This window comes from Rhamphochromis longiceps, linkage group LG6 (assembly GCF_057381845.1).
Source record: "Rhamphochromis longiceps isolate RC_006_pf linkage group LG6, R_longiceps_female_GT1.1, whole genome shotgun sequence".
Classification (NCBI taxonomy): domain Eukaryota; kingdom Metazoa; phylum Chordata; class Actinopteri; order Cichliformes; family Cichlidae; genus Rhamphochromis; species Rhamphochromis longiceps.
In genome coordinates, this window is record NC_140562.1 from 23,854,896 (window position 1) to 23,919,140 (window position 64,245).

At 42.1% G+C, this 64,245-nt stretch overlaps 5 protein-coding genes and 1 long non-coding RNA gene across 6 annotated transcripts; all 6 read left to right on the top strand.

Moving 5' to 3' along the window:
• Positions 1 to 4,736: 4,736 nt before the first annotated feature.
• LOC146668026 (uncharacterized) lies at positions 4,737 to 5,496 on the top strand. Its single transcript, XR_014911981.1, has 4 exons — positions 4,737 to 4,783; positions 4,895 to 4,968; positions 5,122 to 5,169; positions 5,306 to 5,496. It is a non-coding gene; the product is annotated as an uncharacterized LOC146668026 (long non-coding RNA).
• Positions 5,497 to 33,114: 27,618 nt separating this feature from the next.
• Positions 33,115 to 35,095, top strand: LOC146668027 (uncharacterized). The gene is made up of 7 exons (XM_085408578.1): positions 33,115 to 33,256; positions 33,483 to 33,755; positions 33,850 to 33,906; positions 34,092 to 34,265; positions 34,349 to 34,384; positions 34,493 to 34,531; positions 34,660 to 35,095. The coding sequence occupies exons 1-7, from the start codon at positions 33,203 to 33,205 to the stop codon at positions 34,954 to 34,956; spliced, it is 930 nt and encodes a 309-aa protein (XP_085264704.1). The 5' UTR covers positions 33,115 to 33,202; the 3' UTR covers positions 34,957 to 35,095.
• Positions 35,096 to 35,810: 715 nt separating this feature from the next.
• On the top strand, positions 35,811 to 37,906 carry scpp7 (secretory calcium-binding phosphoprotein 7). The gene is made up of 9 exons (XM_085408579.1): positions 35,811 to 35,878; positions 36,003 to 36,067; positions 36,358 to 36,402; positions 36,619 to 36,666; positions 36,757 to 36,798; positions 37,039 to 37,098; positions 37,182 to 37,349; positions 37,654 to 37,729; positions 37,863 to 37,906. The coding sequence occupies exons 2-8, from the start codon at positions 36,014 to 36,016 to the stop codon at positions 37,684 to 37,686; spliced, it is 450 nt and encodes a 149-aa protein (XP_085264705.1). The 5' UTR covers positions 35,811 to 35,878; positions 36,003 to 36,013; the 3' UTR covers positions 37,687 to 37,729; positions 37,863 to 37,906.
• Positions 37,907 to 38,697: 791 nt separating this feature from the next.
• Positions 38,698 to 40,595, top strand: scpp5 (secretory calcium-binding phosphoprotein 5). Its single transcript, XM_085408580.1, has 11 exons — positions 38,698 to 38,798; positions 38,916 to 38,976; positions 39,064 to 39,117; positions 39,253 to 39,318; positions 39,450 to 39,500; positions 39,620 to 39,688; positions 39,813 to 39,842; positions 39,952 to 39,999; positions 40,096 to 40,146; positions 40,269 to 40,352; positions 40,467 to 40,595. Exons 2-11 carry the CDS (start codon positions 38,923 to 38,925, stop codon positions 40,482 to 40,484), a joined length of 525 nt encoding a protein of 174 aa, XP_085264706.1. The 5' UTR covers positions 38,698 to 38,798; positions 38,916 to 38,922; the 3' UTR covers positions 40,485 to 40,595.
• A 6,433-nt stretch (positions 40,596 to 47,028) lies between these two features.
• On the top strand, positions 47,029 to 49,215 carry enam (enamelin). The gene is made up of 7 exons (XM_085408581.1): positions 47,029 to 47,082; positions 47,189 to 47,212; positions 47,386 to 47,448; positions 47,564 to 47,605; positions 47,744 to 47,764; positions 47,868 to 47,951; positions 48,520 to 49,215. Exons 1-7 carry the CDS (start codon positions 47,029 to 47,031, stop codon positions 48,907 to 48,909), a joined length of 678 nt encoding a protein of 225 aa, XP_085264707.1. The 3' UTR covers positions 48,910 to 49,215.
• Positions 49,216 to 50,071: 856 nt separating this feature from the next.
• On the top strand, positions 50,072 to 54,482 carry cnga1a (cyclic nucleotide gated channel subunit alpha 1a). The gene is made up of 9 exons (XM_085408582.1): positions 50,072 to 50,175; positions 50,932 to 51,033; positions 51,126 to 51,188; positions 51,275 to 51,328; positions 51,426 to 51,539; positions 51,631 to 51,735; positions 52,056 to 52,162; positions 52,676 to 53,286; positions 53,388 to 54,482. The coding sequence occupies exons 2-9, from the start codon at positions 50,954 to 50,956 to the stop codon at positions 54,387 to 54,389; spliced, it is 2,136 nt and encodes a 711-aa protein (XP_085264708.1). The 5' UTR covers positions 50,072 to 50,175; positions 50,932 to 50,953; the 3' UTR covers positions 54,390 to 54,482.
• Positions 54,483 to 64,245: the final 9,763 nt, after the last annotated feature.

The window sequence follows — 64,245 nt, forward strand, 5'->3', positions numbered from 1 at the left end:
TGTCTGGAGCCAGCCCTTTTGGGGGGGGTGATGTCATGGTCCTGGGCCGGGTTGGCCCAGTATTCTTAGTTCTCTTGTATTTTTGTATTCAGTTCCCTGTTTAGGTTCTGTTTCCGGAGTTGCCCTGTTATGTTGTTCCCTGTGTGCTTTCCCTTTGTGACTCTCACCCCCTGTGTGCCCTTCTATGTATTCATGAGCCCTTGTCCCCTTTCGTGTTTTATTCCATGTTTTCCCCAGCCTGTTATGTCTGTGTTCTCCCCGTGCTCTCTCCTCCTGTCTGAACCTCTGTGTACTTCCTGTTTGACTCTGCCCGTCTCCCGTCAGTGTTATGTTCACCCCGCCCTGTCTCGTTATGGTTATCTGTGTCAGCTGTGTTCCCCGTGTGTTCCCACTTTCCTCGTTAACCCTCTGTGTATTTCTGTCTGCGTCTCCCTCTGTTCGGCGTCGCGTTCTCCCTCATGTTGTGTGTTATTCTCCCCGTGGTTCCTGGTACATCTCATGTTTAGTTTTTTCCAGTTTAGTTCAGTACTGTTTTGTGTTTCACCTTTAAGCCAGCATTAAAACTGTGATCTTTAAGTTTATCCCCGTGTCTGTGAGTCTGCATCTTGGGTCCTTCTCCTGCCTGCCACACAACGAATCATGACATGTGCAGCACGTAAGATTGACAGCGCACAGTGTGCTTTGAGGTAGGAGCCAAAAAGGGTGTAGTTTGTGTGTGTGATCCCCCGTGTGTACACCTGTGAGCATGAGCGCGCTTGTGTTTAAAAGGTTCCTTCATGTAATGATCTGCTAGAGGGTGTGGGGGGGGCACAGCCCCGTCCACCAGGGCATGAAGCAGGTATGGAGGAGATCAAAACGCCAGACATCCAGAGACCCCCAGAACACAAGAGACCAAGGAAGACCAACAGAGGGGCAGCCGCGCCACTGTCCCAGAAAGAGCTGAGGAGAGTCCCAGATGAGGGGTCACTCAGCAGCCGCGGAGCATAAGCCAGGGGGGTTGCAGTGACGTGCCTGTGAGCTCCGCCGACGGCCAGCTGTGCCAGAGTGACCGAGCCCCAGGCCGAGAGGCCGAGGGCACTCCAACCCCGAAGTGGCCCGAGCGAGCCCCAGGCTCCAGACCCCGATAAGGAGCCACCAAGGAGTGAGCCGGTGTGTACCCGGACGCCCATCCCCGGACGCCCATCCCCAGCCACAAAGAACCACCAACACACCGATGTCTGAGGGCGTCCGCCACCGGCAGGGGAAGCGGTGGGGGGAGATAGGCCTCCAAACCTTGGAGGGCCTGAGATGTCCCCAGAGAGGTGGCGTCTGATACCCAACCTGACATATAGAAACAGACATACAGGCACACACAGATACAAACATCCATTCCCACCCTCATGCTCTCATAAGCAATTACTCCATACTCAACCAACGTGGAAACAGACATAGAGAGACGCTGTACACACAATCACACTCCCCAAGCATACTCTAAGAACCGGGTCTAGGTACCCTTGCCCCTGGAGGGGGAAACTGCACCCAGACCCAGGTGGTGTTACCCTTTTCCCTGCGGTGGGGAGAAGCAGACCGCCCCGACTCCGCAGCAGCAGGGAGGCCCCACACTCCAGACCGCAGTCGGACGGCCAACTCCTCCTCCTAGCCCCACCCCCTTGCTTGATTGAAGAAATTCAATCAAGCATTTGTGATAGCAGGCAATGAGTCTTTAACATCGCTGGGGGATGGGGGTTGGTGGTGATGTGTAGAGAGAAAAAAAAATCCAAATGTTTTACAGAAAGTGATGTTCATGTGTGATTTAAATGTGGAGGATAAAGAAAGTACTCACCTCATACCAGCCGTGGTGAGAGCCATCATGCTTTTCATACACGTTGACAATCTGTAGAAAATTCCCAAGTATTGTATTACTTGTATTTGCATATTATTGTGGAACCAATAAGTGTTGAAAAAAAAAAAGATAATGAAGACAATAAAGATGTACTGAAATGACAGATTCATCCAAGCAAAAAAAAAAAAAGATCTTTTAAAATCGTTACACAAGAAATACAGTTGTGGCTGAGGTGTGGTCCCTGTGCAGCTGCAGGGGAGGAGTGGTGCAGTGAACTCAAGGGGTCAGTACCAGGATGAGGGTGAGCCACAGGTGGTGGTGATTGACTGATGATGGAGTCTCTTTCTATTTCTCTATATAGTGAAGCCAGAGTTGAGCGGGGAGAAAGAGCTCGACTGGAACAGACTGTTTTCCTTGAGTTCACAACTGTCAAGAAAACGCAATAATAGTGAGCACAATCATCGTGTATGTCTGGTACTTTTACAACAGTCATGTGAGAAAATAAGGGCACCGCATTAAATTATCAGCTCTTTATTAAGAAATGTTCACATATCACTGTCCAATCATGTTTTCATGTATTACTGGAAAAGTAAGTGACTTAATTGCAATTAAATAAAAACCAAATAATAATAATAATAATAATAATAATAATAATAATTTACACATCAAAAAAACAAAAAAAACAAAAAACAAAAATTGTGTATTTTAATGGAGGAAAAAGTTAGGACACTCTACCCCCCCTAATAACTAGTGTTGCCACCTTTGGCTGATATAACTTCAGTGAGACACCTTTTGTGGCCTTTTACCAGTCTCTGACATCGATCAGAAGAAAGTTTGCCCCACTCCTCACACACAGCAGACTTCATGATGGATTCTATGATGGTGAGCTGGCCAGGTGGTGCCTCAGATAAGCACCCCCAAACTATGATACTGCCACCTCCATGCTTCACAGTTGGTATGAAGTTCTTTTCTTGCAAGGCTGTATTTGGTTTATGCCAAACATGTCTACTGTTCTGGTTCCAAATAATTCCACTTTAGATTCATCTGTCCAAAGAACATTATTCCAGAAGTCATGGCGTTTGTCTACGTTTGTCCTGGCAAACTTCAGTCTGGTCTTAATGTTTCTCTTAGAGAGCAAAGGTTTCCTCCTTGCACACCTCCCATGAAAGTCAAACTTGTGTAGTGTCTTTCTGATAGTAGAGTCATGCGCTTTCACATCGACAGCAGCCAGAGCCTCCTGTAGTTCCAGTGATGACATTTTAGGCTTTTTGATGACTTCTTTGAGCACCTTGCGGTCTGCTCTGGGGGTGAATTTGCTTGGAGGGCCAGACCTGGGCATGGTGACAGTTGTTTTGAATGTCCTCCACTTGTAAATACTTTTCCAGATGGTGGAACGGCTGATGTCAAATTCTTTTGAGATCTTTTTAAATCCCTTACCAGACTCATAAGTGGCCACAGTCTTCTTTCTTAGGGCGTCAGACAGTTATTAGATCTCATTAGATAGATATATAGATAGATACAACCTGGTGACCATTACCCCTACATTTTAAAGGGTAGACAATTATACTTAAAGGAACATATACAAACAACAGTTAGTTTTGTATGTGACTCATACCTGGTCAATCTCACATCACTGTGTTGTGAGCAACGGCACATTTAAATCTCACAAATATAGTTATTTGGCTTATATCGTGATATATATCGTTATCGCCTGAAATGAAAAAAACATTTCATGATTTGGAAAAATCTCATATCGCCCAGCTCTACCTCAGCTACAACTGTATTTCTTGTGCAACGATTGTAAAAGATCATTTTTTATTTGCTTGGCTGAATCTGTCATTTCAGTACATCTTTATTGTCTTCATTGTCTTTTTTTTTTTCAACACTTATTGGTTCCACAATAAGTGAAACCATGCTGAAGGTATTTCTGCTTGGATGCTTCCCATGCCTCACTCTAGTTCAACCTGTAAGTATTATTATAAGTGATTATATATGCAGATACTACTTGAATATGCAAATACAAGTAATACAATACTTAGAAATTTTCTACAGTTTGTCAATGTGTATGAAAAGTATGGTGGCTCTCACCACGGCTGATATGAGGTGAGTACTTTCTTTATCCTCCACATTTAAATCACACATGAACATCACTTTCTGTAAAATGTTTGGATTTTTTTTTCTCTCTACACATCACCACCAACCCCCATCCCCCAGCGATGTTAAAGACTCATTGCCTGCTATCACAAATGCTTGATTGAATTTCTTGGAGTCAAAAGTGGCACAACCAGTTATTAGGTTTAGGGTGTAATTACCTTTTCACACAGGACCACGTAGATTTGGATACATTTCTTCATTCTACTGTTTCCATGTCACGAAATACACCTTTTGAGATCTTTTTTTTTGTTTTAGCTCAGAATGTAGTAGCATAATTTTCAAACAATAAGTCAACTATACCATTACTTAAGGATAGCACATGACTTTAACAAAATAATAACATAAGAAATCAACAATATAAAATAACACAAAATGCTGGGTCACAGTTGTAATATACAACACCTGATTATTTTCTAGTTTCTTTACATTTTCTAAAAAGCCAGAAGATAGATATATAGATAGATAGGACCTGGTGATCATTACCCCTACATTTTAAAGGGTAAATATTTATACTTAACGGAACATACACAAACAACAGTTAGTTTTGTATGTGACTCATACCTGGTCAATCTCACATCACTGTGTTGCAGCAAAAAGATTAATCAGGTGTGTCCCTGATTGTTGCCCAATTGTGTTTACCCTTGTTAAGATGAGAATGTTTTCTAAGAGTTAGAGTTTCCCAACAGTTACGCAAATGAGATTAAATCATCTCTTGCAACTGTGTATAAAAAGCTCTGCTGTCAGTACAACATTACCACAATCATCCACATCTCTGAGACAGTCTGCTGAAGTTGTGAAGGCCTGACGGTAACATTTCTCATCAATCTCTTATTGCTTCTCTGTTTTCAGTATAATGTTGGTTGAATGGTGATATTGCAGATGGTTTTGACCACATCTCATCTGAAATATTGTTAACAGGTGAAATCACTGAAACCATGATCAAGGTTGTGTTTCTGCTTGGATGCCTGCTGAGCCTTGCTCTGGCAAATCCTGTAAGTGTAATATGCCTGAAGACTGTGCTAGTGATGTTATCTGTAATATATGAATATATCTTGCACTGTGTGTGTAACTGTGTAACCAGAGACTGTGTCAGTGCTCCTATCCTATCATATCCAAACAATACATTTGCATGTTTTTTTAAACAGGACGACTCAGCACACGAGCGCGATGCACGTTCTTCATCTAGGGAGGGGGTGAGTCTCATGTTTGTCTTTCTAGGTTTGAACATTAGACACACTTGACTCTCTGATATTTACATATCTCTAAGAAGTTATTCACCAGAGAATGCATTATCACATGTAATAATATATATTACTGATTTTCTTGCAGATTACTGGGCCTTCCCTAAATCGTCTTACCCTGCTACTACCTTTTCTACAGAATCCAGCACTTCTGCAGAATTCAACGCTCCTTGCTTTGCTTCTTGCTGCTATACGATAAGCTGCTCCTTAACCAACAGCTATTACTGCCACAAAGGATGAATTGAAAACGAACAATCAATGAATAAAAACCTATGTTAAATTGCACTGGGAGTTTTTTATTTATTTACACGATTATTGAAAATCCCCGCTTATTTCTGAGTGACTCGGTCTTAAAAAGAGTTTTAAAAAAAAAGAACAGATTATTCTAGTCAATATAAACAACATCTCCTTGTTCATGCAGTTTCTCACAAATCAACCAAATAATTCAGTATGCATCATCACAGAATATGTAGCATATTTATAGATACCTATGTTTGTTAACCCATATGGAAAAGATATATAGAAATTTTATAAAGTTTGTCTGTCTTGTGTGAAACTGGTATGAAAAGCATATATGTGTGAAAACAGATATAAGATCCCTTGAAACATTATATAATGAAACTTGTATGTTTTGGATACTTACTAAAACAATGTATGAAAGTAATGCGAAAGTGGCCACTTTCATGAGTAAATCATGTAAGCCTTATATGATCTACTCATGAAAGTGGCCACTTGTATCTTGTTTAATCTGAGGAAGCCCCTAAAAAAAGTCAGTGATCCCTGTGGACCTGTCTCGGATTTTCTCATCACTATTCATTTTAAAGCTCAGTTTTTAAAACGTTACGATGTAACTACAGCCCAGCCCATGCAGCAGTGTTTTTAATGACTAGCCTTTTATTGCAGTTGTTCTCCTCACTGAAGTTTGGCCCATTTACAGCATCCTGCCATGCAATTACATTAGTCCCTAACCATCAGGAACCCTCACGTTGATTTTTATTGAGTAGAAAAAAGTTAGCATTCATGCTCCAGCTTCACTGTGTTTATGCTAGGCTAACCATAGCTGTGTAGCTAGCCACCCACAGCACATCATTATATACTGTTGAGACCAAGTAGTAAAAACACATGTTATTTTATGACCAGTAGTCAATCTAGTTGAATTAGGTTAACAGCTGTAGAATATATATTATCCTTTAGTTTAGATGGTATGCTGTGTATGTAGTCTAGTTCTCATTATATTCTTGAGTTAACATAACATATTCACATATTAGTTTATGCCCTGCGACAGACTGGCGACCTGTCCAGGGTGTACCCCGCCTCTCGCCCTATGACAGCTGGGATAGGCTCCAGCGCCCCCCGCGACCCTGAAAAGGACAAGCAGAAGCGAATGGATGGATGGATATTAGTTTATTAGTTAAATGTGCATTACTCTGTATCCTTGATCTGCTGAGAATGTCTCACACTGTGGGTTCTTGACATGTTTTATTGCTGAATCATGAAGAGAGAGGAAGCTCATTTCTGCCGCTTGTATCCGCGATCTCGTGAAGGGTGGCTGGCCTCTCCCTTAGAGATAGGGTGAGAAGTTCGGCCATCCGGGAGGGGCTCAGAGTAGAGCAGCTGCTGCTCCACATCGAAAGGAGCCAGCTGAGGTGGTTCGGGCATCTGACAAGGATGCCCCCTGGGCGCCTCCTGGGTGAGGTGTTCCAGGCATGTCCCACCGGGAGGAGGCCCCGGGGCAGACCCAGGACACGCTGGAGAGATTATATCTCTCGGCTGGCCTGGGAACGCCTTGGTATTCCCCCGGATAAGCTGGAGGAGGTGGCTGGGGAGAGGGAGGTCTGGGCCTCTTTGCTTAGGCTGCTGCCCCCGCGACCCGGCCCCGGACAAAGCGGATGAAGATGGATGGATGGATGAAGAGAGAGGAGACTCTGTGTCTAGGTTAGAAGAGATAAGTCACATTTTATACCCCCACCTTTGCAGAAAGACAGGGAGGCAAGGTCAGGAGCCAGTCTCGCTAAGAAGTAGAAAAACATGTGAAGAGGTAGCTTTATGACTAAGGGGGGTTGCCAGAAGCTATAAAGGTCTGTGAATGTCGCCACCCCTTTGAGAGACATGTGCCTGACCCTCTGGCAGCATCTCTCCCGTCCGGACGTTCTAATGCTCTGTATTGTTGATTGTATGGAAATAAATGATTGTTGATTGAGCATTTATACACCGAGTATTGTCCTTCCTTCAGCCCAAAGATTAAAAGAATTGGGAGATTTCAACAATACCAGCTGGCCCAACTTCAGTAAGCCTAAAAACGCCACTGCTGTTTAGTTTTCTGTCTTCATTTATGTCGGAAGTGATAGTAGAGCTGTAGGTCAAAATTTTTGCTGTGGGATTTCAGCCAACGACATGTGTGGATCGAGGCACAGCGACACCGCAATCCCGCCCATACGGTAAAAAAATACATTTTTCCTGGCCAAAATATATTTCAAATATATGGTAAATATATGTTGCATTTGTGATGCTCAAAAAAATATATTTTTGAAATTGAAAATATATTTTTTTCAAACCAAAATACATTTCAAAAGATATTTCAGGTTGAAGAAAATACATTTCCAACCTTAAAGTAGAATGTATATCAAAGTATCCTTTATTTAAAATGTATTTAGTGCAATAATGATGATGATGATGATAATAATAATAATAATAATAATAATAATAATAATAATAATAATAATAATAACAAAAGTAACAACATGTTTTATGTACATCTGCAAAAAACAGTTGGATTCAAACAAAACAGTCAAAGTTTTAGCAAGAATTAGGCTGTTTATTCATTTGCTTACAGTATTTCACATTACACAATATCTTACTATAATGTAGCGTTCAATTGACTTTGAAATTATCTGTCAGTGATACAGTAAACAAGATACAACAACTGATAGGTTTGTAGCTTGAACCTATTCGCTGGAACGTTGAGGACAATATAATTACACAGCAAGCAAGACACGAAGTAGGCAACGTTCTTCATGTTTCTCGTGCACGGGAGAGAACCGGACAAACGCCGTTCCTTTGCTTGACCCCAGTTGCTCTCATCCGTTCTCCCGTAACACTGCTCTTTTATTGAGGTTACATGAATATGCATAGGTTAATTAACATATGACGTCTACATACACACAAAGAGTACCTTGCCTTTGTGTGTGTGTGTGTGTGTATGTGTGTGTGTGTGTATGTGTGTGTGTGTGTATGTGATTTGTGTGAGGTCAAGATGTGACCCTGTGAATACTCCCCAAAGCTGGTGCCAGAAGTCTAGCGGGTCCATCTGAACAAAAGGCTCTTATACTTAAAGAGATATACGTGTGTTTGCTATATCAACAAAGAGAAGACAGGACCTCTCTTATGCTCCTAGGATGTGGGTGTGCATTCCACTCTAGAATGCACACCAAGCCTTTGCAGCCTGCTAAAGATCACAGTCCTATCACTACACAATTGATTATACACCTCTAAGCATATATGGTTAAATATTTCTAAGCATAAATGACAATCAACAATACAAAACCTAACATCCCCCCCCTTTTTGACCTTTATGCTAGAAAAGCTCCCAGTTATGATCACTTCATGTCTGACAGTTTCAATGCAAACATTTTTATACACAGCATATTGTGGCATGCAGAGGAAACTTTACAAAGAAGCTCACAGAGAGAGATTGTTATTCAACCCCAAGCTGGTAGGGGGAGCTCTTTATTACAACACACACTGATGCTACACTGTGCTTCGAGGGTCATCAACAGCATAACAGAACTCACCCATGGTTTCATTCATTCTATAAAACAACAACTGTAAGTGCCTTTGAACCACAGTACAAACACAACATTCAGGATAACAGTTAAAAGTAGTGTAAACATAAACAACAAAACAAGAACATCCAAACAGCAGCACACGTCCCAAGGCATGATGGGAGAGAACTAGCCGCTCCCCCAACACGCCACACAGCCCCCACCTGAGTGGTTAGCTGTCCCCAGCAACCGGCATGTCCATAGCAAAGTCTCTGAGGTGTTGGGGAAGGCGACGGCTTCGTTGAGGACGTTCCGTGGGTCCCCCAGCTGCCTCCGAGGCCAGGTTGGGGGCCTGCAGTTGAAGCTGGGACCCTGACGTCTCCCTGGATGGACTCAAGGGCTGATAGGGTGCCAGGCGATCGCGATGGAGTACGACCACCCTGTTCCGTTTGACCAGCCGCACCCTGTAGACCACGTCGGACAGCCTCTCAAGAACAGTGCAGGGTCCAACCCACTGGCTCATCAGTTTGGGAGAAAGCCCTTTCTTCCTCTCCAGGCTGTAGACCCACACATGCTGACCGGGCGAAAGTCCTTCCCCCTTGCAGCGGGTATCATAAGCTCGCTTCTGCCAGGAACCTGCATCTCGGAGAGCCTGCCTGATCAACTGATGCACCTCTCGGAGCCGGCGAGGAGGTTGTGGAGGTAGTCCAACCCGGGGTCCCCGCACACTTCCGGCCCGGGGGGAGATCCAAACACCAAGTCCACTGGGGTACGAAGCTCATGACCGAACATCAAGGCCGCTGGAGTGCACTTAGTAGACTCCTGGACTGCAGAACGGTAGGCCATTAGGACCAGGGGAAGGTGTTGATCCCAGTCACGCTGCTGGTGGGAGGTCAGGATAGCAAGCTGGGTGGCCAGGGTGCGGTTGAAGCGTTCTACCAACCCATCGCTTTGGGGGTGCAGTGGCGTTGTCCGGGTCTTCCTGATACCCAGCCGCTGACAGACCTCCTTGAACACCGCAGCCTCAAAATTCCGGCCCTGGTCGCTGTGCAGTTCCTCTGGTACCCCGAACCGGCAGAACATCTCGTTGACCAGACGCTCAGCAGTGGTAACAGCACTCTGGTCAGGGACTGCATAGGCCTCAGGCCACTTAGTGAAGTAGTCCATGGCAACCAGGACGTAGCGGTTCCCCTGGTCAGTGGTGGGGAAGGGTCCCAGGATGTCCACACCAACCCGCTCCATGGGAGCCCCCACCTGATACTGCTGCAAGGGGGCATGAGAGCGTTGGGAAGGCCCTTTCTGAGCCGTGCAGGCATCACACCGATGGACATGGAGCTCTACGTCCTGGCGACACCCGGGCCAGTAGAACCGAGACCGGAGTCGCCGCAGAGTCTTGGTAACTCCAAAGTGTCCTGCCCCCGCTGCACCATGAACCAGCTGGAGCACCCTGGACCGCAACTGTTGAGGTACCACGAGCTGGAAGACCTCACGGTGACCCCCGGGAGCCTGCCAGCGGCGATAGAGGAGGCCGTTTCGGTTTGTGAGGTTGGCCCATTGGGAGTAGAGAGCCTTGGTCTCGAGGTCCAGTGCAGATACCTCTGGCCATGATGGTCTCTGACCGGCTCCAATCCAACACTGAACCTGGGAAAGGGCAGGGTCCTGGTTCTGGTTGTGTTGCAGCTGTTGGGGATCCATGGCCTCCAGACCCTCAGTATCCCCCGCGGCGGACTGGACCTGAAGACTGCTACAATGCCCACCTGGAACAGAGTCATTCTCAGGGCCGCCCTGTGGTGACGCGATCACTGAAGTCATGCCCTCCCGGTCCTCCAAGCGTTGGCAGTACCTGCACTGTTTTTCCTCACAAGGGCGTCGGGAGAGGGCATCTGCATTGGTGTGGAGACGTCCCGCCCGGTGACAGACCTCAAAGTGGTAATCTTGCAACGTCTCCAACCACCGGGCTAGCTGTCCCTCTGGTTCTTTAAAGCTGAGCAGCCAAGTGAGGGACGCATGGTCTGTGCACAGGAGGAACTTCTTCCCGTAGAGGTAGGGTCTGAAATGGCGGAGACCCAGGATGATGGCCAGCAGCTCTCGACGGGTGACACAATAGTTCCTCTCCGGTCTGCTGAGGGAATGGCTGTAGTAGGAGATGACCCACTCCCCCTCAGGGCCTTCCTGCGACAGTACAGCCCCCACCCCTGTGTTGCTGGCATCGGTGTCCACGACAAAAGGGAGCTGCAGGTCTGGGTAGGCTAGCACCGGTGCCTCAACCAGTGCAGATCGGAGCCGATCAAATGCCACGGCACTGTCCTCACTCCAATGGAACTCCCGGCCCTTCTGTGTGAGCCAGTGCAGGGGGCTTGCAATGGTAGCAAAGTCCTTGACGAAACGCCGGTAGTATGATGCCAGGCCAAGGAAACTCCGCAACTCAGCAATGTTGCCCGGAATGGGCCAGTCTTTCACAGCGGCCACCTTCGCAGGGTCAGTGGAAACCCCTGCTCCGCTCACAACGTGACCCAAGAAGGTCGTCTCCTTTCGGAAGAGATGGCACTTTTTGGGGTGGAGGCGAAGGCCAGCCTGGCGGATAGCGTGGAAAACAGCAGTCAGGTTAGCCAAGGCTTTCTCGAAGTCTGTCGCGTGGACGAGGAGGTCATCCAGGTAGACCACACAGCGGTCGCGGGGGATGTCAGCCAGAACCCTCTCCATTAGGCGCTCGAATGTGGCTGGGGCATTGCAGAGGCCGAAGGGCATCACCTTAAACTGCCACAGTCCCTGGCCAATGGAGAAAGCAGTCTTTGGGCGGGCCTCTGGCGTCAGCTCCACCTGCCAGTAGCCACTGCGCAAATCGAGGGAACTGAACCAGCAGGACCCAGCAATGTCGTCGAGGGCATCGTCAATCCGGGGCAATGGGTAGGAGTCCTTGCGTGTGATGCTGTTGAGTAGACGATAGTCAACACAAAACCGCCAGGTACCATCCTTTTTCCGAACCAGTACAGCCGGGGCTGCCCAGGGGCTGTTTGAGGGTTCGATGATGCCCGCCTCTGCCATTTCCCTGATCTTCTGCTCTGCTGCGGCACGCTTGGCAAGGGGAAGGCGACGAGGGCGGAGGCGGATGGGCCGTGCAGCCTCAGTGTCAATGTCGTGTTGTACCAGGCTGGTTTGCATGCAGTCCTCATCCTTGGCTGCAAAGATGTCGGCAAACAAGTCGAGTATCTCTCGCAGCTGCCGTCGCTGATCAGCCTGGAGACCCTCGCAGCTCCTCTGGTATAGGTCCTCGACAGCTTGCTTGGTCTCTGCAGACAGTTGCGGTACTGCTGGTGAAGGGGAGGCCCCTTCCCCCGCCAGCGGCGACAGGTCCTCAGGCTTCCTGACGCTGGCTGAAAAGGTGGAGGCAGGCAGCGGGACTTCCGTTGTGGTGTGGAGCTTCACAGCCTCCGTGCCCAGGTAAAGGATTGCTCGGGACACGTCCACTGTGGCCTCCCATTTGGCTAGCAGGTCCAGGCCAATGATGCATTGGTCCTGGATGCTGGCTAGCCAGAACTGGTGGTCCACGGTGCAGTTAGCAACAGTCACCGGGAGGGATCTTTCCCCCTTAACTTTGGCACGCTCCCCCGTGACTGTGGTGATGTGGAGCTGAGTAGGCTGCCAACCCTGCGGTATTGGGCCATCAGAACCAGAGAGGACTCCAGCCTGTACTAAGGAGAGCGTGGATCCAGTGTCATGGTCCTGGGCCATGTGGGCCCAGTATTCTTAGTTTTCATGTATTTTTGTATTTTGTTCTTTATTTAGGCCATGCTTCCTGGGTTGATCTGTTACGTTGTTCCTTATGTGTTTTCCCGTTGTGACTCTCACCCCCTGTGTGCCCCTCTGTGTATCTGAGCCCTCGTCTCTCCTTATGTTTTATTCCATGTTTCCCCAGCCCGTTATGTCTGTGTTTTCCCCGTGCTCTCTCTCCTCCTGTCTGAACCTCTGTGCACTTCCTGTTTACTTTGTGACTCTCACGCCTGTACATGTCATGTTCAGTTCACCCCGCCCTGTCTCGTTATGATTATCAGCGTCACCTGTGTTCTCCGTGTGTTCAAACTTTCCTCGTTTACCCTCTGTGTATTTCTGTCTGCGTCTCCCTCTGTTCGGCGTCGCGTTCTCCCTCATGTTGTGTGGATCTCCCTGTGTCTACCTTCGAGTATTAGTTTACGTTTTTCCGGTTTAGTTTTGCATGTCCTGTATTCTGTCCTGCCAGCATTAAAGCTGTGTTTCTTAAGTTCATCCCCGTGTTTGTGAATATTGCTATTGGGTCCTCCTCCTGCCTGCCACACGGTCGTACCATGACAGAAGAACGCGACCACGATATGGACCCAGCAATTCACAACCCCTCCGCTGACCTCCGGGAGGATCTGATTTATACAGTGGAGTATCACTGTCAGGAGTGGGTGGTGCTGCCCGAGGGTGAGTACCGGGAGACCGTAGCCGTCCGCCTACAGCGGATGGTGTCCGGACTCCCGTGGCTATTCGGCGCGCTCCACCCCCACATCCAGGACTTCCTCGTCTCCACTGTAGGCGTCCTCCCGGAGCGGTCACTCCTGTACGAAGAGCCGGAGGATGTTCAGCCCGGCCCGCTGACGGATTCGCGGCCCGGCTCGTCTCCTCCCCCTTCCCGGAGAAAACGGCGTTCACGTCGTCGCCGTTCCCGAGCAGCGGAGCAGTTTTCACCCCCGGGAGAGAGTGACCGTGTGTCACACTCTCAGCCCGAGCCTTCGGATCCCGGACTTCTTAACCCGTGCACAACTGTGAGTGGCTCTGTTTTTTTAACACCGGACTCGGATAATTCTGTCCCCTTTTGTTTGGACTCCGGAGACACTGTACAGCGACGCACCACCCCACAGCCGGACACTCGGACTTCCAATTCACCTGCTGTGGTGAGTGAGGACTGTGTCTTTTCCAGACATAGTGACTGTTCGCTCAGGGGCTGTGTTTTGTGTGGCGGATGTCGACGCGAGCTGCTTATCGCCGGTGCAGCCACCAGCAGCCCAGTTAGCCGCCCCGCAGACACACTCAGCTCAGTTAGCTCCCCCGCAGCTACTCCCGGCTCAGTTAGCTCCCCCGCAGCTACTCCCGGCTCAGTTAGCTCCCCCGCAGCTACTCCCGGCTCAGTTAGCTCCCCCGCAGCTACTCCCGGCTCAGTTAGCTCCCCCGCAGCTACTCCCGGCTCAGTTAGCTCCCCCGCAGCCACCCTCAGTTCAGTTAGCTCCCTCGCAGCCACCCTCAGTTCAGTTAGCTCCCTCGCAGCCACCCTCAGTTCAGTTAGCTCCCTCGCAGCCACCCTCAGTTCAGTTAGCTCCCTCGCAGCCACCCTCAGTTCAGTCTCCAGTGTCCCCCTCAGTTCAGTCTCCAGTGTCCCCCTCAGTTCAGTCTCCAGTAGCTCCAGTGCCCCCCGTAGCGCAGGCCCCAGTAGCTCCAGTGCCGCCCGTAGCGCAGGCCCCAGTAGCTCCAGTGCCGCCCGTAGCGCAGGCCCCAGTAGCTCCCGTGCCGCCCGTAGCGCAGGCCCCAGTAGCTCCAGTGCCGCCTGTAGCGCAGGCCCCAGTAGCTCCTGTAGCCCAGTCCCCGATAGCAGTATGGTCCGCTGGTCAGCTTAACATTCAGCCAGGGGTCCCAAATCTCCCTGGCTCTGCATCAGCTCCTGCTGGGAGCCCGGATGAGCTCATCCAGGACTCCGCGGCTCCCACGCCGCCATCTACCTCATCCGCTGGAGGGTCCGAGGGGCCCGTTCAGCCTCCTGTCTCCGCTGGAGGGTCCGAGGGGCCCGTTCAGCCACCAGCTGCTCCACCGGCAGCCTCGTCCACGTTCGCTGCAGCTCTAGCGTCTTCGTCTTCGCCTGGCCCGGCTTCATCTTCGCCTGGCCCAGCCTCCGAGTCTTCGTCCTCGCCTGGTCCAGCCTCCGAGTCTTCGTCCTCGCCTGGTCCAGCCTCCGAGTCTTCGTCCTCGCCTGCCGCAGCCTCCGAGTCTTCAGCCTCGCCTGCCGCAGCCTCCGAGTCTTCGTTATCGTCTGGCCCAACTTCAGCTTTGGCTTCTGCTCCTCCTACTCCAGCCTCCGAGTCTTCGTTATCATCTGGCCCAACTTCAGCTTTGGCTTCTGCTCCTCCTACTCCAGCTCCAGCCTGTGCTTCGTCTGCTGCAGCCTCAAGGTCTTCCGCCTCGACTGGTCCCGCCTCGACTGGTCCTGTGCCCACCGGGCCTCGGCCAGTACGCCTGACACTGGAGAGCCGCCGCTGCCTTCCGCGCGGCCGGCCCCCTGAACTGCTCCGTCGTCTCCTTCGTCGCCGCCGCTGCCTTCCGCGCGGCCGGCCCCCTGAACTGCTCCGTCGTCTCCCTCGCCGCCGCCGCTGCCTTCCGCGCGGCCGGCCTCCTGAACTGCTCCGTCGTCTCCTTCGTCGCCGCCGCCATTGCCTTCCGCGCGGCCGGCCTCCGGACCAGCTCTGCTACCTGTGCCACCCGCCTGGTCGGCCCCCCGACCGTGTGACCCGTGAACTCTTGTGCCTGTGGGCTCTGGGTCGGCCCCCTGAACCTTATTTGGACTACGGTCATGTGCTCCTGTGTTTTCTGTTGTTTGTTTTGTTTCCCGTTCTGGTCCCTCCGTCCTGGTCCCCCGCCTCCCGCCCTGGGTGGGTTGTTTTCTGTTTTAGTTTTGTTTCTCGGGTTTGGGCTGTCGGGAGCCAGCCCTTTAGGGGGGGGTGATGTCATGGTCCTGGGCCATGTGGGCCCAGTATTCTTAGTTTTCATGTATTTTTGTATTTTGTTCTTTATTTAGGCCATGCTTCCTGGGTTGATCTGTTACGTTGTTCCTTATGTGTTTTCCCGTTGTGACTCTCACCCCCTGTGTGCCCCTCTGTGTATCTGAGCCCTCATCTCTCCTTATGTTTTATTCCATGTTTCCCCAGCCCGTTATGTCTGTGTTTTCCCCGTGCTCTCTCTCCTCCTGTCTGAACCTCTGTGCACTTCCTGTTTACTTTGTGACTCTCACGCCTGTACATGTCATGTTCAGTTCACCCCGCCCTGTCTCGTTATGATTATCAGCGTCACCTGTGTTCCCCGTGTGTTCAAACTTTCCTCGTTTACCCTCTGTGTATTTCTGTCTGCGTCTCCCTCTGTTCGGCGTCGCGTTCTCCCTCATGTTGTGTGGATCTCCCTGTGTCTACCTTCGAGTATTAGTTTACGTTTTTCCGGTTTAGTTTTGCATGTCCTGTATTCTGTCCTGCCAGCATTAAAGCTGTGTTTCTTAAGTTCATCCCCGTGTTTGTGAATATTGCTATTGGGTCCTCCTCCTGCCTGCCACACGGTCGTACCATGACATCCAGTGTCTATCAGGGCTCTACAGGTGGTGCCGGCAAGGTCACAGTCCAGATACAGTCCCCGTGTCTGGCCGAGCCGGCCAACCCGCAAGTGTGATTCGGAGGACAGAGTGGTGGCAGGGGGCAGTTCCTCCGTTGTGCCACCCCGCCTTAGTTTAACGGCAGCTGGGGTGCCAGGCTTTGTGGGCTTGGTGCTGGACAGTAGCGTGCGATGTGGCCTGGTTCTCCGCACCGATGGCAGTTACCCCTGGATTGGCCTCCTGCTCGCCTATTCCCTCGCCGAGATCGCCAGGGTGGTGTGTTGGTGGTTTGGCGGGCCTCCTCCGCCTGGTCGCTCCTTTCGTAGTCCGTTTGGCGCACTTGGTGACTTATGCCAGGGCTGCGTGCACCTGGGCTGAGCACATGCTCCACTCTTTCGGCCTCAGTTAGAGCTGCCGCCAGGGTTTCTGGTGCATGCAGACGGATGTGCTCTTGTAGTCTTTTTGGCTGGAGACCCCGGACAAAAGCCTGGAGAGCAAGCTCTTCTTGTGCTGCAGCATCAAAAGCAGGGTACCCTCTACGTGCATAAAGACGTAGGTCAGCAGCATAGGCACCCAGACTCTCCTCTTGTCTCCGTGGGCGGTTAGCAAGTTTATCTCGGGCATCATCTGCATGTGTACGGAGGCCAAACCTGCTCTGCATTGCTCTGGCAACAGCAGGCCAACTTAAACGCTCTTCTGGCTGAAGATCTGTGAGGATCTGCAGGGCCCTGCCTTCCAAGGCGAGGGCAACTTGGACATCTGTCTCCTCTGTTGACCAACCGTTTAGCTGAGCAGCCAGCTGTACCTGGATAAGGTAGGTCTCTGGAGGTGCCTCCCCATTATAGCGTGGCAGCTTCATGCTCCCCCGGACAGGAGCCCCTGATGGCAGCGGCGGCTGCACTTGGTCCTGGAGACAGTTGGCGTTGTCCCCCTCGGCTGCCAACAATGAGGGTGTGCTGCTCCCAGGCATCACCATGAGTGGAGGCTGGCTGGTCGCTCGTGGTCTTGGAGCCTGCAGCATGCCTTGGCGGCTCCCACAGCTCCCCAGTGGGCGGGGGTGTGAGGCTCCATCTGGTAAGCCCCACAGGTCTTCCCCTGGCTGGCTTGCTACTGCCCGGGGATCTCCCCGCTTCTTCGATTGTGCTCCATTCACTGCTTCCAGGTGAGTAATAAGCTCCTCAATCTTCCTCAGCTCCTCTTCCTCTTTCAGCATAGTGGCCATGCTCTTGGAATCCCACTTCTGACACCAATGTGGCATGCAGAGGAAACTTTACAAAGAAGCTCACAGAGAGAGATTGTTATTCAACCCCAAGCTGGTAGGGGGAGCTCTTTATTACAACACACACTGATGCTACACTGTGCTTCAAGGGTCATCAACAGCATAACAGAACTCACCCATGGTTTCATTCATTCTATAAAACAACAACTGTAAGTGCCTTTGAACCACAGTACAAACACAACATTCAGGATAACAGTTAAAAGTAGTGTAAACATAAACAACAAAACAAGAACATCCAAACAGCAGCACACGTCCCAAGGCATGATGGGAGAGAACTAGCCGCTCCCCCAACACGCCACAATATGTCAAATCACCCTAAATTACTGTGAAAGTACACAGTTTAACAAATGTATTAGCAGTTATCCCATTCCTCATTGATCTCATCCAATGGCAACCTGCATCCTACGAGCAAACAAATGAATTGTTAATTTAATAGTTGGAATAAGAAAGTAACATTTTCAAAAACATCTCAGCTTGGTGGCGCTTCCTCCGGGTGTGCAAATCACATGTCTCTCTGCAGCGTGGTTTGAGTTCTGCACGGCGTCATAAATGTCTCTTCCAGTTGTTTCCATCATTGTCCATAGGACCAGAGTCCAAATGTATGTAGAATAAACATTCAAACATACCAGTTGGTTTTTTTGTTTGTCGACATGGGTCTCAGCTTATCGTGAAAGCTGCAGACCTCTCAGCACTCAAGTTTTATGGCCTCTACCAACCCCCATTACCTCACTTCAGGCCTTCGTCCTGCGAGGGGGATACTTATGACTCCTCCACTGTCCACGCTCTGCAGAAAAACCCCTCTGTAAAAAGGGTGCTGGGTTCAGTTATCTTACTGCTGTTATGATCCAGCAGCCTTCAGAGTGTCATCGTATGCACAGTATAGTGACACAGCATTAGGTGATGTTCATAGGAAACTGCTGTCATCACCACCATAGCTTCTGGTTCCTGTGCTTTTCACAGAATCATGATGCCATCCTTAGACTCCCTCTGTGTTGTCGATGGAGCTTGGCACGTTCCCCTCATCCTTCAGGTGCCCGTCTGTTGTCCACAATCTCCTCTGTTGGCCTCTGTTGGCCCCCTTGGCACAGCTCTCATTCCAACGCAGTTTCATGGTCCTTGCTGTGGCTCCAAAGTCTGATCTCATGATGGGCCCCAACCAGCTTGACCTTTGACCTCAACCACTGCCTGGGCTGTCAACTATGCCTGGAATGGTTCTCGCTTCTTCACTGGGCCTCTGAAGATTTCTCAGGAGATTACTGCTGCACCTGTATTTCCTTGCTAGGAGGAAAAACTTCTATTTGGAGAGCATGTCAACAATCATCAAACCACATTCTTTAGTTCAGTAAACTTCACTTATAGGCCATCAAAGCCTCATCTGAACATGGATGCACCACTTGCATAGGTTTAATACCTGTAAATAAACTGTTAATCACACAAATCACTGCAACAATAATAAAAAACATTATTTAATGTTAAAAAACATTATTTAATGTTAATCCTGGACACTCCCTCTTGACGCATGGACACTCCCATGAGTCAACTCATCAAACCTGGATTCCTGTCTTAAAGAAAAAGGTTAGCTAAATCATGTCCCAGGCAACATCAGGGCATCTCCGCTGGAGTAGCTCCGTAACCCTGCAATAAAAGATGTTAGCGTGTTTTGCATATTAAGTTTGCTTAACACCTGGCTCTGCCAGGAGCCTGCATACACACCATCATGGCCTGGAAAAGAAGATCTGGAAATGAAATCAAACTGCACACTTGTAAACAATTGTATCATAAGAGCAATAAGCATTAAACATCAGCAAGAAAAGTGTCATGTGCAGGTTTTCTCAAATCAGTAAACTACAACTATTACCATAATTCGCCTCAGACATGGATAATCCCATGTACTCAGTCAACATTAATGTAATCGGTGACTGCTCTTAAGCAAAGTCACTCCACTCATATCTTACAATGGGCTTAAAAGTGGCCAGCTAATGAGCCCATATTCAACTATTCCATAAACACTGCATCTCTTATTTGTTTTTCTCATGTCACTTGTCCGCTTCTGCCGAATCTTCTACATGCATTCTCAGAAAAACAAACATTAGCAACACACATTGACCGTGGTTAGACGCAGGTCGACAGGCTCCAGAGGTGCCATAAAAAGACCATAAAGTTAGCCATCCATAGCTGTGGAAAGAAGTAACACCAGTTTTCAACACAGGAAATTTGTTGTTATTCACATTATCAAAGTAACCTTCACATTTCCCCATCAACACAGTGTAACAGCATCACCACTCATGACCTGTAAACACGGTTTTCTTCACACATAAACCCAGAAATCCTGTAGTAGAAAAACATTAACCAGTTGTCCCGTTATAAATCGCATGAAGAACTGTAATGCTGTAGAAAAGAAATGTAAATGTTAGCGCTGCGCAGGTGTGTACACACTTTCTCACAGTTTCCTCTGTGAGCAACACAAGGTAGTGAATAACACCCCTGGTAGATGCACAGACACAGAAAGTGGCACCTAAAAGGTTAAATCATCACGCAACCTCGAATGTTGCTGTCATCTTTCTGCTCCTGTAAAAGGAAACACACATAGATTCATCTGCACCTTTGTCAGGTGAGGGTTAACTTCGCACAGTCGTGGACAGGAACTTACTTTCTAATTGTCCCAGTTAAGTGACTTTCTCCAGAGCCCATTTTAATGTGGAGAAACTCACTTGTAACAATTTCCTCGATGACGTGTCATACAGCGCTTTCTGTTCTAATCGTGCAGATCTGCTCAAACGACAGAGATTATCGAACAAAACTTTCAGTGCACTGTGAAAGTATCAAAATAAAAAGGCCTTGTTAAGTCATGACACAAGCTCCTCATCTCAGGCGGGTAAATCATACCATTAGCATGGTTCATCATACCATCATACTAATTGGCAGGCTCAACTTCACAACAAAAGAAAAATCATCAGCTAGATTAACTCCAAACCAACCATCAGCTGCACAACACACAACATAACCCTAATGTCCTATTAGCTATGAGTTTAATCCCCAGGTCTGTGCTTTTCACTCATTTAAACCACACACCCATTTTATTCAGTTTTCCTTTTTCCCTTCATCATAAAACATGTGACATGTTGTCATGCACTTCACAAAAGAAGTTTGTTCTCACACTAACATGTGAGCTCGAGTGTTCTGAGACGTTATATTTGGTATATCCAGACCATCCGTCGGCTCTTACTTCGGAAACATGGCTTAAAAAATTTCTCTTCAACGACGTAATCCGATAAAAAAACCGATCTCTTTACCCGTCAGCTTCCCGTGGCTGTCATGCGACCGGTTATTGCAGTTAATAATACAACAGCTTCTTGACATTTTTTGGGTTTCTTTTTATCGCTGCGTAACTGAGTTCAATTGAAAGCCTGCGTGCGCTAGTACCTCTTGCCACAAGTTCCCAGAATCCTTTGCGGTTTTACCCCTGAATGACGTCACATTTTCAATCTTTATCCTGGTGGGCCGGTCTCTAGTCAAAACGCCCGGGCCGATTTTTTGTCCCAGTCCAGCCTTGGCCATTTTGGTTCAGGGTGCCTCTAACTCTGCACAAGTCACTGACCCTGGATCCAGCACCAAAGATTTCAAATTTTGATGCATCAGTCCATAATACCTTTTTCAAGTCTTTAGTAGTCCAATGGTGGTGTTTCATGGCCCAGGCAAGCTTCTTTGTCTTATTCAGATGTCTTAGCAATGGCTTTCTTGCTTCAACTGGTCCTGTCAAATAGGGCTGCCAAAAACGATTATTTTGATAGTTGACTAGTCACCAATTATTTTTACGATTAGTCGACTAATCAGATCATGCATCCATTGGATGTAAAACGTACAGCTTATTGCACCAGCACGCATCTGCTCTTATATAACTATCATTAGCTTACAGCTTTAAGTGTTTAAGGTATGTGCTAACTAAAAATAAAGACAAAATGGTAGTTAATTAAATTTTAATGTAATTTGCAGATTGTTTCGGTGAAGTTTAATAAACTCAGCCGTCTGCTCCTTGCTATCTAAAATATAACGGGACACCGGAGTATATTCTCGAGCATCTCACACTTCTAATCAGTTGGCTGCTTGACGTTTATTCAGCTGTATAAAAACTATAACTTTGATCTGAGCCAAACTGATTTACTCAGGAACAAATAAAATACTAAAAAAAAAAGCCAAACAATAACATTTTTAAGTTATCTAAGTGACTTATATATCATTTTTAACCTGAGTAGGGAAAGGCAGCAGTGAGTTTGAAAACGATTTGCCGGGAGTCCGGTGTTCTCACCGGCTCTAGTGAGCCTTGCCCCCGGCTAGCTATTGAGCTAGTGGGTAACAGACGTCTCCGAAAACGTCGGAACGCTTTTGAAAATATGTGGTGTCTTGATAAACTGAGCAGATATTTGAGGTTTACACAGCTACATTCTCGCCTGAAAATATGTTAAACGTTTATTTTGTGACCTAGAAAGAATAATAAGAGTAATATTAAAACTAACTAGCTGCCGCCATTGTTGAAAACTGAGCAGGGCCGCGCTATGAATTCTGGGACACAGTCTTCTTCTTCTTCGGGGTTTAACAGCAGCTGGCATCCTTGTACATGCATTGCTGCCATCTTCTGTTTCAGTCCGTTATTACACTCTTAAATACTACTACTTTTCCCTGCGTCTTTTGGGATCTTACAAAGCTTCAAACGACGCGTCGACTATTAAATCAGTCGTCGACGATTTTGATAGTCGACGTAATCGTGACTAATCGTGGCAGCCCCACTGTCAAACCTGCAGCTTGAAGTCTTCTCTTCACAGTTGAAACAGAGACTTACTTACTACAACTACTACTGCAAGCTGTGCTTGAAGTTGTTGTCCTGTGAGCTGCCTATCACGCATGCTGTTAACTCTCAGAAACTTGTCCTCTGATTCAGTTGTGGCTTCGTGTCTGCCAGACCTCTTCCCCAGTTTACATCAGTTTCTGAGTGCCTTTTGATTGTAAAGGAAACTACTCACTGACACCTTGACTTCTGTTGTAATTTCCATGTAGGAAAGAGCTACATTTTTAAGTTTTATTAAAATTGTTAATTAACTTTTTCTCGCCATTTTTGTACAAACACACTACTTTCTGCAGTACAATACGATTCAACTGATACTCATAAGGGAATGGTGCATTAGTGTGTTCCAACACTACTTTTATGCAGACAGAGGGGGTTGTGAGTAATCCAGAAAAGTTGGAACACCTGTAGGAATTAGTAGCAACAGCTTTCAAGGCTTGATCAACCTCCATTGCCTCAGAACAGCTTTAAATTGTTAACCCATTTTGTGTTCCCTGAAAAAGGCCTTTTTGTATAATTCTGAAATGTACATTATTGTTAAGTTTTGGGTAACTTCAACTTTTTTTAACCTCTAACAGTTCACCACTTACCTTTATACCATTTCAAGCTATCCATTGACTTGAATGACTTGAATTGCAATAAATAGCTGGAAAAATTGTGGTGTTCTAAAATGTTTGACCGGTAGCAGCAGTAAGTTGGCCTGGATATTGCAATTACTAAATTTATATTTTTAATACAATAGTGTCTTTTTATTGTAAGCAAGCACATAAAAGAAGTATAAAAATAAAAAAACTAAATACCTAATGCCTCACTATTATTTTTACTGTGGATTATGAAAACCATTATAGGCTATGTTTTCACTTAAACATTGAGATCTAAAGTGCAGTTGAATAAATATAGTCTCATGATGATTCTACCAAAAGGAGTGAGTGAAACAAAGAGATGGCTGAGTGAGCTACACTGACTATTATCAGTAGAGAGAAAGCATCACTTTACTGTGAAGTTGTTAATTATTTCAATAGAAACCACCTCTGCTTTCAGTCTGTTGACTCTAGAAGGTCAAACACTTGGTTGGTGGATGAGCTTTTTCATGAATTTCTCAAGGATCTGGATGTTGTGAGGCTTTCTAGTTTGACACACCTCTTTAATATTGCATTGAAGTAAGTCCTCTGGATTGGCAGACTGGGGTGAAGTTTCCCCTCTTCAAGAAAGGGAACTTTAGGGTGTGCTTCAAGGGAAGGATCACACTCCTCAGTCTCCCAAAGAAGGTCTATGGCAGTTTATTGGAGGAGAAAGTCCATCCTTTAGTTATGTGACACACAGCATATTGGTAATATTTTCTTCCATCAGAAACATTTAAAAAACAAGAAGATCAACTTACTATTTGCAGTGTTCGTAACAAGTAGGTCTTTGAAATGAAAACCACTTTATTTGAAAAGATAACTAAATCTAAGTCTTTCAGCATTATAAATGGTATGTGGCTAAATGGCCTGACTAATGCTTTTTGCAAGAAGAAAAAATATAGAAAGAAAAAAGAAAACATATAGCAGGAGGATAGTGCTAGCACCTTGTTTTGTTTTGGAGTAATGACAGTTTATCAGTGCGCATGCGCCAACCAGCGTGCAGCCTGTTACAGTCGCTCCTGCTTTTCTCTTAGTTTAGCTCTTTTTTCTTACGTATTCTTTTTTTTTCTGACTTGTATTTTCCTCCGTTTTCTATCTCTTACTCAATCATGTGGATTGAGAGAGTTTTTGTTCTTCTGGTGGCCGTGGAACTGTTACTTTTATCATGGAACGGGACCGCGGCACATCTCCTACACGCACGGACTGTTTACTCCAGAGATCAGCTGATCGCCCTGATGCCGGCCGGCTCGCTGGCCAGGCCCGCAGAAGTGCCCGCAGAAGTACCAGCTGAAATTTGGAGGAAAACACATCGGGGATGCAGAGGTCAAGGACAGAAGAGAAGAAAAAAGGTGACGGTGAGACAGCGGAGGCTCGAAGCGAGGAGGAGGTTTAAACCGTGTCTGCCGTCTATCGTGATGGGAAATGTGCGATCGTTGGCAATTAAAATCGACGAGCTCTCAGCACTGGTACGGAGTCAGAGGGAATACCGAGAGTGTAGCCTGATGTGTTTCACCGAATCATGGCTGCACCAGGTCATTCCCGATGAGAATGCTTCCGTGGAAGGCTTCCACACTGTTCGGGCGGACAGGGACAGCATCGCTAGCGGTAAGCGTAAAGGAGGTGGGCTTGGTGTTTTAGTTAACAACCGGTGGTGTAACCCTGCCAACATAACAATCAAAGAAAGGATTTGTTGCCCGGACACTGAACTGTGTGCTGTTGGACTCAGGCCGTATTATTTACCCAGGGAATTCTCTCACGTCATCTTGGTGGCTGTTTATGTACCCCCCTCTGCTAACCCCACAGCTGCATGTGACACTATCCACTCTGCCATAGCTCGGCTACAGACTCAGCACCCGAGTGCCTTTATTGTGATCTCGGGTGACTTCAACCATGTATCACTGGACAATACACTACCAACATTCAAACAATATGTGGACTGTCCCACCAGGGGAGAGAAAACTTTAGACTTACTGTATGCTAACGTCAAGGATGCATACAGCTCCTCCTCCCTCCCCCCACTTGGTAGGTCAGATCATAACCTGATTCACCTCACCCCCCGCTATGTGCCAATTGTGAGGAGGGAACCTGTGACCACCAGGACTGTTAGGAGGTGGTCAGAGGAGGCAATAGCGGAACTACAGGGCTGTTTCGAGGTGACCGACTGGGAAACACTCTGTGAGCCTCACGCCGAGGACATCAATGGGCTTACTGAGTGTATCACAGGCTACATAACTTTCTGCACCGACTCCATTGTTCCAGCTCAGACTGTTCATTGTTACCCAAATAACAAGCCGTGGGTGACTAAGGACATCAAAGCCCTCCTCAACAACAAGAAGAGGGCTTTCAGAGGGGGCAACAAAGAGGAGGTGAGGAAGGTCCAGGTGTTACTAAAGGACAAGATCAGAGAGGCTAAGGACAATTACAGGAGGAAGCTGGAGTGGAAACTCCAGCAGAACAGCATGAGAGAGGTGTGGAGGGGCATGAAGACCATCACTGGATTCAGGCCAACCAACAGCAGGGGAGCTGAGGGAGGTGAGAATAGAGCCGACGAGTTGAATCTGTTTTTCAATAGATTCGACACCACAGTGTCTGCTCCCACCCCCACAACCTCACCTGCAGTCAGCCTGGAATCCAGAGCCACACCACTGTGCCAGCCTCTCTCTTCACATGTTGCCTCCTGTGAGATTCCTGACACCCCTCCCCCACCCATCACCTTCACTCAATACCAGGTTGAGATGCAAATGAGGAGACTTCACTCAGGCAAGTCTGCTGGACCAGACGGAGTGAGTCCCCTTGTCCTCAAGACCTGTGCCCCCCAGCTGTGTGGAGTCTTTCATAAACTGTTTATGCTGAGTCTGAGTCTGCAGAGGGTCCCGGTGATGTGGAAGACATCATGCCTCGTCCCTGTACCAAAGACGCCTCGTCCCAGTGGCCCCCAGGATTACAGGCCCGTGGCACTGACCTCCCACATCATGAAGACCCTGGAAAGGCTCATCCTGGACCAGCTGCGACCCATAGTAAGACCACATCTGGATCCCCTTCAGTTCGCTTATCAGCCTCGTCTCGGAACAGAGGACGCCATCATCTACCTGCTCAATCGTGTCTACACCCATCTGGACCAGCCGGCGAGCACTGTGAGGGTCATGTTTTTTGACTTTTCCAGTGCTTTCAACACCATCAGGCCGACCCTCCTGGGTGATAAGTTAGCAGCGATGCAGGTGGATGCTTCTCTGGTGTCCTGGATTGTTGATTACCTGACAGGAAGACCACAATATGTACGTCTCCCACAGTGTGTGTCTGACAAGGTGATTAGCAACACAGGGGCACCACAGGGGACTGTCCTCTCCCCCTTCCTCTTCACCCTCTACACCACAGACTTCAGCCACTGCACAGAGACATGCCATCTTCAGAAGTTTTCTGATGACTCTGCGGTGGTTGGATGCATCAGCAGGGATGATGAGACAGAGTACCGGGCTGTGGTCGACTCCTTTGTCACGTGGTGTGAGCAGAATCATCTGCAGCTCAACGTGGCAAAGACCAAGGAACTGATCGTGGACTTCAGGAAGACCAGGAAACACTTGACCCCTGTTTCAATCCAGGGGGTCAGTGTTGACATTGTGGAGGACTATAAATACCTTGGAGTACACATTGACAATAAACTGGACTGGGCTAAAAACACCACAGCACTTTACAGGAAGGGCCAGAGTCGTCTCTATTTTTTGAGGCGACTGAGGTCCTTCAACATCTGCCAGAAAATGCTGAGGATTTTCTATGAGTCTGTTGTGGCCAGTGCGATCCTCTATGCTGTTGCATGCTGGGGGAGCAGGCTGAGGGTCGCAGATGCCAACAGACTTAATAAACTGATCCGTAAGGCCAGCAATGTTGTGGGGATGGAGCTGGACTCCCTCAAGGTGGTGTCGGAGAGGCGGATGCTGTCCAAGATAAAGACAATGTTGGATAACACCTCCCACCCACTCCATGACATGTTGGTCAGTCACAGGAGCTCGTTCAGTGAGAGACTGAGATTACCGAAAAGCACCACTGAACGACACAGGAAATCATTCCTGCCTGTGGCCATCTCCCTGTACAACGCATCCACTTAACACACTGTTTGCTGCTACAACTACACGTTTCTTTTCCAAATATTTATTTATAAGTGACTTATGTATGTATGTATGTATATATATGTATATATTGTACTATTCTTAGTTAGCGTATTGTCTGTCTTGTCTTAATGTTGGTTTAAAATGGAGCACTGTAACAAAAAATAATTTCCCCCAGGGATCAATAAAGTATTCTGATTCTGATTCTGATTCTGATTATTGTAACACATGAAGCAACACATCCTAAGTGATCTTTCAAGTTAGTTTTCCAACTCCAGGAAACACTCATATATTTTAACATCACTGTCAAAAATAAAGTCTCTCACAGACATTTGCAAGGTTTAAAATTTAATTGTTAGGTCTAATGTCAGACCTTGCTGCTGAAGAGGTTCGTCACTGTAAACAAAAGCAAGACACTCTGTACGGTTCTCACTTGCAAGCAAGGGAAGTCCGGCAAGATGTTCAGCCGACTTCAAACTGACTCCCCTTGCAGGCTCTTTTATTGACTACCATGGGTTACACAAACACGGTCAAACTGGTTTAAACTGGTTACACAATGTAAAACCCATGTAGTGTGCCATAAAAGCTAAGGCACTGTGTGTGTGTGCATGCATGTGCGAGCAAGTGTGTGTGTCTGTGTCTCTGTATATGTGACTTCCTGCCACACAATATATGCTTACAACCGTTTAACCACATTTCCTAGTTATCCACAGGTCATCTCCCCACACCCGTATATGGGTTAACTTTAATGGTTCACCATATACAAGCATAGGCGAACCCCTAAATGGAGCGGAGGGAACATCCTTTACCAGATAAGGAAACCAGAACCTTTAGATGGAATGTGCCTGCAATTAAACATTATAGCATCCAACACTATTATCAAAATCAACCTAACATTAATGACAGTACAGGAAATAAAACGAGGTTCACCACATGTCAACAAGATGATTATAGTATTTGGAAAAGATTGAGCAAGTATTGTTTTGCAGGTGGAAATACAGCTCTAGGCAACAGTTTTGCAAGTATATAATGCCTAACCACTTATCAGTCATCCCTGCATTCAGCAACTGCTTATTTGTGTTATATACACATTTGCTTCCATATATATCCATATAACTAGAACATGTTTTAACATGGTGATGCTCTGAATTTTACTTAGATTGGAAATGAAGGAAACGGTTTCCAGGGCCTAATCCGTGGATCGACTTCCTTCGAGGCGTGGACGTCTATCAGCAGAGAATGTACCTTCACCTATCAGCAGAGAATGTCCCTTAGTCTGTAACACAGTCAAATATATTCTCAAGTAATAACTGGCAGACCACAGGCAGTAAGGATGGGCGGACATGTCTCAGCCTCCACCACTCTCAGCACTGGAGCCCCCCAGGGGTGTGTTCTGAGCCCCCTGCTGTACTCTCTGTACACATATGACTGTGTGGCCACTACCAGCTCCACCACCATCATCAAGTTTGCTGACGACACCGTCGTGGTGGGCCTGATCTCTGATAACAACGAGACGGCCTACCTGAAGGAGATTAGGAATCTGGAGAACTGGTGCCAGAGGAACAACCTCCTTCTAAACGTCAGTAAGACAAAGGAGCTGATAGTGGACTTCAGCACTAAGCAGGAGAGGAACTACCGGACCCCCGTCATCAACGAGTGCCCAGTGGAGAGAGTGGACAGCTTCAAATACCTCGGAGTTCACATCACGCAGGACCTGTCATGGTCCTGTCACATCAACACCGTGGTGAAAAAGGCCCGACAGCGTCTCTACCACCTCAGACGCTTGAGAGACTTCCAACTGCCCTCCAAGGTGCTCAGGAACTTTTACTCGTGCACCATAGAGAACATCCTGGCGGGAAACATCTTAACCTGGTTCGGGAACAGCACCATGCAGGACAGACGAGCTCTACAGAGGGTTGTGCGGTCAGCTGAGCGCACCATCCGCTCCGAGCTCCCTGACCTGCACTCAATCTACAGCAGGCGGTGCTGGACCAAGGCCAGGAAGATCGTGAAGGACCTCAGCCATCCCAACAACAGACTGTTCTCTCTGCTGAGGTCAGGAAAGCGATTCCGCTCCCTGAAGACCAACACAGAGAGACTGAGGAGGAGCTTCTTCCCGCAGGCGATACGGTCTCTCAATCACACCACCACACAGTACTGACCCACACATATGGTTCTTACACACACACTGGACTTTCTGGACTTTGGTTTTGCACAACACTGGTCACTATATTCTTCATTTCCGGTTAATACTTGTACAGCTGCTGTTATTGTGTATATATTTATTTAGATTTAGATTTCTTCATACATTCTTATATAGTTCTATATTGTGTATTTTGTTGTACAGTTATTTTATTTTCAACTTTAATTTATATATTTTTCTTTATCTTATTCTCCCAGTTAAATTTACCCTTCATTCTAATTTGTGTTGTACAGTTATTTCATTTTTAACCTTAATATATATTTTATTCCTTCCTAGTTAAATTTACCCTTTTTAATTTTTCATATTTATTTCCTATCTTATTCATAGCCTTTTCCTTTTTTGTTTTCTTTAGGTCACGAGCAGTTGTCCAAGCATTTCACTACATATCGTACTGTGTATGACTGTGTACGTGACAAATAAAATTTGAATTTGAATTTGAATTTGATTTAATATTCAAGCATGCCATTCAGCGTGTTAGTACGAGCTCGGGAGCAGCTTGGGAGAACAAGAAAACAGAGACTGCTTCAGATTGTCTTCCCAAAGTGACTCAACTTTATTCACAAGTACAACAGTTTATATAGAGGGTAAAATTCATGAGACAGCAGATTTATCAGTTTAAACCAGTACAGACCAAGATAAGGCAGCGTCTTCCTGCCCTTGGGTGAAGAAGCATCCTTTGTGTAGTTTATCAGTTCAGCTACAATTGTGATTATCTCAGCGACATATTTTCAAGGCACAAAACAAAGAGTTCTTACATTAGTGAAATCTGAAACAAACCATTTGGCCTTCAACAGGCGTCTCCTAAAAGATTAAGAAACTAATGTAGCTGAGGGAGTGATCTCTGTGGTATTTCAACCTTGTACCAGCCTGTGATTCTCACACATCAATTCTTGGGTCAAAGAGAAAAATAACTAAAACAAAGGGGCCTTATTGAATGACAGAGTTTTCCTGTATAATGTCACTATAAAACAATATCCAGTAAATGCTACCATGGTACTAAAATACCTAACAGGAAATATGAATATAAATTTTAATCTTACAGTATGTGTGTGTCTGTATGTGTATGGGATTAAAAACTCAAAGCTTCTCAGCATGATAAACAGGATGCGGGCCTTTAATGTTGCGAAAACACAATCTAGTCTGCTAATGAAATTGTGTTCACACCTAGTTTGGTTTTGCCTCAGGAGGCGGCCATGAGAACTGACCACATCTGAGGTGAAGTAACATTTAGCGTGGGAGATCAGTGTGGGCACAGAGTCTATTTAAAAGCCAAGGACTGTCTTGGAGATAGACTGCAGGAGCTTGATTTTATTCATTATTGTGCTGTTTACTGTCATACTCTAGTGTGGGAGCTCTAACTATCAAGGGAACTGAATTACACTCTGAACTGCAAGATGAAAGTCTTTCTTCTCATGGTTTTATACTTGGTCAATTGCTCTGTTGCTGTAAGTACAAAAATGTCTAAACAGTTTTATTTGATATTTATTGTCAATTTTTATCCCTTATCAAAACCCTTTCTGTTAATATTTAAAACAAATACATTATTTATGTTTTTGTAGAGGCGCCATCATTCATGCAGCAGTGGGTCTGACAGTAGTGAGGTAAGACATAAATAATGCCATAATTGTTTGTAAAGAACACAGTAATATACATTTTTTTCAATGCTTTTGCAGAGTGGCCAACACCGCTGGATTAGACCTTCATTCAATATCTGTACTCTGTTTCCGATTCTATGTGTGCAACCACCTATTCAGCCATCAACATCAACCACAACACAGACTTCCAGGACCACAATCATGTCTACCACTACAGCCCCGAGGGGAGACAGTAGTTGAATAGCATGGATCTGGAAAAAAAAAAGTAGCTTATACTACTTTAGTTTGAACTTTCCAGCATAAGCAGCACAAAGCTGCATAATAATAGGGAAATTGATGCTGTGAGAATGATGTCTGTTTTTTACATTTTGTTACCTTGAAGCCAGAAATGAACCAAATTTTATTGGCATTCAAAAATATTGCATACCGTGTTTGCATATTTTCACATTTCAGTATTGCAGCATCCTTCAACCTCCCTTTACAATGTTATATATGTTTTGTTGATCCTACTTATTTGAATGTTTTGTTTAATTTAAAAAAAACAAAACTTATATAACCAGTGAGGTTGTATGTTGCACTGTGATTTGAAACATTTAAAATTTAGAGAGGCATTCAGTCAGCAAGGTAATGATGAGTTTTGTTAGAGACTAGGCTTCCAGACATTAGTGGGAGGGATGCTGACGACATGCATGCGTAATATCCAGTCAGCGGGTACACACAACACCAACCCTAGATCAACACAGCTTAAGTGAGGGATGATTGCTGAGCTGTTAATGCATGGCTCTGTGCTTCATGAGTTAAACACATAGTACTGCTTTATTTCTTCTTCACACACCCTCTTCAGCAATATTTTCACTGATTGCACAGCACTGCTTGCTCCGCTGATTTGACAAAAAAAAGTAATTAAGATTGTCATTAGCATACACCCTTTTAACAAAGCTAGTATGGTCTCTTACTTTCTCGTTGATGTGATGTGTGCATGAATGTGCATTATAAATGTAATCTCCTGTTTTGTGGATGTTTGCCTAATTTGCAAACTTGGTTAATTTTGTAAACCAGCTGGCAACCAACTTTTAAAGTATGCACTGAATTATATGTATTTTTCATAATTGTTGTATTTGATGCTTTGATGATTTTTTTTCAGAATAAATTATAATTTGAAAAGAGAACCTTGTTGTGGGATACTGCACTTTTTAATCTATCTATCTATTGATCTATCTATCGATCTATCTACATAGTTAGACAGATACTGCTATTACTAATAACAATTTATTATTATTATTTGGATCCTGTACCCAAATTGCCACTTGTCAGTAATTTTTATGTATGCCGTTTTAGCGTATGATGTTGCAAACAAAATGTTGTGTCAGTTTAAAATGATGGAAAGATATTACTTTATCAAATGTGAAAAAAATGTGTGGTCATAAGTATTATCTGTGTTTCCTTTATTTTGTTATTTGTTATTGAGTGTTTGATTAAAGAAGGTTGATTCAAGGTGATCTACAAAGGAAATTTCTTTTAAACAGAACAACTAAAAGTCAAGCTGGATAGAATTTATACATATTATAATTACTTGCTCTTCAATTTTCTCTCACATTTCAAATACATTTAGTGCTAAGTTAAGCATTTGAGCTCATCTGCAAATTAATTTTAATATTTGAATCAACATATATGTCATTAATGTGTAGTTTGTCATTTTTTTATGTCTTACATTAACTTATCAAGTGTTCATTTTTATGTCTGTTGCAGCTTCAGTTATTTTTCATGTCTGCTTTTTAAGATTCTTTTTTTGCACATCACACATTCTTGGTTTGACCATACTGCAATTACAACAGCGAGACACTGACACATCAGCCACATCAGCCACACCCGTAGCAGGAAAACCACAAGGCCTCAACTCTCATGCATTTGTTTAATTATTTCAAGAGACATTACACCATCATAATTGAAGAAAAACATGCCGTTTAGGACACTTATTAGATTTTCTTTGGTTTCCACCTCCCTGCTTCATTCAGCAGACGATTAGGTTGAATTTATCTTTCTTCAGTCTGCCATGTGATTGGTTGATCCAGTTTGTGAGCAGTGCATAAGTTGAAGGACCCCTCCATACAGTTTCAATGAATTTACTCCTGAGTGCTCCACGGAGATAGTCCTTAAAGCACCCACTGATCCAGTGGAACTGATTAAAAACCATATCGATTTTGTTCTCTTTTTGGAAATGATTATCATAACGCTGCTGTTATGCTTTACCATAGAAGTCTCTGCAGTACCAGTAAGTAGACTAATAGAATATGGTTTAAAATACAATACTTGATATAATTATATAATTTTATGTTTATTCATTTAATACTGGTTGTCATTTAATTAACATTTGACATTCTATGAACTCTGTGACTCAGTGATAATTTTACCATCTTCTTTCTTTCTTTCTTTCTTTCTTTCTTTCTTTCTTTCTTTCTTTCTTTCTTTCTTTCTTTCTTTCTTTCTTTCTTTTTCAGGTCAATTCAAATGTCCGTCGTCCCCTGCTGTTACAAGGAAGGGAAACAGCAACTCAAGGTGCTCAGCACGTTGTAGCCGCAAACCAGAAACCCGAATCTCCTACGCCAGCCTCTATTTCTCCCAGTGTTCAGCCACAGGCAGGAGGTCTACAGCAGCCTGATCCACAGCCCATTCCTTCACTGCAACAGTACCCCTGGTATCCACAAGGGGGCATGCCCATGCAGCCACTCTTCTATGGACCCCACCAGCTGACACTGCCACAGCAGCATCTAGTAGGAGGAGGCGGGGGAGCTAAGAAAACAGAATATTAACTCTTATTTTAAATTATTTTCTCCCTTTAAAAATGTGTATTGCTGCTTTTTTCAGATTTTCCCACCTTATGGATACTTACCGCTGTTCTCCTCACACTATGGGAATCAGCTGGTAAGCTAAGAGACACGCTTGCTGGAGACAGGAAACCCTTTCATAAGACACAGTATTATGAAAATAAAGACATTGGTATTTTGGCTTTTGGAGTAAGGAGTTAATATTGGAGTTGTAACTTGTGGTGTCGGTGCAGAAATTGTTGATATGTGTTGTTTTGTTTTATTTTATTTTCTCTCCATCAGTTCAGCCCATATGGTTACCCAATGATTCTGGAATCGGCTCTCCCACAAACTCCAGCAAATCAGCTTCCCAACAGTCCAGTGTTACCTGCAGAAAATGCTGCAGGAGTTGCAGTTGCTCCTTCAATAGATGCAACTCAGGGAATACAGCAGCCACAGCAGCAGCTGCAACAACAGGTGTCTCTGCATATACATAATGCAGAATAAGTAAAAAAAAAGAAAAAAGAGTTACAATTATCTAACCGAATTCTCATCCACAGAATCCCCAGATTGTATACATGCTACAGCAACCAATGGTAAATATATAACACCCTCTGCAGACTTAGATGATTAATGCTATTTGCAATTTCACAATTTTCTTTCTGAGAACATTTCACTTGACATATGTTGTAATTCCTTACCAGAGCTCACCTCTTGGCAGTCTTAGCTCTGAGGAACTTCAGGTAACACAGCCAAGATTTTTTTCTTCTTCCAGCTTGTTCAAACAGTCTGTTTAGTGAACTCAGTGATCCCACTAACACTGCCCCTCCCTTGCCTCTTTACAGTATCTTATCTCTGTTTACTGTTTCAGATGGCTGCTACAATGGGCCAATTGGGGGTGTACATGCCTAATGTGCTTACAAACCAGCCTGCGGGAGCTGTCCAGCCCGAGAGCCAGGCCGCAGGACTCACACACCCAGAACAACAAGGCGTTCAGCCAGCTGTGGGGACCTCAGCTGCTGGAGCTCAACCGATAAAGGCACTGCCGTGCTCTGGATCACATCCAAATGCTAGCGGGTTCTCTGCAGGTTTAGCTGGGTCGGATGCTGCCACTGCCCAAAGAACTGCTGAACCCCAGCTTCAGCCCATGCGGGAAACCCTTGTCTGAGACTGTTGTCACCAGTGGAGATAACCCACAACATACAGAGAAAACAAAATGCATTATTGATGGGTACTAACAACTATTCAGTGGAGCTTCTCAAGGATATTACTAACCGTTGCTATTTAATTTCATTTATTATTATTTTACTTAAAAAAATAAATAAATAAAAATAAATGTCAAATAAAAAAGGAAAACAAATAAGGCTGGGCCTGAACTGTTTTGTCTTTCCATGTTACTGTCTTTCATAACCTTCAATTAAATACATTTTAAAACCATAATGTAAGAGAGTGTGCACAGTATTTATCTAATCATCATCCTGAAGCATATTTATCCCAGATTATAGATTGTCTTCACACCTCTGACGTATCCACGCAGGCTCAGATACAATGTGCAGTGAATGTCCCTAAAACTGTTGTAAATTTAAAGTTCTACCCAATTCATTGAAAAAGACATTCAGTTTTACAAGTATACATGATCATTTGTAGGTTTTAACAGGCCTCGAAATACTGCTGTTGGTAAAGCATTTATCCTCTAAACATCATCAGGTATAAAGCATCATATTTTCTATTAGGAAAAACACACAGGAGTAAGTAAGGAAGCACTCTTTTGAATTCCAACTCCTACTCCCGAATAACCCTGTTGCCCTTTTTGAGTTTGAGCTGTTGCAAGGAGGCACCTGATAAGACACATTGCAGAGGAATGTGAAATATGTGCTTTTCAAGCCAAAAAAATTATTAAGAGATTTCCCAGACATGCAGCTGCCAGGTTTGTGATCATACAAAGAAAAACGATTGGCTTACCATCAATACCTGTCAAAAGTTTGCTCGCCCTTTGTTTCTCTCAGCAAATAAATAGGCGATCTCACTCTCCTCTAATCACACCTCTCTTCAACAATCCTCCAGTGCTCACGTGCAGCCAGGAAAGAAAGGTAATGTAGATCCTGCTAATATCACATGAAACTGCAAAAGACGTTTTAAATTTGAATGCTTTTTTAAAAGACGTGCACTAAAAACTACCAAATGTAATAACTCAAAATTCTCTTTCTGTCACAGCAAGTTTCAAAATGAAATTTATCGTGCTTGCTGCCTGCATCCTTGGGATGGCCATCTCTGCTCCTGTAAGAAAAATACTTACATTTCTGCCAAAATATCTATTTTCCCTTTCTTTTTCTTTCACATGTAACAATTAACATACAACATTCATCTTCAGTATTTTAGAGAAATATCACCTACAGAGCTTTAATACTCACCTTTGTTTTTTTTTAGCAGATGGAGTTTTTCGGTCATTGTTATCCGTTTATGGTGTCTGTTTTTGTCTTTAGCATTAATCAGTAAAACAACATTCAATAACTGTCTGAACATGTTACACTGACCTGCATTACACTGAATTTTATTCTCTTCTTTACAGCTGCAGATATTTGAGGAGTTTGACATCCATTACGCTCCACCTCAGGTACAATAAGAAGCAGCTTGGATCAGCTGGTGGATATCATGACACCCACACACATTAACCACAGTAAAAGCCAGATTTTCAAACTCTGCACGGTGGTCTGTTATGATTTGTTCACCACTGATGTCTTCATAGCTGAACTGCTTTTCTCCAACACGGCTGACTTTTCTCATAAGATTGTGTCCCTGTTAAGTGTATATGATTAAAACTGTATTTCAGGCGGCCCAGGTTATCCCTGCTGGAGTCCCACTTGACAATCTGGAAGTTGTAAGAGTTCAATCATTGTTTTGCACCTTTTCAGAACTTTTCTGTGCATCTGGTGATTATTTCTTTACTATGTTGTTTTAATGCTTCCAGTTGCTCCCTGTTGATGCCCAAAGACACCCTCTTGGAGGACCTGTGAGTAGCACAGTTCATAAATATATATATATAGATATTTACCTATTGAGAGTGTAGTTTGCAGACTTTGATCCAAAGAATGGAAATGGAATAGAAACCTAAATGCTATCTGATAAAAAGAGTTAATTCTATAGACTTTGACGTTTTTAGAGCCTACATGTAATCAAAGAAGAGCCACAAATCAGAAGTATTACAGATTCCAGTGCAATTATGAGTTTCTAAGTCTGTTTTCATTGAAAGGTCCACGGCTTTATCAAGCACGAGATTCCAAATCCGAATGGCATAGGTACCAAGGAGGTGGTAGGTGTCTGCAGAACATATTTTCTCTGGCAAAGGTTTTTCAGATATTTTATTGAATTCACAATTTATTTTATTTTCTGTAGTTCTACCCCTTTGGCTTCAACCTGCCTAATCCAGCTGCAGCTGACCCAGCTGCTCCAGTTGCCCCAGCTGCTCCAGCTGCTCCAGCTGCCCCAGCTGCCCCTGTTGCTCTTGCTGATCCTGCCATTCCTGTGGAACCTCTGAATCCTGTCGTCGTTGCACCTCCCCCAGTAAGAAAGACTATCGCATTTAAATGTATTTAACAAACAATAAGCCTCTGTCATGATTTGATGCTGGCAATATGCAGTTTAGTGCAGTAATAGCTTCAATAGACTTTGACAGGCAATAAAGTGGAGTTGGATTGAACTGAAATTTGTTATGAGGGCAGCCGGTTCATTCCAATAAAAAGGATCACGTCAGACAAACCTCCCAACTATTTCTGCTGAGTTGTGGAAAAAACCGTGACTCATAAATGCACATGTAGGAGACTATCATCAGTCCTGATTCGCTCACCCAAGTCCTCTGTCATTTTAGCGTGGCAAAGATGATGAAGATGAAGATGACTAAAACTACTTAGTCAGCAGGAAAAAAACACTCTTGGCACACTCAGGTATCAATTCACATATTCATATATAAAGGTTTTAGCAGTAGTAGTTCATATAAATAAATATGCAAGGATCACATGTTATTTTTCTAGGGGATTGAGTCTCTCAAACTTTCATTTGCTTTTGTCCCCACTGTAGGTGACCAGAGGTGTAAGACTATCTGCTTACTGTGGTGAAAAATCGCCAGCCAGCAATACTATTTTCTGTGGTGCTATGCATTTTTTGAAATGGTGCTTTGTTTGGAAAAAGAAGAATAAAGTCAAAAAGCATGACATGCCTCTTATGAAAAAAAAAATTGATGGTTTGCAGTTAAATATGACCAAAAGAAAATATCAAAATAAATGTAGCATTATATTGTTTCCTCTCTACATGCAACATGAAATGTTTCATTTCTGTGCTTCATAATAAATGAAACAGCTCATTCATCTATTGTTTCTGGTTCTTTGCTTAAGATATATTTCAAATAATAAATATCTGATACTCAGTCCATGAATTATATGCAGCATTTTGCAGATTATTACTGACTTGCTTTTTTGACTATCCACAAATAGCTACAGCAGGCAATTATATTTATTATAAATAATAAAGGCTGTTCTCTGATTTCACTATTATGTGCTGCTTCAGTACAAATTTATTTTTAGAGTAAAACAAGCAAACAAACAAACAAAAAAGGATATAGTATTATATTTATCTATGCTGTATTAACATAAATTTTTAGTTTCAGATATTTGTGCCACCTTATGCAATTGTAGTGAGACTAATGGCAGAATGAGGAGTAAGCAAAGTGAAGGTGTGCTCTGCTCTAGACGGTATAATCAAACAGACGACTCTGCTATTACACAGAAAGTGGATATGACCACTGGTCATTTAGTAAAGCTGAAGACTAGACACCTAAACTCTACCTAGTCATTGGGCAACACCACTCCTATCTCCTGTGACTGGCTCTTTGGTGAGAAAGCAGTGTATAAATATCCAAGTAACTCTGCAGAAGTCACAGTCCAACCTGCTGGCATCATCTCCAACATCAGCATTCATCATTTTCTCCTTTTCTGGTGATTTTTAAAATTTCAGACGGTGAGTTGAGCAAAATTTTAACATTAGCTCCTACATGCCTTTCCAGAAGGAAGCAACCATCCAGTGTGACTGTGGTGGAAGTTTCACAACTTGGAATGATTTATTTTATGTCTGTAGGATAAACATGAAGCTGGCTCTCTTGTGCCTCTGTTTGGCTAGCACAGCCTGTGCTGCACCAGTGAGTGTTAAGTAAAAGCCAATCATTTATTTCATGGAGCTGAAACCTGTCCAATACTTAAAGTTTAACTTCTGTTTATGCCTTTAGTTTCAGTACTTGCCTCATTACACTGGATCCAGGCAACAGATGCCAACTTTACAGGTAATTATGCATACTGCATACTGTTTATCTTCTCTATATCTTCTGTGTATATTCTATATACAGGTTCAAAATACTGCAAACACCTACACAAAATATTGCTGTATACTGAAGTCTTCAAAATTTGCATGCATTCAGATGAACAATCCCTTTACGGCTGGTTTTCCACACACTGGACTACCTGGTGGTTACAGTGTGGAACTGGTATGTCAGACTCTTATTATTACTCAGGTTTATACACGTTTTCAGATCAGCACCATTATTTATTACATTTGGCTCTAACAGTGGCTATGAATCATGATTACAGTACAACATTTATGTTTTTTTTCTCCAAGATTTATCCCCACAGATTTCCAGGAGGTGCAGGTGTTTCAAACCCAGCACAGGTATGCATACATCAGTTTGAGAGAAGTTTTTCCACCTACAAAAAAATAAAATAAAATAGAAATCACCTAACTTCTTTTCGTTGATCCTGATTTTACTTTTGCCTTCTTTCTCTCTGCAGCCCTTTTCATCTTTTGGTCTCATCAAGTACTCCATTCCTCAGCTACCTGGCAGACAGAGTGTTGAAGTAGTAAGTCATTTCTCTTTCCTGTTGCAGATTATGGAAACTTTTGGCCCAGGAAACCTTTCTGCTCATAGAAGTGTTTTAACTGCTTTCTTGAACTTTTTTGTGTCTTGTGTTTTTACAATTCCAGTTCTATGCATATGACTTTGCTCAGCAAAGGGTAAGAATTTTGAACTCTTAGATATTAATTTAAAATTTGAAAATATGAATTTATGTTTGTATATTTCTATATATCATGGGACTAAATACAATATATAATTTTATTACAGATAATCCCAAACATCCCCCCAATGACAAAAGGCCCCATAGTGCCAGAAGTAAGATTTTAGTTATTCTATTTACCCCAACGTATTTTTGTTGTTTATGTTTAAAAACATGTTTGTTTATTTACCATTATATTTGTTTCCCCACAGGTTCTCCCATTTGACTATCCACCACAAAACATTCCCCAGCAAAATATGAACGTGAGAAAATACAGTAGCAAATAATATAATCTCGTTATGTTTTGAAGAAGCTAATTGTATTGACTGTGTATCTCCATGTTTTGGTAAAGTAGGTGTTTTTTTTTTCTTTTCTTTTTTTCCAGATTCCGCAATTTGACGCTAATGCTCTTCCATCCCAGGACCCCCCAAAATTGCACCTGCAGGATCAGCCCATACAGACAAGCCAGGTAACCAATCAACAGATTGGTCCTTATAAAGCATCTTTAAAAACAAGGGAACACTATTTGAAATGTGTATGATTTTAACAATGCTGATATGAAACTGCTCATTTGTCTTTACAGATGCCAGCAAAGGTGTAAACATGTGAACATTCAGAAATCAGCATTGGAAGAAATTGTCAGTGATGTTGTTTCCGAAAGTGCTAACATGAGTTAAAACCCCACCCACAAATGTTATAAATAACACTTCTTTATTAAGAAATCACAACATTATTAAACTAAAGAGTAATAGGATAATCTGCATAAAATAAGACATAGTCCTGAAGCACTCTTTTATTCCCCTTGTCATTTCCCCACATTAACAATAACCTGTTCTAGAACTGCAGATGCAATGTGATGCTGAATTTTCATCATACTTTAATTACTTCATTCTAACTTTTCCTTAAATGTCATTTTCTTTGAATAAATAAAGTCTACTTTTTGAAGCAAATTTTGATACTTTTACTCATTATTTAAACACTTGTAGATCTGCTTTGTTTTGTTTTTTATTAAAATATACATGTAGTAAAAATAATGTTATTTTTCCTTTAGGATTTAACTTGTGATTTAACATTACACTATTACAAAGCTAGGTGGATTATCAAGTATCAGTTTGACTTTAACTGTGGTGCCATTCAAAAGTACATTTCATACCTTGCTCTATAAAGACCTTGCCCTAGTTAGTGCCTCAGGTCTTCTGTCAGGTGAGAAAATAAATATCTCACTTGTCACATACAACAGCCTCCACACAGCAAAACTTGGTTCCTTTCCCAAAGACTTCTATAAACCTTGGAATTTTTTTTTTTTTACTTACAGTCATATCTCTTCAGTACACTTAAATAAATACCAAAGGTTTGGGTATCAGCAGCAACTCTATTTCTATAACTGTGTTGCTAGAAACTTCTAACATACACAATAAACTTGAAATTGATTATTTGAACTGAACTCTTACATTGAAATTTGTGTTGAAAACTAATCTCAGAATGTATGAATAATGAAGAAAAATGCAACAAGTCATAAGAAAAGCATGATTATAAATGATTAAAGACATAAAAATATGTCTATTTTAGAGTTTAGATGTATTCCTGAATGGAATAAACCAAATTCATCTATAAATACTATTGCTTGATTTCAGTTTGCTGAGTTTGGTATGTTTGGTATGTTTAAGACTTAATATTACTTGGCATCACATGAGCTATTTTACCAGAAAATACTCTAGCATTATCAGCCTAAAAATAATATTTTCTAATGAATTAAGTTATGTTTATAAAAAAATATAAATATGCAATCTTATATATGTATAATTTATATAAAAATAAATAAAAAAAATTAAAATTTGTTCAAAATTAACCGACAAAAATGTAGAACCTTACCTGATTTCAGCATCGGTGGTATAATTTTTAGATCTTCAGTCACATTACATTTTCTTGTACTTGTGGACATAAGTGTAGGCAAAAATGTGTAGAACCGCATGAATGCTGAGAAAACAGCATGTGCCTCCCAGTCTTGCTTCTCACCTCTGGCAATGGCTTTGAGCTTGGAAACTGTGGTCACTTTGACTGAAAACTTGAATCTTCACACGGGTCCCTTTGAAACAGAAAATAATGTTTGCTCTTTGCTTACCTTTAAGTTCCATAATTAAACTGCAGAGCACGGCGTTCAAAGAGCAATTTAAGTATAACACCTACACCAGAGTAATTCTGCACATGCCTGTGAAGATTATCGAATAGGAGATCAGCCATGGTTAAAAGTCAGAATTTTGATCTTTTATAACACAGTTCCCAGAGGTTTTGATCACAGCTTGTATAAAAATCCTTGTTTAGTTCTGCAACATAGCACATACATTATAAACACCATCTAAGTGCTTTATGTAAGACACTACTATAGTTTATCACACAGAAGACATGGATTTTCACTGTTGGTGGCAAAATCTCCCCACTGTGAAACGTAATTGTCATAAGAAAATAAAAAACATTACAGGAGAGAGAACGATCTCCCTGATCTTGGCTCACCTGGGGACAAAAGCTTGTCCCAACATGACTGAACACTTACCTCTTCAGAGGCACATCAGAAATGCAGACATTGGCCTCTCACGCTATTACCGTCTCTTCTTCAAAAGATTCTTTCCTGGAACTGTAATTCAAGCCAAAAAGTCCCCTTTTTAGTGTTTTACAGTTATATATGATGTGGATTCACATTACTGATAGTTTAATGTTCATGTTGGGTTTTACCACTGCAGATGTTTGAGGTTTAGCTCATTTTAAAATTCTTTATATACTGGTGCATAGTTTAATCTACAACAATACACCATATTCTATAGGATCATCGTGTTTGTTGTTGTTGTTGTCCTGCAACTGGACCTCTGAAAATACAGGTTTTTTTTAATGCTGTTCTTTATGCTGGCTTTGCAATTAGAATCTGAATGCATGATGGTACCAAGCACATTTTGCTTTAACAAGAACAGCTACATAGAATCTCTAGTATTGTATTGCATTGTATGTATTGCCAGCTTTGGTACCTGTAATACACAAAAAACAAAACAAAACAAACATACAGCACCTGAAACACTCAAAAAATATACAGATACATGAATCACCAATCTTCCTATAGTGTGAGTGTGTGTGTGTGTGTGTATGTGTGTGCGCGTGTGTGTGTGTGCGTGTGTGTGTGTGTGAGAGAGAGAGAGAGAGAGAGAGAGAGAGAGAGAGAGTGTATGAGTGAGGGAATGTGAGAATGCATGTGTCTTTGTTGTTTGATAATGAGACTGGGAAGCTGCAGTGATGCCCCCCCAGATGGCCCCCCAAGTACTGAAACTAAAGGCATAAACAGATGACCAACTAATTAGGGAATACACATTTTTCCCTGGACACTAGTAGTTGCCAGGGGGTCACCAACTGGTCTCTAGGCCAATGTGACCGGAATCTAATGGCCCCATTATGATCGCCATGTTTCTTGTGTCACAGGTGTTGCATACCCATTTTAACATCACAAAATGTATTGCACGACACAATCTTTGTGGCCGGACGTGCACTTTTGATTTTTGTAACCTGGCACATTGTGCTGGAGCTGCCACAGATAGGTTCAAAACTCAAGTGTACAATCGTGTACAGAAACTCAGAAGACACACAGATATACAGACGGAAATGTTGGAACACTTTGAAAACTTGTTTTGTCGATTTTGTGGAAAAAACTTTGCAACAGGCACAGTCTTGGCTTCCTTTTTAAGTTCTCCTCCTTTATCAGCACTTATGTTTAAGATATTGTCTGAGTGGTGACAACTATCGTTCAGGAGAATACTGCAGCAGCTTCAAGGGCTTAACTATAAATTCAAGTGACTGTGAGATGAGGTTGCAGTGGCAAAGCAAAGCAACCATTGCTGCTTGTATACCTTAAGACTAGAGCTGGGCGATAGAACGATAACGATATGTATCGCGATATAACTTTTACTCGATAGAGAAATTAAGCTATCACGATAGACCTCGCCGCTCTTGTCCTCAAAAAAAAAAAAAAAAAAAAGGTCAGCCAATCCAAATTAAGTAGCGCAGAGCCGAACCAATCACAGCCGCAGCGTCACGTCGCGTGACTTGTTACGTACAGCACAAGTGCCAAGCCGCACGTGTGTTTGTTTGGGAAGCAGCCAGCGGGTAATGGAGCCAGCGCATAATGGAGGAAATGAGTGTGCCGACTAGAAAAATCAACCGAGCGTGACCGAAGAGAAAACAGACGATGGTTCCAATGCCGGAGAAGAGCCATAGAAGTTCCGTAGTGTGAAGGTATTTCGGCTATTTCAAGTCTGACAAAAAACAGAGTAGCGTGCACTGTAAATTGTGCCGAAAGCAAGTCTGGAAATACAATAAACTGGTGCATGCGTCACACTGTGCGCCACGTTATTGTTTCGGTGAAATGAATTTCTACAATACTGTTAATTCTACTCTCTGCAGTGTTTAAATGCTTACATATACACACAGTTACTGTCCCTCCACACATACGACTCGGTTCTGCTTCTATGCCCCAGCTTTGTTTACTTTTTCCCACCGAGGCTTCTAGACTTCTGATTGGCCAACATTTCGGCACGGTTAGGAATCTAGCGCCACCTGCTGCTTTGGCATGTTCATAGCAGCGTTTTCTTTCATTTCTCCCTTTATGTGTGGACGGGATTATTTTTTAAAACGAAAACGGAAAATCTCCGTTTTCAAAAATACCCGTGTACGTGTGGACGTAGCCTCAGTCTCTGACTGGAAGCGCTAATTCATCATTCGGCTTTTGTCAGACTAAAGTAACTGTTACAACTGTTTGAAAAGCTCAGCTATACAACAAGGAGAGATTGAGAATTTCCTTTTAGTTCTCAGTTTACTTGATATTGACAAAAGTTAGTCAGTTTTGTCTGTTCTTCTGTAAAACAAACTAAGATTTATTTTTAGAATTAATACTTTATTTCTAAGTGGAATTGACAATTTAGTCTGTTTCGTTTGTTCTATTTTGAAACTTAAACGCTTTAGCGGCTGCCTTTTGTGTAGTTTGCAATATTTGCCTTTATTTATCTGAAAAAGTCTCATGTTCCTTAAGTACATCTACCCTGTTGAACTTATTATGGGAAATAAATATTTAAAAACAAGCTGCTGATTATTTCACATTTTACTTGTGAGCAACGGCACATTTAAACCTTACAAATATAGTTATTTGGCTTATATCGTGATAGATATCGTTATCGCCTGAAATGAAAAAAACATATCGTGATATGAAAAAATCTCATATCGCCCAGCTCTACTTAAGACTTGAAACTAGGGTTGAATCACTTGTCAGGGAAATGCTCACTGAAGGGAGCTGAAGGGTTGCATTTCTATAGACTTTTATGAAGCTGGAAGAGGATCTGCTTCATGCTAGTCCTTGAAAAATGTTTAGAACACTTTACTCCAGTGAATTGAACGAGGTTCTTTATGACGGTTTACCTTAAGTGAGCCACACCCAGTTATGAGGTTCACTGCTATGTAGAGGCTTTGTAGAGCTTTGATGCAAGTCACGCTTTTAGATTTTTACTAAAAGTAAGTAAAAACCTAAAAATAAAAAAAAAGCTTTATTTCGTTCTGTTGCTTTTGATGTTGTTCTAAGAAACAAAAAAGAATTAAAGCATTTGTTTGTCAAAGCAACAATGTAGCCTTCTGAAACAAAGCATAGTTTGAGAGTTAAAAGTTCTATATTCCTGTTGAAACAGATGATCACATTGTAACCACATTTTTATAACTGCAGTTTTTCTTCAAAGGAGAAAACAGGAATAATCTAACTACATGGCACAACTGTTAACTTTTAAATGACTAATGGAGAGATTGTTATCTTTTGACAAAGTTGATTAACTCAGCGGATTTGAGGTCAGAATAGTATAGAGTTCAGCAAATTACAGACCAACTCCTTCATTATCTGATCTGGAACCTGAAAAAATAAACATAAGTGAGCTATAATGTTCAAAATCACTGTGATGAACAGCCACGCCAGTTAAAGAAACACATTTAGTTAAAACTCAGACACTATAGAAGTGGTGCTTCCCACTGGCACTTACACCCACTGTAAGTTTCAGTAGATGAAAATAATCTTTGGAATACTTGTGTGAAATGTGGTGTTCAATTGAGAAACAATATGTAGTTGTTTAACTTAAGTCACACAATTGTTGTAATACATACAGTGTAAAATACCCCATTGCAGAGGGTATTTTACATGGGGTCAGAATTCTTTCTTAGACTAAAACAGATTATGAGAAAAATGTATGTAAAGGCTAACCAGCCTTTACATACATTTCTACACATTATCTCCTGTATGCATAATGAAACATAATGTCTGTAGTCAGTCAAAAAAACTTTTTTTTAAAATACCCCACCCTTTAAAATGCTAAGCTAAAAGAAAGAGCTGAAAAAGTGCAATACTTGAATAGATGTTCTTATAACCTCTGTTCAAGCGAGGAGGATCAACACTGTATTTCATGTTTCTGTAGCTATCACCAGTACTTACATTATTTTTAGTAATAAGATATTGCAGATATTTAAGTTAATTTAAGTTCCCTTTTCACTGTATTCAAGTCAAACTAAGTAGGGACTCTCTGTCATATCATTACATGCTTATGTCTGCTTCATGGCGTCTCTCTCTGTTTTTTTTTGTTGTTTTTTTTCAAAGTTTGGTTTTAGGGCAGTAAAGGTGGGCATATGTGCTAAGCATATTTGTATAGCATGTAATTAACAACAACAGGGGCCTCAACCCTAGATACCTCTTTTTTTTTTACCTTTGACATGTAAGGATAATTCTTCAAACACATAGGTGTGCCTGTTCTACTGGATGGGATTGGCTGCTACGTGATATAGCAGTATATAAATTGCATCCATGAGGGACAAGAAGTAGACTTCTTTCTACTGAGGTACTTTTTCACAGTTTCTCTCCAGGACAACAAGGTAAGGTGACTTTACAAACAGAAACTATTTCTCATTTTTTGGGGCAACCTTGTTGTTTTCACAAATATTTTTAATCTAATTTTTTTTAAACTATTTCTCTCTTGATTTTCTTAAAGTGCCCCCCCTATTCACCAAAGAAAATTAAGAAAAATTGAGATAAAAGTCTGGGTTGTATGTTATATTATACAGGTTTTTCTACTGAACCTGTCAAAATGAAGCAGCTTGTTCTCTTCATGTGCCTCTTGGTCTCTACTCTCGCCGCCCCTGTAAGTCTAATATTGTGTATTATTAAATCTGCCATCTGATACCATTTTAAAACACAGTTATCCACATCTAACTGTTGTTTGCTCACTTCTATTTCTGAAATTGCAGTTTCCAGCAAGCGAAAGCAGTGAGGTAAGATGGCCTTTTCAACTTTTCTGTTTTGAGTGTTGGATCCGTCTGCTATGACATGTAATGCTATGTTTTTGTCATGCCATCAGTTGGGCACTATGATCGTTGTCTGACAGACAGGGTATAATTGGCTTAATTGCACCGCATGTCTGAAGATGCCTGGTATTTATTTGCAGATTGCAGCACATGCTAATGAGGCCCTGAGGTGGATGGAGATGTACAGGCTGTACCAGCAGCAGGTAATGGGGGTTCATTGATGTTTGAAGTAAAAAAGAACTTCAGATAGACCTTCCATGAATGCTCATTTATGATTATAAATCTGTTTTAATTCCTATTATTGTTGTTTCTTTCCAGGGAATAGTCCAAAATCCCTTCATTCCCTCTGCTAATTCTCCCGTAAGTTTACTCTTGTTAGCCTCTTACAGGAGCTTAGTGGTGGATTTTTGTGAAAACTAAAAATAAGCATATTTGGCATGATTGCTGAAGTTTGTGTGTTACTTATTTGCAATCTGACATAAAATTATGTTCTTTTAGGCTGTCTCAGCTGGGGCCACTGTGAGCATACACACAGCACTGTGACATTGCATATACACATTTATTTCCTGTTATATATATTATTATTACAAATAATAATATAGGCTATATACATTTAATATAGGTGGATGCAGCACCAGCCCAACCTGCTGATGTCCCTCCTCCAGCTCCCGTCCCTGTTGGAGATGCTTCAGAGGAGGAGACAGAGGTGCTCAGGCATCATAGTTTCATGCTGAACTGTATATTGATTGTTATTGAGAAATTCATGTGTACATTTTCTTCCCTGTTTAGAGAAATATTTACTAATATTTTCTCGTATCTTGTTTATTCACAACAACTTCTCTGTCCACAATGGATTGGTTTAAGAATAGCCTAAGTGTAGAGCTAAAAACAAACTGGGAAAAACTTGTAATGCATGTAGAACAAACACATTCCATTGTAGAATAAATTGAGGCTTTTCTCAATTTTCCTCAGAGACCTGAATAAATAAATTTAGGCTAAATTGACAACGGCGGTAGACGCTATGTGCAAACACTGTTAAAACAGAGCTAGAACAAGAAAAGGACACATTCAGGACAGACGACACTCTGACGGGTGTAACAAGGCAAAGAAACATAGACTGTTACACATTTTGCTGGAGCATTAGTTCAAACAATAACTTTAAATATGACAGCGTCACAAGCATAAACCCTGAACATGAAGCAGCTAACTTCAAAAATTCATCATTTTTTGTCAACATATATATGACATGATTTTTTCCCATTTTTTTGGCACAGGATGGTAACCCTGCCACCAAAGCTGCAGGACGTGCCCTGCTGAACTCTGATGAGGTAGAGGAGGCCGAGGAGGTGGAAGCAGCTGAGGCCGACCCAGCCATGGTTGAAGCAGAGCCTTCAGCAAACCCTGCAGCGGTAGAGCCAGCTGTAGTTGACGTCCCCATAGATGTTGCTCCAGTTGATGATGCTGCTGCTGTGGATGTACCTCCTGTTGATGTAGTTCCTGTTGACAGTGCCCCAGCAGCCCCTGAGGTGGCCGTTGATCCAGCTGCCCCTGCCACCGCCGATATACTTGCTGCTGCTGATGTCCCAGCTGAGGTTGACGCCCGTGCCACTGATGTCGGTGAGGCTAACATGACAGGAGGGCCAGCAGATCCCACTGCACTGTAATCTGCCTCTCATCACCAGCAACAATACTCCTCTGTTAGCAAATAGAACAAAAGCTGAAAACAGATACAGGTGATGTAGTTAAAAGAGACAAAAAAAATTATTTGGGAAAAAATTGAACACTTTGTAAAGAGAATAACCAAAATGTGTTTTCAGACCTAATCTAAAAAGGGTTTTTTTGTTTGTGGTTTCTCTCTTTTTCTGTAGTTCTGTAATTGAAAGTTTATTCTTAGTCATCAACACATTGTATAAATGGTTGAGGATTATCTTATGTTTTATTGTTTTGCTGTACTGTCCACAGTATTAAACCATTAAAGTGCCAAAAAATAACATATCAGTATTTTGTGTACACAATCTTTATCTTGTTGTGTGCCACTGTTACCTCAACAGTGTTTCCTTCTAGTCAATGTTCTCCTGAGTTTCATCAGTGACATAAACACATCAAAATCACACACTGTCATCTCCATTTATACTTATTTCAACACTAAACCAAAACAAATTAAAGGACATTAAACTCCTGCAAAGATGCTTCAGCTCAAATGCAAACTGTGAAATTTGCTGTCATAAAACTGCAAACACCACATCAGCCAACAGGGAGAGCCACTGAACCACAGGATTTCTACATATACTCCTGTACACGTTTTTCACCGATAGAGGTTCTGCTTTGATTTCACACGAGACATTATTGTTCTTTTATGCCTGATCTGGAATCTGTTTTACTGGACATGATCTAATAGGATTAAAGGAGGATATGGAGGAGAGTGCTGACTGAGCAGGAGTAGTGTGTGTGTGTGTGTTAGAGTGCGTGTAAGCGTGTGTGTGTGCAAGCAGACTAAATCCTCTGTTCCGCAAATGATCAGGAAAATTATAGCTTGTTGCTGAATTTTAAAAACAATGTCAACACATAATGGTTTTCAGTGTTGTGGATCCTGAGTAGGAGGTTAACTGAGGCTTGTCGAAACTTCACTTAAATGTATCTCATCTCCCGCTGGAGTGGACAAGCAGGGAGGATGATTGAGTTTGCCACCACTCTCCTCAGACAAGTCTAATCCCCAAATCCTCATCAGGGTCACTGAGACTCTATGACACAGTTAGATGGACTCAGTACCTACAGGTGTTAGTTGCCTAGTTACATGTTGTTATACATTATTAAATAGCATTCAGTGATTGATGATACAATAAATCTGAGGATACCGTGAGTGTCTAAGTTCCAGGAAAGTACACAACTAAAGGGAAATGGACTTTAAATTACATTAAGGATCGGAAAAGGTAAGTTTAGTCACACGATACTGTAAGTTCTTTTTGTAGCATCATCTATGTGTATGGCTAAATAATTCATTTAGACCTGTAAAACAATGTGCTTACCAGCTGAGACTGACACTACAAATGCAATAGTAACATTGGATATAAGTGACACATGATGCAGATGAAGACAGTAAAATCTTTTTTTTTAATGGATTGATTTATTCATATATATATATATATATATATATATATATATATATATATATATATATATATATGTGTGTGTGTGTGTGTGTGTGTGTGTGTGTGTGTGTGTGTGTGTGTGTGTGTGTATTTATTTATGTATTTAGACCTCGAGGCAACTGTTGTTGTTGTTGTGATTTGGTGCTATATAAATAAAACTGAATTAAACTTTATATATTTATAAATATATTTTTTTTTACATATGTAAGAATTGTATTTATTTAGTTATTTATTTATTCAGGCATTAATCATTTATATGTTTATTTGTTGTCTCAATAAACAAGTTTTGACAGCACAACACATTTCTGCTTCCATGGGTTGCTCTTGTTTGTAAAAAGAAAACATCAAATCAAATCAAAAAGTTCCTATGGTAAATCAAAAAGCAGATATATTTTTCAGTTTTTTTTCTTTTAAAGCTAGGTGATCAAACAACTGCCAAAATACGTCCTGTTTCAGTTTAAAATATGTGTAAACCAATTTAGAACCCAACACTACTTAAATGAAGTTGTCATCCTGAAAAATATTTTATTGCTGCAGAGTATACTACAGTTCTGCTGCAATGGCCACTACCACCCAGGCCTTGCTCACCTCGCCACCTTATGTTCCACCTCACTTTACCAGTGACAGTGACGATGACATGTGAGCAAAACTTAAATATAAATACACAAAGAATAATAATGACAAAAAAGCAAAGATTTGTCAGTTAATAAAATGTGCTGTGTTTGTTTCAGAAGTTCACCTCAATCAACGCCTCTTCATATAGGCAACACGAACAATAACAACAACAATGAAGAGTAAGTACAATTTGGAGTCATGAAAAAAGTAAAGGCTTAGATTCCTGTAATCACGTTAAACATGTTGCATTAATCGTTTTTTTCAGAGAGAAAAAGAAAAAAAGGAAAAAGGAGAAGAAGGAAAAGAAGGAAAAGAAAGAGTATTGATTTTTATCTCCTCACCTTTTAGGAAATGTTACTATGTTATTAAGGATAACCGGTGCTCAGTATTCTCTAATTTATTATTGCACATTACAGAAAAAAGGAGAAGGAGAAGAAGGAGGAGGAAGAAAAAGAAAAAGAAAAAGAAAAAGAAAAGGAGAAAGAAAAAGAAAAACAAAAAGAGAAAGACAAGAGCAAGGACAAAGATAAGTAAGTACATAATTTACAGAAACTTCAAAATAAATTTATGTGTTGTATGATTTTGAGTATTTATTTTACACTTTCATTCTTTCCTCCACAGGCCAGCAGAAATATTTGTCATTAATCCTGCTGGAAATTTGTATTACAACTGGCTGTTTATCATTACGCTACCAGTGATGTATAATTGGACCATGATCATAGCCAGGTGACCTTGATAAATCAGTCATTCTTCCATCACTAAAGGTCAAATATTTACATGATTTCATTTGGTTGTTTGTTTTTAATATCCTACTTCATTAAAACTACTTTTAGCTACAGTTTGGTTTCATGCACAGAAATAGTTTTTTTTTTTTTTAATGTGAGAAGTTGTGTTTTTTAACATTGTATTGTCTTTTTTTCTGTTAGTACAGATTACTGGGTTAATGGGGTGCGACAGTAGCACAACAGGACATAGTCCTGAGATATTCAACATTGTTAATTTACAAACCACCCTCACTGCTGGTGGTTGTCTTCTCTTGCAAACAGGGCTTGCTTTGAGGAGTTGCAGCATGACTACATAATTTACTGGGTTATTCTGGACTACACCTCAGACCTTATCTACCTGGCTGATATGTTCTTCAGGGCCAGAACAGGTGAAAGACTAACCTTACCATTCTGCAGAAATATTTTCAAAATGTGATATAGTTTTCCTCAAAGCACTAATTAGACTTACACAGATGAAATGAGTGGCCAGTGATGTCATCGTTTCTCCTGGTCATGTTATATGTAAGTGATGGTGTGGTTCTGTCTCTCTACTGCAGCACAGCAATCAACTATCATCCAGCAAGACTCAAAATGGAAATTTGTACTGCTGAATTCATGTTAGAAAACATCCCTTTCTAACATGAATTCCCTTTCTGGATATAATTTTTGTACTCTGATCAACAGAAAAAAAAGACTTGTTGAAACTGCTTTACTATAAGATATCTAGAGCATTATTTACACCACCAACTACAAATCTTAAAGCTGCTAATAATTACAGTTTGAACGGTGATCCTGTGTGCAATTAAAAGGTGATTGTTGCAGTAGAAGGGAACATTCAATTCCATATAGTATTTAAAAACACAATGTCCCTGTAAATGGTAAACACTGTCTTTCAACTGCAGGTTACCTTGAACAAGGCCTACTAGTGAAAGATAAGAAGCTGCTTTTGGATCGATACATCAGCAGCTTTCAGTTTCGTCTCGATGTTCTCTCCATGCTGCCCACTGACATCTTCTACTTCGTCCTTGGCATCGACTACCCAGAGATCCGCATAAACAAGCTTCTGAGGATTGGGCGCATGATGGAGTTCTTTACCAAAACAGAGACTAAAACCAACTACCCCAACATATTCCGTATTGCAAACCTTATCATGTACATCCTTATTATCATCCACTGGAATGCCTGCTGGTATTTCTCTTTTTCCAAATCTATTGGATTTGGTGCTGATGACTGGGTTTACCCTGCTCTGGATGATCCTGAGGAGCCTGAGTTTGGACAGCCCATGAGGAAGTATGCTTTCAGCCTGTACTGGTCCACACTGACTCTGACAACTATTGGAGAAACCCCACCACCAGCTTTGGACTCAGAATTTCTCTTCCATGTTGTGGACTTTTTAGTTGGAGTCCTCATCTTTGCCACCATTGTGGGAAACATTGCCACCATGATCTCCAACATGAATGCAGCCCAAGCCCAGTTCCAGTCCCGCATTGACAACATTAAGCAGTACATGCAGGTAAATAAACATTGATCAAAAAAGTCTAGATCAAAAGACGTAGTAAAATAATCTAGTCTTTAAATATTATTTTAATCCTCTTGTTTTCTTTTCATTTGCAGGTTCGAAAGGTTAGTAAGGACCTAGAGTTGCGAGTCATCAAGTGGTTTGACTATCTGTGGAATAATGGCAAGGCACAGGATGAAAGAGAAGTGCTGAGATATCTCCCAGACAAGCTAAAAGCAGAAATAGCCATCCAAGTCCACATGGAGACGCTAAAGAAAGTTCGGATTTTTGCAGACTGTGAGGCAGGCCTGCTGATTGAGCTGGTGCTCAAACTCCGGCCACAGGTGTTCAGCCCTGGAGATTACATCTGTAAGAAAGGCGACATTGGTCGTGAGATGTATATTATCAAAGATGGAAAACTGGCAGTCGTTGCCGATGATGGTGTGACACAATTTGTTGTACTCGGAAGCGGCAGCTATTTTGGTGAGATTAGTATTCTTAATATTAAAGGTAGCAAAGCGGGTAACAGGCGGACCGCCAACATTCGCAGCATTGGATACTCAGAGCTCTTCTGCCTTTCCAAGGATGACCTGATGGAATCATTGTCAGAGTATCCAGATGCCAAAGGCATGCTTGAGGATAAGGGTCGGCAGATCCTGATGAAAGATGGTCTTATAGACTTGGATCCAGCTAATATCAAACCTGAGCAAAAAGAGCTGGAGGAGAAGGTAAACAAATTGTATGGTACCATGGAGCTGATGCAAGTCAAGCTGAAGAAGATCTTACGAAATAACGAAAATGCAGACAAAACTCTAAAACATCGTATTATAGATCTTGAGCGCTTAACTGGAGAGGAGGTAGAAGAAGATGAGGAAGAAGGAGAAGATAAAAAGGAAGAGAAAGAGGGGGGTGGGGAGAAAAGGGAAGAGGAAAAGGTAGAAGAAGAGAAAAAGGAAGAAGGGGAAAAAGTAGAAGAAGGGGAAAAGGAAGAAGAGGAAAAGATTGAGATGACAAAAGAAGATGAAGAAAAGCAGGAAGAGGAAAAAACAGATGAAGGAGGAGATGAAGAAAGAAAAGATGAAGACACCAAAGAAGAGAAGGAAGAAGAGAAAAAATAAACAATAATTTATGTAATGCACCAAGCTCTTTTTTTTATGTAGCTACAATAGAATGCTTATCATAATGAAGTGGACTTTGTACTTTAATGATTCAGTAATAATATAAAAGACAACATATGAAACACTATAGATGGACTGAAATACCTACTCTAAGTTGTCCTTAAAAGGTGTTGCTATTCTATATGTGTAATAAAATTAACATATTATACAAAATCTTTTCCCATTTTTATATTCTCATTCAATTGAACATTGGGCAGACAAACACACTATGAGCAGCAATACTCGGGTAGGCTGTAGCACTAAAAGACACTTGTTTGGTGCTAAGGGGCTCAAAGTGTCAAATTTTGACCCTACCATCTAAATGTTGGATAAGAAATTGAGACATATTAGATCAGGAATCATTTTTACAATCTTCTATTGTCAAAATTTGTTGAGCTGTGTAAATTGTAACATCAGTTTCCTGTTCTTAGCAGACATGAGTTGCGCCTTTTTGCGGTCTTCTGCTGTTTTAGCCAGATGGGCTAAAACAGCAGATGCTCCTCTGCATACCTTCACTGTAATGAGTGGTTATTTTAGTCACTGTTATCTTCCTATCAACCTGAAGCAGCAGGGGCAACATATTTTTACCCAGAGAACTGCGGCTCATAGGTGTTTTCTTTTTTTCTTCCCCATCCTAAAGCTCTTTTTGAGCTTCATCTTTGGTCATCTTGACCATATCAACATGCCTAAATGTTTTGTGTTTTTGGCACATTGATGGGTGATGAGATATTTGCTTTAACAAGTTGTTCAGCAGCTCTTCCCAAGAGAACAACTGATGATTATCTGTTTGCCTGGGGATGGTAACTGATAAGAATTTAACGATTCCGATTGCATCACTGATTCAATTCCTTATTGATTCTCATTGGGTTCTCATTGACTCTGCCTTGAGAGTCACCATCATCACAAGCCAATATGTCAAAGGTATTACATTGATCCAAATTATTTGTGTGCTGTGTGGTCAAATGTTTGTGAATGTTGGAAGTATTTCCCCTCTTTGCTGTGATTGATGTTGGGGTCATTACTCAAAAAAACATATTACACATTTTTCTGTAATAAAGTACACTTAATTACATACTTAATTACTTCCAGGCAAAAATAATTTGTTACATTTAGTAAATGATTGTCTTGACATGAAACACATTGTCTTATATTTACCATTTAACAATATAAAACCCATAGGCTACATTCTCATACACCAACACAAATCCCTATCCTGTGGACACACATATGATCTTTCCTTTAGTATTTAGGGATAATAAAAAAAAGACAACAGCACAAACGAAAGATCAATACCACCAAAAAGAAACTTTAAAGTGATCACCAATGTCATATTACTTTAGAAACATGAACAGGTAGAAACAGTCCAACAACCAGACCCTGAACTTTACAAGCTGAAGTTCAGGGTCTGCTTGCTTGCTTGCTGGGCTGGGCTCAGCTTTAACATCACTTTGGCTAGCGTTGGCATGCTTTCTATGCAGATGCTTGCAAAGCTAACGTTTTTGTTTTGTTTTTTGTTTTTTTTGGGGGGGGGGTTGCAGCATAATGCAGCTATTTCTGTCATGGATGCAGTTTCCACTTAACCACCATGCTCTCGTCCAGTTGTGCAATAAAAATAAAAGCAATTGTCATATCCAGGGTGCAGACTACGCCACTATTTTCCTCCTCCAGCATATAACCTGGAATCAGCTGGTTGTAGCACAAGTGCAAGTGGAAGCAATAAGCAAAATCCATAGGCAAGCTGTCTAACAATTCCAAGTAGTGACGACATGAATCATAAGTAGGTCAACCAAAAAGGGAAAACTGACTTTAAGAGGCATTAAAAAAATCTATGAACTGTTTCATTAAAAAAACAAACAAACAAACAAACAAAAAAAACAATCTGAAAAATGCAATATAGCCTTTAATCCAAATATTAGGAAAGCTTTTCATATTTGGCTTTGGACAAACCCACAAGTTGGACACACTAGTTCAGCTCATTAGTTCCCATGCATGGGTTGATGAGTTCAAACTGAGAGGCTGTCATACATAAGTGTGTATAAATAGAGGCCCAGGCACTGGCCCTTTTTGATGGAGTCACAAACTTAAAAATTCTGGAACCTCAAGTCAAATCTCTTTCATATAAATGATTTGAGGCTAATTTAAAACTATCATTCAGTGACCTGAAATGGTGTATGACTTTGCTAATAGCACTAGGAATGATAATTGAAAATGTTATTTGCAGAGAGAGGAATCATAGTTTAATAATGGCCAACATGGCTCAGTTTTTTTAGTTCTTTATTTAATGATTCTTGTGGGGAGGGAAACAGAACAAACAACCCAATATCATGGCAAAGAGTGTATCAGACACGCCACTTCAATGTGTACATGTCACACTTTGCCTTTCCAAAGCTTGAAATGAATATACATGCAGAAGTTGCACTTCCAGCAGGAGGAGGTAATATATTTAAATCCAAGAAGTTAGTAGTGACCAAGGAAGGTATGAAGTACATTCCAGGGTCCTCTTACAAATGATTAAGATAGGTATGTATTTACATGTAAATGTATTAGCAATGTCTCTTCGACATAAAAAATCTCCCTCTTTTGGTACTGTAGCTTACTGGAACTTCTGCATGCAGGTCCATTTCACACTTTGGAGAGGCAAAGCGATACATACACACATTGGACTGGCACGTTACATTACATATTTGGCCGTTATACTGGGTTAAGACAAGAGACAGGTAGAAGAAAGTCATATATATATAATATTAATTTACCAATGATTGAATGCAGAGTGATGTAGATACACATAGCGAGTAAAACAATAGCAAACAGTGATTACTGTGTCAGCCAGTCATATAAGTAAACAATAAGCGGCTCATTATAAAAGACCCTTAGGTATTTTATGAATAGGTACATGGAAATTCTTGTATGGATTCACTGCTGCTAGGAATTGGACCGGTGGTTAATTTAAGTATGTGGGATAGCCTTAACCAAGTAGTGTTGGTTCTTAAATCTAACCAAACAGCACATGAAGCAAGAGAACATAAAGTCTAAAAGAATGGAGTCAAATTGAAGTCAAGGAGGGTGAGAGTCGCCTCCTTTTTGGTTTCACATACTGTTGTTTCAACAGTGTTCTTTATAATTCTTATTATAAATGCCAGTTATTATTTAACAATTAAAGAAAATTTTCATGTTAGTCATACACTATGTAAATAATTGAGCTTATTTTCCATTTCATTGTGTTCAAATATTAATACTGCAGTGAAGATTACTGCAAAAAGTGGAGCCTATGGTGTCACTAAATTGATATTCCTAGTAGTCTGTTTTTCTCCTCAAGTGAAACAGGAAGAGCTGGAAATAAAAATCTAAAATGTAACAAAAACATTCAGTCATATGAAGGTACTTTGTATGAAATCACATAGCTGTCTTCAAGAGTGAAGGGACATTTGTGAACCCTGATTTTTTTTCAAAAATAACATAGAGAAATCTCTTGTTTCACATCAAAAGGACCTAATTCTTTCTCACTCATCAGCACTTTATTACTATAGCACTTCACCTGAAAATAAATGAACCGTTTTAGATCAAAGTAAGACATCTGAGAGAACGAAAATAAATGCCACACACTCGGGTCCCCAAATAGAGTGTGAAAGCAGCCAGGCATGTGACTATTGATCATCCTTTGTGCTGTTCTCCCAGTGCTGCTGAACGTATGGCACTAGCAAAGAGCTTGTGAGCTCTCATATGTAAATCAGTGATAAAGCCAAACCAAGAAGAAAAGCAACTCATTTGAGATAACTCACAAGGATGAATGAGTAACAGAGGACTGTAATTTGTTGGCGCTTGGAAAATTAACAAGGTGCATTCTGAGAGCAGAACATCTTGGTCCTGATTAATGAAGAGATGACAGCAGGTTCATTGCACTGTACTTCAGATGGTAGCAATTTAGTGTTTAATTAAAAGTCCATTTTCTAAATATCGTCTCTCAATAAGACAGAATAAACAGATATGCATTCAAAGGTTTATGAAGTCAAGCCTATCTCTATTGTTATACAGATTCACTTTTGGATTCTATAATGTGTCAAAAGCACCAAAACCCAATTAATGTGTTTCAACTTTATTCTTTTTTTATTGATTATTCTTTTCTTCCAACTGTATAAGATAAAGGTCTAATCATCTGTTAGTTTACTCAGATTGCACAGAGTGTATATTTGTTAATAATTTGAATAATTTTGGATAAGGATAAGTGTAAGATAATGGGGAATTTCAGTTTTTACTTTATAATTTGTTTAGGATAAGATTTACAATTAAATTGTATTTTCTTTCCTTATTTCATTTTTACGTACTGTTCCTTTAATACATGGTAACTGTGCATGGGGGGAGCGTTCGCGACTGGCAGTGTGGAGTAACGGGGCTTTAACTAGCTGTGGAGTCAAACAGTTTTCTTACCGTGTTTGCAGTGTACAGGAACATTCAAACGGATTATTTCAAGACTGTGGAAATAAATGTTTGCCTGATTGTTTTTCAACTACAAGCGGATTATTTTCAACTGCACAAAGACACGCGTATGGCCCAACTACCAGCTAGTGCTTCTGCGGTATTACCACCAATTAAATGACAGTCAGAAGAAGAGATGGCACAGTGTGTTTATTTTATCCCTGTGTTTAAAAATGAGGGAAGATGAGCATAATTGGATAGAAAACTACTGATGAAGACAGTGGTAACATTATTTATTAATATTTATCGTCCTGATCTAAATGAAATTTTGAAAGGTTTAGGTTGAACGCAAAAGCAGATAACAGGAAAGTCTTTGTTTTTATCTGGAAGAGCTAATGAACATTATTGGCTAGGCTGAGAAATACTAAGTGCTGGATGGCAAGGTGAGAGGCTGGGGGTTTTGGGTTACTGTTGAGCAGATGGGTTTTCTTGCACATAGGAACAACGGATAATTTAACTGGTAACCAGGCAAATATTTTTTTGCTTATCTACAGAACACAGCAAAAATGTTAAGTTAAGGGACAGGTTTTTTTGTGTTGTTCTGTAAGGATCTGGTCAGGTGATTACTCCAGCAACACTTGAAAGACTAGGAAACAACTTTATTAGCAGAACAGCGTGTTTTGGCTTGTGGCCTTCATCTTGACCATTACAAAATACCAAACATCGTTCTGTAAGGACAATAATAATAATAATAATAATGGATTGCATTTATATAGCACTTTTCGAGACCCTCAAAGCGCTTTACAATTCCACTATTCATTCACTCACATATTCATACACTGGTGGAGGCAAGCTACAGTTGTAGCCACAGCTGCCCTGGGGCAGACTGACAGAATCAGAATCAGAAAGACTTTATTTATCCCCAAGGAGCAATTAACATACAACAGAGCAGCATAACGTTGAAGATAAGAACAATAAGAACAGGCAATAAAAGTGAGATAATAAATACACAGAATATACAGTATACACAGTTTTAAAATTACACAGTTCAAAACTAAAGTGACTGAAAGGTGAATAAATAACTGTGAGTGACTAAGAGTGAATAAAGTGTCGGTAGTATAAAAAGAGTGTGGGGTAGTTTATGTTTCTGGTGTGGGAAATGGTCTTATCTGCTGGAGTTAAAAAGCAAAGAGTGGCTTTGGGGACAAAGATAGCTCTCCTCCTCTCAGTCCTGCAGGAAGTGCAGCGGAGGCATCGCCCGGAGGGGAGCCATTGAAATGCAGAGTGAAAAATGTGAGAGGGGTCGATGATGATTTTGGCTGCCTGTCTAAGGGCAGCCAAGGGCTGAAAACCTGTGCCAGAGTTCTGAGGGAGTGGAACCAGCAGGTAATGAAGAAGGTCATGATGCTTTCCAGGAAGGCATAGTAAAAAGTCATCATGATGGGTGTGCTGACTCCAAAGGAGTTGAGTTTCCGTATAGCCGTTGGTGGCACCTCCTGAGAATCTCCTCTGTGTTGGCAGAGAATTTCAGGAGGTTGTCAAAGATGGTTCACAGGTATTTGTACTCCTCGGCCATCGGCCCCTCTGGCCAACACCAGTAGGCGGTAGGTGAAGTGTCTTGCCCAAGGACACAACGACCAAGACAGACAGAGCTGGGGATCTTAAACTAAACAAATATTTAGTTTAAGCCAAACATGGTCTCTAATGGTGTGAGTGTCTAGAGCAGGGGTCGGCAACCCTAGGCACAAGGGTTAACTGATGGCACGACCATAGCTGGACTGGCCATCGGGCATTTGCTTGGTGGCCCGATGATTTTTTTAAAATATTTTTTGTAGCGATGTAAACAATGAAAGGTGGTGGATTGGCCGGATGCTGGCCGGTGTGTAAAAATAACTCAGTTGTTTGGTAGTGGCTATCGCGGAGCTTCCACAGATTCAGTAACATTAGCAAGTGGTGGAGGCCAGCAGGTGGATGAGAGAAAGGGGAGGCAGGGGGAAGAGAGACCCGAGCGTCAGGTGAACTGAACTTCAAGTAAGAAGTTATGACCTGCAGTCTATCTGGGTCAGATATAAACCAAGTTGAGGTGGGGTTTATTTTCGTTGTGCTGACTTTTTACAGTCAGTTACGTCAGTTACAATAACTCCTACTGCGTACTAGCTAGCATGACAGAGTTTCTATACAGCTGGGTCGGTGCTGTGATGTTACTGATAGTGAACTTTATTTTATTCATAAGGTTAGTAGAGTTGCCAACCATCCCGTAAAAAGACGGAATCGTCCCGCATTCAGAGAAATTATTACACGTTTCGTGTTGAGCTGAGAGGGGACGCAGTTTGTCCCGGACTTCATCTAGAATGAAAAAAGACACAAAGGTGGAGTTATTCTGTTGTTACGCTGCACAGGTGCCTCTTCTTCTCTGATTCTCTCCCCTCTCTCTCCTGTTGCTACTTTAATCATGAAACTGATCAATGATCAGCTGATTGGCTTTTCTCTTGTTTGTTTATCGTCCACTTTGCGCCAGAAAGAGGAAACCAGCGGATGTCGCGCTAAACAACAGCAGCATGTTTAAGCTTGATCAGCTATTGTTAGAATTTATTTCATATTACTTTCTAGTATCAGCTGATGTTTGCTGGAGCCACAGCTGTAAAAGCTGCTGGTCATGATATGGTTTGGTTATCTGGTGAGAGGGAAACATGAAGATGAAACCAGGAGATGTCCTTACTGGATCATCAGAGCTGTGATGGAGAAACAGGTTTACCTTTTAGTTAACATGAATGAGTTAAAGGGAAGTTATGAACTGTTTCTGAGAGACAAATAACACCAGGATCCTTTTCTATGTAGCTGACAGCTGGTAACTGGGCGGATCTAGCAAAGTTTTGCCAGGGGGCCAAGGGGGGCATTAACAGGGAAAGGGGGGCACAAAGAAATACTTTCTTATTTTCATTTAAAATGTCTGGCTGTTATTAAATAATTATCTGAAGCTTACAACCAAAGTTTTTATCTGATGTAAAATGTATAGAAATCATACATATACCAACAAGACTGTGTACATCACTGTCACAACAGTGTTTGTTTTCATTCAAAGGCTATATGGCTTTAATACCTGGTGGGCCGGTCTTTAGTCAAGCCCGGGCTGTTTTTTTGTCCCAGTCCAGCCCTGGGCACGACACGCAGTGAATTAATCTGAGAGGGTGCATCAAAAAATAAATGGCCGGGCCAGCAGTGCATATCACAAATCAGCTCGCATAGACACATTAGTTGTGCCTCTTCATAATGAATGATGGTATCTTAGCTAACAACCCCAACTACCAGATTCAACTTGTAATTGGCTAAAAATAATTTAGCCTACTGGTAAGAGGGACGTTGTTAGCTTTCCACAATCCGACACTTCAAAAGCTTCAGGAGCTTTCCGCTCAGCACAGCATCAGCACTACGGAAATACACAGATACATCCGTAGACTCGAGACACAATGCATTTTTTTTTAAATGTTATTTATAAGATTTTAAGTTCAAAGTTACATAACGTCACACCAGACAAAGGACATAAGATTCAAAAACAATAACATTTAAGCACAAAAAAAAAAAAAAAAAACCAGAAACCAAACACACAACAAAAAAAAACCCAAACAGGAAAACAGGAAAGAAAAGGAAAAAAAATTAAATAAATAAAAAATTTATTAATAAATGAAAAAAAATAAAAAATAAAAAAAAATAAAAATACACCAGTTAGCCAGTACAAATCAAAAGTTCAAAAGAAACACCATTGTTCAAAGAAGATGATCTTCTGCGTGAGTTTAGACAGGGCAACAGAGAGTTCACCAAGACCAAAAGATGTGGGAAACAAGTCCAGGAAGGAATCAGGGTCCGGCAGAAGTGCAGTTTCACACAAACACAAAGTGCAGTCAAATGGGTTAAAGTTTATGTTGAATTCCCATTAATATGATTGAGAAAAGGGCCCCAGATTTCGACAAACTTAAAATGGGTGTCAGCCAAACGATAACGAACCTCTTCAATATACAAACAAGCAATCATCTCATGTAGCCAAACCCTGAACAATGGAGGAGATGGTGATTTCCAGGCTCTAAGAATAAGTCTTTTAGCTACAATCATGCCAAACATTAAGGCTCTCTGAAGAGGATGTCTGAGTGCCAATGAGGTTAGGGAGACACAATGCATTTTTGGGACTTTCAGGTGTATGGACCAATGTTTTATTTTCTGATCAAACCAGAAATCTTTAATGAGCAGCTAGATTTGTCTCGCATTAACTGGCTAAGTTAATGCCAGTTAATGCAACATCGAAGCAGCTGGTATCCACAGCTGTGTGTGTTCATGGAGCTTGCATTTTCACCTGCTGGACATCACTACCTGACAAGTTTAACTGTCTTCAGAACATTGCAGAGGCCTTATTGACAGTATTTGGCTCTAATATCTGTGTGAGCACATTTTCTCCTACACGAAGCGTGTCCTCAGGTAGCCGTCTGAATGCTGGAGTGCTGAGTGGGAGACCAGAGATGACATTAACATGTGTGTCTCTGTATTAACAGACATGCCATATTGGCTTAGTTTATTTTTCTTATCATTGTTGTGAGGACACCATAAATAGCATTTGTATTTTCTGTTGTACAGTCCATTTGCTGTTATGAAGTTCTTGTTGTGGATAAAATGTGTCTTTTTTTGTTTATATTGTGTAACTGTTCATATAGAGCATTATTAAATTTATTGCTAAAGCAATCATATGGCACACTGACTTCTGAGGAAATTTTAAATGGCACTCGCCATCAGAAAGGTTGCCTACCCCTGGTCTAGAGGATAACCAAGTTAGGCACACTGACAAGTGTCCTAGTGACTGTCAAAATTAACGCGTTAACGCAAATTAATCCGCCATCTTGGTCAATGTGATAAAAAAAATTTAATGCAATTAATGCATCTGGAGTGCAGAATGACTCAAAATCCCTGAAATGTTTCTGTCAATGCATTTTGGGCAATTTTTGCAAGTAGAGTTACCTTTGCACATGGGCAAATGGGCAGTTGATCAGGTAGTGCGTATATTTTCCCTTTTTTCTCGAGTCTGTTTGCTCATGCAAAATTAAATGCGATTAATATAGAATACAAATAAATGATATTTAATCGTGATTAATCAAAATTAATCCACTGTAACCCTGTAAGGTTTTAATTGTTTGACAGCACTCATTTATATTATATATTAGTGTATACTTACCTATTAGTATATAGGTTTTTTAAAAAGTTGTATTTCACAGGAGAGAACCTGTGTTAAAAGATTGAAGAAAACTATTCATTCATATTCATATTCATATTTTTTAAATCACTAGTCCTGGCACAAGCAACTGGATCTGCATAGGCTAGGCCTGTTAGGCGTTGGCGGTTAGACTCCGATTGCCCGCCTCGG

Excerpts from the sequence above, each read along its gene's own strand:
- LOC146668027 (XM_085408578.1), top strand. The coding sequence starts at position 33,203 with ATGATTATCATAACGCTGCTGTTATGCTTTACCATAGAAGTCTCTGCA. Across the intron at positions 33,907-34,091 it reads CACACTATGGGAATCAGCTG|TTCAGCCCATATGGTTACCC; the intron begins GTAAGCTAAGAG and ends TCTCTCCATCAG. Across the intron at positions 34,385-34,492 it reads ACATGCTACAGCAACCAATG|AGCTCACCTCTTGGCAGTCT; the intron begins GTAAATATATAA and ends ATTCCTTACCAG.
- scpp7 (XM_085408579.1), top strand. The coding sequence starts at position 36,014 with ATGAAATTTATCGTGCTTGCTGCCTGCATCCTTGGGATGGCCATCTCT. Across the intron at positions 36,068-36,357 it reads GGATGGCCATCTCTGCTCCT|CTGCAGATATTTGAGGAGTT; the intron begins GTAAGAAAAATA and ends TCTTCTTTACAG. Across the intron at positions 37,099-37,181 it reads GCATAGGTACCAAGGAGGTG|TTCTACCCCTTTGGCTTCAA; the intron begins GTAGGTGTCTGC and ends TATTTTCTGTAG.
- scpp5 (XM_085408580.1), top strand. The coding sequence starts at position 38,923 with ATGAAGCTGGCTCTCTTGTGCCTCTGTTTGGCTAGCACAGCCTGTGCT. Across the intron at positions 39,843-39,951 it reads ATGACTTTGCTCAGCAAAGG|ATAATCCCAAACATCCCCCC; the intron begins GTAAGAATTTTG and ends ATTTTATTACAG. Across the intron at positions 40,147-40,268 it reads TTCCCCAGCAAAATATGAAC|ATTCCGCAATTTGACGCTAA; the intron begins GTGAGAAAATAC and ends CTTTTTTTCCAG.
- enam (XM_085408581.1), top strand. The coding sequence starts at position 47,029 with ATGAAGCAGCTTGTTCTCTTCATGTGCCTCTTGGTCTCTACTCTCGCC. Across the intron at positions 47,083-47,188 it reads TCTCTACTCTCGCCGCCCCT|TTTCCAGCAAGCGAAAGCAG; the intron begins GTAAGTCTAATA and ends CTGAAATTGCAG. Across the intron at positions 47,952-48,519 it reads CTTCAGAGGAGGAGACAGAG|GATGGTAACCCTGCCACCAA; the intron begins GTGCTCAGGCAT and ends TTTTTGGCACAG.
- cnga1a (XM_085408582.1), top strand. The coding sequence starts at position 50,954 with ATGGCCACTACCACCCAGGCCTTGCTCACCTCGCCACCTTATGTTCCA. Across the intron at positions 51,540-51,630 it reads AAGAGCAAGGACAAAGATAA|GCCAGCAGAAATATTTGTCA; the intron begins GTAAGTACATAA and ends TTTCCTCCACAG. Across the intron at positions 52,163-52,675 it reads GTTCTTCAGGGCCAGAACAG|GTTACCTTGAACAAGGCCTA; the intron begins GTGAAAGACTAA and ends TTTCAACTGCAG.